This window comes from Opisthocomus hoazin, chromosome 5 (assembly GCF_030867145.1).
Source record: "Opisthocomus hoazin isolate bOpiHoa1 chromosome 5, bOpiHoa1.hap1, whole genome shotgun sequence".
NCBI classification, from domain to species: Eukaryota; Metazoa; Chordata; class Aves; order Opisthocomiformes; family Opisthocomidae; genus Opisthocomus; species Opisthocomus hoazin.
Window position 1 is genome coordinate 6702747 of NC_134418.1, and position 62569 is coordinate 6765315.

The window sequence follows — 62569 nt, forward strand, 5'->3', positions numbered from 1 at the left end:
CCCAAACCATTTAGGAAATGGCTTTCATAACAACTCTTGTTACAAGCATCTTGGCAGGTGTTCAGGAAGTTCATTAGGAAACAAGAGCAAAAAATCCACTTTTATTGAGTCAAAAAGATCAGGTTACTTTGAATTTAGTATGTCAGAGGGAAAGTCAGCAGCAGAGAGGACCATGGTTTTAACCAAGCACAATCCATCCAGGCACAGCTGGTTGCCCAGAAAGGGTTCCAGCCCTTGTACGCCCTTATACGGCTGCCTTAGCATCACTTACATTTTCTGACTTCATTTTCCTTTTGACTACTTGCAAGAATATCATCACCACCAGCAGAAATTGGCAAGGATTTTCTAATTAAACACACTGTTGCAAAATGCCAGTTTGTCCACATTCAAGATGTGTCTGTGTAAGGGGGACAGAGGTAATTTCCAAGATCTTTTTTCTGAAATTTTTAAATTAACATTCAAATTTTCCAATTTGAAATAGTATTTTCTTCAGAAACCTACATTACTTTTGGTTACCAAAGACTAAGCAAATAAGAGAATGATTGAAATTTAAGTTTTTATATTTTTCCCATAGTGACCAAAAAAAAGCCATTTCAACTGACACAAAGATCTCGGCCTCCTTCCCTCTAAAACTGTAACTTGCACTTTTATCCCACAGCTCTCCCGCTGGATATGAAAAGGCAGCTTTTGATGGCAATAACATAACCCAGGGCACCCAAGCAATGTTCACATTACTCAGCACAGACCACAGCCCCTGGTCCTCACTCACTGCTCCCAGTTATTTTATGAGATATTTCTACCCACTGACACAGCTCCACAGGAATACACCCACTTGCAGAGTGCTCCATGATGGAAGCAGCAGAAGGTACTGCTTCAGTCCAAGAGGAGTCCAGAGTCTCCTTCAGCCTCCATGAAAGTCCTGTAAAAGCCACTTCTGGTACAAAAGGCTCAAAGCTTTCCTCTAGATGTTCGCAGTTGAAATCACTGTAGACCAAACACGGAGAAGCACAACTGCCTCTCTGCCCATGTCTTGGCTATGTTTTGGGTGCCTACCAGATGGAGCTTGACCACTTTGTATTTTTCGTTCCGATAAATGGAGTTGCAATTACCTACCGGCACCTTCAGTAGGACACACAGCTGGTGATGGATCAGCGCAAGCTGAAAGCAAATTAAAGTAACCAGCAAGGTCAAGAAAAACTTGTTCACTGACCTCATTCATCCAAAAGGACATGCAAGAAAGACCATCCTGCCTCGGAACATCTCCCATTGTGGTATTTAGTGTAAGGCATCAATCAAAGGGAGAAAGCAGGTGATGAGGGGTCTCTCCAGTATCCGTAAGAAGTCCTCTGTGCTCTTGCCTATATTATTACAGTCCATTCAGTCTTTGTTATACAAGGACTTCCTTGCAAAAATGGCAAAAGTAGAATTCTCACATTTAAGAATATCTGTAAATATTAATGTGCAAATATACATGTATTATCTCAAACAGTACAGCTGTTCTTTAACAACTTCCCTCAGCACCAAATTTCATTCTCTTGATTAACAAGAAAGGCAGAGGAATTTTGTAACCACGGATGAGCTGTTTAGAGCTCTCCTTTCCAGAGCCGTTGAGATGACAAGGTGAGATGTTCTCCACTGGGACTACTACTATTTATCCTGAGCTGTGAAATGTATATGGGTGAAACGGCAAGCACAAAGGAGGCTTATACACGTCTCCAGTTCTTCAACCACTCTTCAAAAAGCAAGAACAGCTTGGGAAGGTACGGGTTTGCTCTGCAGTGCCAGAGCAGTTATCTCAGCATAGGTGTAAGCAGGGAAGAGGAGGGTACATTGATAGTCCTCACAGTATTTAAGCCAGACTACATCCAGCCAGCCGTGTTTTCTGAACCCCCAGCTGACTGACCCGTTCAAAGCAGTGAGCAGCAGCTGCACTTTTGGGTGAGCCCTACAGCCCGGTCGCTGGTGAACCAGGCTGGGCACCTACCGGTTGCAGCACCCTTCCAAGGTAACCAGTGTGGTGTGTGGGAAAGTAGGAAGATGGGGCACATTCAGGTCCCTCCTAGTATAAAGAAGGGGACATGGCAGAGCTGCACAAGAGGCAGGACCCTGGAAAACCTTGATCTGCTAGCATACGCTTTGCCTGGACTCCTGGAAATCAAGCTTCAGGCACATCACACCTCAGTGCAGTGCGGGAGTTTTGAGCGCTTAATCACAGACAAACGTTCTTCTGCACCCGAACAAATATCACTATTAAATCACCTTTAAACAATGCAGCAGCCAATGCTGGCACACAGCAAGCCCTGCCGCTCATGGACTGCAGCAGGGAGGGGCCAAGCCTGCTTTCATTTTAAATGCCTGCTATCAGTCTGGTTTTCCAAAAAACAAAACCACTCTCAAAAACAGCTTCTGCTACCCTGATGGACGCTTTTTCTGTGTAATACACTACCCTCTGCTGCTCACACATGCTAAGTACAATGCAGCATCAATATTCCTGTGCTTCTGAGCTCTGTAGGAGACCTGGTGTTTGGTGTTAATCCTGGCATTAAACTGAAAGGGTGTGATTTATTAATTACTGCAATCTAAAGGAAGTGGTAGCTTGTCTGTTCGTGATAACTGGATTTATTTAAAAGGCATATTTGAATCCTATCTGAACTTCAAGATTTTTTTTTCTACAGCTACACTGAACCAGAATTTGTTCTGCTCAGAAAATAAGGCCAAATACTTTCTGCAGCAGAGTTTTACTGGGAGGCTAATGGAGCCACAAACAGCAATACTTGCAAAATGTGTTTCCAAAGTGGTTGTTCAGCCACACCACTGCTTTTGCTGCAGTATCGGAATTGAAGCTCATCACATCTACTACAAAAAAAAGCAGCTTTATCCAGCAAATAGCAAAGTGATCATAGTTTAAAGACCACTGGCATTTGGCAGTTCGGGATCACACCCTCAAAGATTTACTCAATTTCATTTGTCCAAGAGGCGGCACACAGACTCATTTATGTCAGGTCCATTCCCACTCCCTGTCTGTGCCCTGCACGGTCTGGGCAGGCTGGAAGCACTGCTGCCTGCACCCACGCACCAGGGCAAGGGTGAGAGCAAAGCCAAGAGAAGGATGGGATCGCTGCTCTTTCTCAGGCATGAAGGAGAGCTCTCTCTCACGTCTCCCCTGTGTTAGGACCTGCAGAGCATTCCACATTAGCCTCCTCTCACCTAAAAATGGTCTGGTCAGAGCAGCTGTAAGCAAATGGGTATTTCTACAGGAATTAATTGCTGGAATTGTTTTTCCATCTTCCCTAACACTGCCACTAAACCAAAGGCATCAAATCCTCCTGCCTCTCAGGAATCATCCATAAGCTTTTGACAGGGATGGGAAGGAATAAAAATAAACCCCAAAGCTGAGCCTAGCCCACCAGCCTACCTGCAAGGCTCAGACTGATAATACGGAGGATGAAATCAATCTATCAACATCTTTTGATTGCAAAGTCCCTCCACAGTCTTTGCTCCCAACTACACTGGTACAGATTGTACAAAGAGACTGAGGGAACTTGCCTGGTTCAGCATATTGAACAGTACTTTTCTAGATGTTTCTGGGTTTTCAGACCCATAAATATATAGTGACCTCCTTTCTTACTGCTTTACCTCCCATCACAGACCCAGAATCAATTCTCAACAAAGCATTTTACTGGCATCTCTTTACTGGAAGAAAAAAGATCACCCTTGCTGGATTGGACAGCTATGCCAGAAGGTGACACATACACCTCTGCTCCTCTAACAATCCTCAAAAGGTTCCCCAGAAGCACAGAAGAGCTGACCCAGAAGAAGGAGCTGAAGGAGGGGGGTTTTCAGCTCACATTCAGAGATAGCATCTCTCCAATTTCAATTCCTCTTGGCTATTGCAGCCACCCTTAGTTAGTCCTATTTTTGCAAAGCTTCAGTGACATGTGATTAACTTTATGCTCTGGGCACAGTCCCCTTGAAGGCAAATGTGCTTTAAGTGCACCAACAGCAGAAATTCATTCTGTTTGCAAAGCCAGGTACATGCATAAGTCTCTGTTGATTCAGGATAATGTTCACAAGCATAAAAGCAACCGAACAACTACTCTTTGTGTGACCCTGCTCAGAAGAACTTGTGAGATATTTCCTTCTAAATTTCTTGAATTGGCTGCAATCAACATTCATTTCATCCAACTGTTTTATGTTAATTTCTGCACAACAGCCCAACACCCTGTATATAATGCAAATAGAAACTGCAAAGTCCTTGGTGAACTGAGTGTCTAATATGTATTACTTGTAGGAATTGATTTCTTCTTAGTGCAATATTGATGGGTTTACAAGGATTATCTTGTTACAAGAGGTAGGAAAAATTGTGAGTTTGTGTCTAATTGGTTATAGTGTCATTCTTTTACAAGATAAAATTGCTTAATGCATGTTGCAAAGCAGGCAAAAATATTTATTTGATTTATTCAGTAGGTGTCAAACACCATACACTGATTAGAAATCATGAGCTACAGAAGCAGGAAGAGAGTTTTCAAGTAGATCTTATCTCTCAACCTTCACTGGAGGCACCTGACCTTCTCTGAGGAACAGCAGCATCGTGTAGAGGGAACGGGAACCGAGGAAACCTACAGAAAAGCACTGGAAAGGACTACCCCAGGTTATCTAGTCTATCTTCTAGGGAGGATCTGGATCATCCAAAATCTTCCTAACATGCTACCAAAGATTTTTTGGCCCTAGATGTAGTGGAGGCCAGGGCTTAGGTGCAATGAACATGAAGTGAAGTAGGATGATCCATGACCCCCAGAGGAGGCATGAGATGTTTGCCTTGAGAAGAATCAATAGCATTCAGCCCACAACTGAAATGCCTTGGGGAAAAAACTTAAAATGCAGCAGGTCATGGTGTAAGAACAGGGTGGAGGCTCACTGGTGAGTTGGAGCACTTGGGCAGTATGCTTCTATGTGTATTTGCCCAGGGATAATCAAACAAGTCCTCACATTGCTGTTTTTCTTCCCTTTTGGAGACTACAAATAAGTTCTCATCTCTAACTGGACACTCCTTGTGTCTCTTTGGGTATCATCCCTAGCCAGTTTTTCGTTCAAAGTTTAATGGCAAGACATATGCACACAGATAGCAAGCTTTGTTTCCTTAGGAAATCAGACTAAAAATTCAATTAACAAACCAAACAGTGTCAAACTCTACCTTGAAACTTCAGTTACTTATTAGCTTTGCCTTTGCAGGTGCTGAAGACAATAAAATTCCCAACATTGAAGCCCTAGTGAGATATTGAAAAGCAGCCAAGCTCCTAAGGCTGTGGCGCTGGAAATAATCTGTTTCCCTGCCAAAACCAGAAGAAAAGTTAACAAGCAATTTAAGTTTCAAGGCAAGCCATTTTCACGTGTGTTATTCATTTATTTGTCTTTGCTATATAGGTTTTTGTTTCCCTTCGGTCCTTAACTTTTAACTGTAAAAGGCTGCCAGGGACGAGAATGATGTGTTGTGGGAAGGAATTCAAAGGAGACTCAGACAACATAAAAGTGCTTGTTTTAGAGGCAGAGACAGAGGGGCTGAATCAAGTCAACTCTGCTAGATCACAACAGCCAAATACATGAGTAGGACTAAGGTGATACCATAAAGAAAGTCATCAGCCCACCTAACCCAGGGAGAAGCCACAACATAAATCAGGCTGCTCAGATTCACCAGTGATGTTTTATTGATTGTGCTTTGTGGTTGCACTGCCTGGAGGGGAAATTCAGATTTAGCTGCTCCAGCTCTGCCACCCTCAGCTATCCAAGCCACAGGCTCCTGCATTAGAAAATCCATCTGTAAAGCCAGAAACAAAATGCAAGCTCTCAGCAGAATGCCCTGCAAAGGTCCAGTGAATAAGCTTGCTATAGCAATGGTTGTCCCTCTAATAACCTCCTTTTCAAGGAAAAACTCAAACTATTGCAATGATCTACTCTGGTGAGAGTCCTGGAATGTTCACCACCTTTCCCAGCCTTCTCATGCCCCATGAAACCCTTTAACTCAGTCCCAGAGTGTGATTACTGAACTCCTACTTTAAGTCCCTGTATTTCAGGTGCTGCTGCTTTCCCATACGAGCAAGCTGTGGGTCACCACTGACTGCTTCTGCTGTTCAGCCATCCAAGCAGACTCCAGAGGAGGGGCCGTGGGTGCCTGTTCACTGTTAAATCCACCCCAGCAAAGCCCTTTGGATCAAAGTACACTTTAGAGTGATTAAAAGGTAAATCATAGTCATTTGCACTTCAGCTCCCAGGATTTTTTTTTTTCTGAACTCAGTGACTGAATTGCAATTGGAAGGTTAATTCCAGAGGCATATGTCCATGTATTCCCCTCTTTCCTTCCACCACCATTTTTGAACACTCCTGGATCTGAAAATGTAGATTGTTCTTTGCTTCTCATCGTGGTAGAGCAGTCTCAGGACTGAGGCACTAGAGCTATCCAAAGAGCAAGGGTAGAAGAAACAAGGTTGGAAACACTAAGGAGAGACCCTGGCATCTCCAGGCCACCAAGTCTCAGCACAGAGAGCAAGGATTTACAAGATCTGCAGATCTGCCCCAAGAAACCTTCGACAGGAGTCTGGATCAGAAGGAAAGAGTAGTAGTAGACCACCCATAGTCTATTGGATGCTGATTCATCATCAAAGCACTGTGATTTCCTACAAGATCCCCTTCCTACTCAAACCCACATCCTTGTCTTATCTTCAGCTGTCTCCTCTTGTTCTTTCTTCCTTTGGTTCCCACGCACAACCTTGTAAGCCACAGGCTGACAGATTGCAGCTTGGCCAGGCAGTGAGCAAAACACTGATTCTGGAGCCAGAGCAGCTGCCAGAACAACCCAGGAGCAAAAACCACTTCATCCTTTGGAAAAGGAACAAATGGGAAAGAAGCGTCAAAGGCACCAGCACTGCCAAGGTCATGCAGAGTCAGGGGAAGGGAGACCTAATGTGTCTCAGATGCCTGACGGGCTGGAGGAACAAGCAGCTGCTGAGGCTTTTTGCAGAGCAGGGGATGACTGAACAAAGAGCTCAGATGCACCAGGTAGCCATCTGTGGTGGTTTCAGAAGGTATCGCTCCACAGATCACTGTTCTTCTGCCAAAGGGATGGAGCAGACAGACAGAAGCAGTAACATTTTGGATCAACTGCTATAAGACACAGAGCTCATTCGTTGGACCCTCATGGTTCAGTTTTGCACCTAACCCACCCACTCTGTCATCAAGCCAAGTAACAATTGGAAAGTCTGACCAAGTTTTGCAGATCAGTTGCTATCCAGTGAAATTTGTCACCATGGGCTTTTCTTTTCCCAAAGAAATCATTCTAGCTGTGACAGGATGTCTCAAAGATTCACAGTTCTTTCCAGCTGTGCAGTCTGTGAACATGTCATTGTGCTTCAGTATTAGCATATGTCTATGTAACATTTCTAATTAATATTAAATGTTCGGGTGTTGTTTATTTACAGAGCTCAGGATCATGATGACAGACCCATTGAAGTGCAGAACCGCCAGTCAGCAAGCATATTCTTCATAATTAAAAGCCTTTTCCCAAGTCAAACACCTGTTTCTAATCCTTTAATTTGTATCTGCATGCCAAACACTGTCATTCCGAAAATCAGCAGCACAGCACTAGACAGCCACCTCTTCATTGGTCCTTCTGTAAAAGCAGCTGCCTGTCTCAAAGGCCACCTTGGAGAAATAAGCCCCAACAGGTCATGTGTCATGTAGGGAGAAGCAGCTGGTCTGCAAGACCCAGCAGCAGGGAAAGGCCACCACAATGATAGTTAAGGCAGTCCCTTAAAGTGGTTCTTCACTCTCTGTTAAGATCCCCTTTGAGCATGAAGCCATGTGCACACCCCTGACCAGCAGCATGCAGGTTTCCACGGTTTCATGGACAACCAGCAGTTCACAGCTTTGACTCAGGTTCTGCTGCTTCGTACTTTTACATAGCTGTGTACATGTCTAGCCAAACTAACTCTATTTGGAAGAAAAATAATTTTCCCTTGCTCAGGGACTAACCACAACATCCTTATCCACACTGATTAACCTCTTTCTGTTCTTTCATCCTTTACTACATTGCTCCAGTGACAACTTCAGAAGATGATTTAAAATTCAAGGGATGGCCATAATCTTGCCCGCAGGGAACAGAGTCGAAGACGCCTCAAAATACTTGCTTTAGCAGTAGCTCTGAAGTTCTCACAGCTACAACACACTCTATGGGTATCAGGCTTTAGGCACTGACTTTGTAGACTCATATGCGCATTAGTTCCAGATATTCTATGCATTAAATTAGGCCATGAAAGTGCTTAGACCTCAAAGCAAAAACACCATAGATGCTGAAAATTACCTGAGCATTGATAATCAGCAGAGAATTCGCAAACACACTTGCAGCCAAAGTGTTGGACAAGTCTACAGGATCGGTCTGTAGTCTGGAATATTCCACATAGAAGGATCACAGACTTGAAGCTCTACCTTTTCATACAACAGCTTTTGCCATCACTCTTCACCGTGATCAGCAGCTACCACATGAGCCACTTTGCCCTAGTTCACTCTCCGTAATAAAAGCATGGCTGGGATCAGACTTGCTGACCCCATACATGTTTCTTTCATGCCTTAGGACCCCATGTGAGTAGATAAGGTGCATACACGCATACTTCCCAAAGGTTGTTCAACCCTCAAAAAAGTAAAGAAGGGCTTGGTGTGGGACAGAGATATTGAGAAAGGTCTTCCTGAATCCCATCAAGCTTCAGGAAGTTAACTGCAGCGACTAGGAAGCCTGCTCACCAACGGTAAGTTGGGCATCTCCAGCAGATGATATGACCATCCTGATGGACACGAATTACTCCGGCAGTCTCCAAAGGCTCAGGGGCAAGAGACCATCAGTTATTTACTGATTCATCTGACTAAGCACAGATGTCTACACCAAAGGCACCTCCATCTCAGCCCACCTCCCCAGGCTCTTTGTCAGCAGTGGAGAGAAAGCACACCAGGTGTGGGTCGTCTCATCCCGACATGAATGTCGGAAACAGATCTGGTGAATTACCTGCCATTTTAACACCCCTGTTTCTCTCCACTGTTTAAGCAGTCTTGGGTAGGGGTAGCTCAGCAGACATCCCCACTGCAGACGCTCTGTTCCCCTGAGATGAAGCCTGTCCTAGCCTAGCCTTAGCATGTTCCCTGCCCAAATTCCCAAAAGTGGCAGCTCTGCAAAGGGTGAGGTGTTGTTACCCCAATCTTGAGGCAGGGAAGATGAATATGATGAACCCTCAAGCATTTTTCCAGCCTTGCTTTCTATGACTCCTTGTTTAAATCATCCACGGTGTTATTAACCTGGTTTAAATACCCATGCACTGACACTTAAGGGACACCTGCCCTGCAAGAGAAATGCTCAGGGTTTTGTTGAAATCAGAGTTGTTATAAACACACTGGGCTTTCTCAAGGTATAAAGGCTGTGTTTAATTCCTATTCACAGGGTAACAAGAGGCAAGATTCAGCAAATGGAAAGAGTTATTTAAACCAGAAGCATAAAGGTCAAGCCATATACGTGGCTTCATGTACAGATTTATACTGGAAAGGAAGTGCAGCCAGACCATAGAGCACCTGTGTAGTAGGGCCAGTGGAGGAAAAAACTAAGGTTGAGTTTAGACCTTGGTGGGTTTCTGAGGGCATTAACTGGTTTAGATGGCTAGGAAAGCAGAGAGCTGACTTGACAGCTCGGGCAACCCCTTCCCACACCACGCGCCCAAAGGCAGCTACAACATTCCAACACTTTCCATGAGCAGGTTGCTATGGCGTTTTCTAAAAATCCCTGCTCCTGCCCAGCTCTCCTGCAGAGATTGATCTCCTTGCTGCAAGATAAATGCTCTCTCTGCAGCTATTGCCACTGCATTAAAAGACCGATTAGGTCATTAAGCTTATCTCAGGGCCAGTGCAAGATTTTCCCTAATGTATAGTTTCCAGTGCTTTGTCCAGGCTTCTAATGACTTCTCCACTACTGAGCTAGGCTGTGTGGCATAAAAGCGCCTTGAAATGACGGGGTAACGATGTTTCTGCCAAGGGAAGCTGCTGTTTGCAAATTTTTTTTTCCCTGACTCCTTCAGATTTTACACCATTTTTCAGGGCTGGGAAACAGCCGAAGCGCTGTTGTTAGTAGTGAGCAGCCAAAGCAGAGGAAGGAGGAAAAAAAATGGAGCCATTCTTCTAACCATATGTCTGTTCCCCATGTCTGTCTAGAGAGTGCAATTAGCAATAGATAATCACTCAGTTTAGAAACGCTAGACCCTGTAGGCAGCTTTTGTGACTGAACACAAGGGATATACAGTATTAAGTAGTTACTCTGCCGCAAGAGATAATTCTCAGTAACACTCAGTGGGTCAGAAATCATGACCGCAATCAAATTCAGCTTTTACATCTTGGTCCAATAAAAATATATCAGGTGCATTTAGAAACTGAATAAGAAACTTGCATACAAGCAAACATAAAACAGGAACTTTCCTTTCATGTTCCCCTGCCCATCTTTTTTAGGTTTGCTCTACGTTAGAGAAAGAGTAGGCTGAGAACTTTCGCCTCTTCAACACACTGAATTTGTTGCAAGGTGGCTCTTCCTCGCAGCTCAACCAGCTGGTGAGATCCATGGGTAGAAGAACGGGGGCAGAAGTTCAAGCTCCCGCTTCGAAAGCTTTCCCCACCTACAGAGACGTGCCCTGCATCTTCCAAGGCATCTCGTTCCTTTCCTCCCCTTACTGCTTCTGGGATGGAGTTACTGTAGCTGGCATGGAGCTGCAGAGACACACGTTGCTGGGAAGCCCTGGCAGCAGATGCAGCAGGGAAGAAAGCCTCAAGGCTGGCCCAGCAGTTGAGCCCCAGAAACTCGTGACATAGATGACTTTCCCATTGAGAAATGCAAGCCAAGGAGGTCAGAGAGCTGATTCCTGTTTCCAGCCTGCTGAGACAGACTATGTGACCAAGGGAAACTCTCCTGTTTCTTAGGCCATTGCTCGGCACCTTTGCATCACATCTCTTTGGAGCAGGAGCAGCGCTAGTTGTCTGAGCTTCGGCCGCTGCGAGGGGATCTGGCCATCAACTTATATATTTAAGCACCTCTACAACACAAGCTCACCAATCCTCTCCCGGCTGTAAGAGCAAGCAGGGTGGATTTTTCCGAAGTGCTGAAAGAAACTTCTGCGAACCAACTCAGTTTCTAGAGATGAGAAGATGCATAACTGCGAGGAAGAGCAGCTTCCCTTGGCCCCATCCAGGCAGCTTTAGTTATGTTCTTATTAGCTGCCTCATGAGGCCCTTCACTAATGCACAAAGTACTTCGTGACAGGATAGCAAGGTGCCACGTTACAAAAACCCAGGCATCAGTTTTACCAGGTGAGACTCCTATCGCAGATCCATCATTACTGCTGCTTCTGAGAATGAAAGTGGGTTGGCTACAAGAAGTAAAGAGAGGGCAAGGGCCTACTCCCCTAAAGCCATAAAACAAAACTAAAAAAACCCACCCCCTCCATCTTCCACCAAGACCCCAGTGAAGTTAAAATGAAAAACCTTAGGCTCGGGAAGAAAAGTCAGCGTTGGGTAAAGCCTAGGAATCCCAAGGACCATTCCCAGAATGCTCCCATCTTGATCTTGCAGACAACTAATTTGCTTTGCCCCAGGATAAATCCCACTGAAGGGCTCACACTGGCATCACATTACTGATAGTCTTCTAATTTGAGATAATTTCACAACCCCACAACTGCAATCAACAGTCCTGCAGTGCTCCAGCCAGAGCCAGGGGGTTGCACACACATCTTCCTGCCCTGTGCCCTCCACCTTCCTCCAAAAGCCAAGACAGACGGATCTCTTTCAACTCTGCTGTATTTTAGGTTGGTGTGTTGGCTGCCTGGAAGTGCTTTCGTCTGAGCAGTTTTATTAGAAGTCATATGAGAAGCCAGCTTTGGTGATAAGTATGGATAGCGATGTACGCATGGCTTGCTTTCGACAAATGTTATTGGGGCTTTTCTTAATAAGGCAATAGGGTAAAAAGCCTTGAGATGTATTTGTCAGTTAAGTCTGGAAGAAGTTTTTATCAAGGAAACTATTTGACATCTACAACTCTTACTTGGTTCATAAGACAACCTGTTTCGACGTGATATTTTTTAGATATCAATGTGCAAGGTTAAATATGACATTATAACTCAAGGTTTTTGTGTCATAAATGTGACTGTAGTTGTACTAAATCAACAGAATACGGTAGCCCAAATTTACTGCAGAGTCACAGCACAAATAGTTAATGCATGGATATTGCTTTACCTGGTTTAGAGGTAAAAGGGTTGTTAAGAACACCACTCTGGAGCAGTTCCCCAAGGCTGTACTGCAACGGCTGTCATTCATCTTCCATCCAGCCTGCCAGGCTTTTGAGTATGTTGAAAGAGACTTTGATTTTAGCAATAAAAAAAGGTAGTTTGAATTTTGCTTGTTTTGTTGCAGTGCAAGCACAACTCCCTGAGAATAATCTCATGTGTTTCATTTTAAAGCGACGAGTCTTTCAAAACTATCAGCTTAGCAAACATGGTTTTACCTTCATGACAGAAATGGAACCTACTTGCTTCTCAAAAAGCAGCTCCCTTCAATCTGAATAACTTTTGTATAAACAGTAAAAAAAAAAAGTTAACAAAATAAAGTGATCAGCATTAATACGCACGCAACCAGTTTTGCAAGCAGTGTGCCTTGTATCTGCAGCTACCTTCTCTCTTGTTTTTTGGTAATAACACCTTCCATAGGTCCCTCTATCTTCGAAAACTATCCTCCATATGTGTTACCGTGTTAAGAAAGATGAGCAGAGGTAGGAAGTCAGACACCATATTAGCTCACCAATGCCATGTGCCTTGGAAGTGTTAGAAAGAATGACATAAAGCCTATATTAACGGGAGATCATTGTCATATGTTGTTTTATTTTTTTTTAATCAAAGCCAATTTGAAACAACTCAGATGAGTTACACAGAGGGGGTGGAATCTACCTTTTCACAACTACCACATCTCTGTGCTTTTTGGAAGGGAGATTTTCCATCTCTTGTTTGTGTAGATCAGTGCGATTTGTTTGCACCTGGATGTTAAAAAAAGAAGTGGTTTTGTGCTTGCCTGATAGTTTCCATGAGCATATTGCTTTGGGTTTTTGTGATGGTCTCACTGCGTTAATTCTTCTGGAATGGTTGAGAAAATTCATCTCTGAAATCAACTTTGGGCAAAAGATTATGCAACTTCACCCCAATGTTTGGAGGCTGACTAGATTATGCATCAGTTTGTTTCTGCTGGAAAACAAGTTTTTGTCAAAAGTAATTTATATTCTACAATGAAATCTTTTTTGTAGTACCTTCAAATCCTTTTTCAGCAGGACATTTCCAACTAAAACAAATATTCAAATATACTTTGCTTTTCAAAGGACAGATTGCAGAGTGAAAGTTGAAGTGGAATGGAAACAAAACCTTTTTTATTTAAATTAAAAGAACAAGCAATGTTCTTTTACTTTAATATTTTCCTCGGGGTTAGAAAATAAATAGCTATATAATAAAATGAATTAAAACAACATCGGTAGGATTCCAGACATTATTCTTAAAAAGAAAAATGAAATATAGTTCTGTGTATAGAGCTGCATTTATAGATTTTTTTGTTGTTGTTACGGTCATTTATTTTGAGAGAGAGGAGGGTTATTTGTACCGTTATGGTTTCTTACCAGGATTATAGTTTCTCATAAGATGATATTGCTCCATCATACAAGGCTCTGGGTTACTTCGATAGGTTTTGATATAACTTTGAATTTCATAGCAGGGGCAGGGGAAACTTGAATAGAAAACTTAGCTGACTTTTTTCCTTTCAGTCCTCAGTTCCTGTTCACGTATGTTTATAGCCTCTTCCAAGGATGATAACTTCTTTGAAAGGGTTGCAATTTGAGCATTTTTATACACCCCAGGTGTATTGCACCTATATAACTCTTATTACCATATAACTCTTTCTAACTATAAAACTCCTTTAGGGAACATAATATTGCTTGCATTAACTCAGGAGCGAGGAGCCAGTCGACAGGATCTGGGGCACCTCGCGCAGGGCATTGCACATGTCCACGTCCTTTATTCTGGGATGAAACAGGCCCAAGAGCCCTTTTATTCCTCTTCATGGCCAAATAGATTATAAAAACATTTCTTCACAGGAGTGGCTCCGCAGATAAGAAATGTTTATCAGGATTCAACAGGAGTGAATTTAATTTCAATAAGTGTTATCTCTAACTTGGCTATTGCGCACCTGATGCCTTCTCACGCTATGCTTTGACGGAAATAATGCAACGCCATTACTGGCGATGAAAAACCAATAGCAGGAGATGAGAGACAAAGCTTGTTGCACAGATGAATATTTATAGCTGCATCATGACCATCTATTTTCTTGGATTACACTAGAAGATATGATAACAACACCAAAGGAAATTGCTTTATGAATTTAATACCCATATATTTTCTGTACTGATTTCATTCATTTAGGTTTGGTGGCATTTTATGTGGATGGTAAACTATGTTCTATCATTATTCTTATTACAGCTAACAATAATCATTATTGTTGTTGTAATTAATTGCCAATTTCCTCATAAAAATCTTCTATAAAAGCAACCAGAAGAAAGATACAATAACAATAGAAATAGATATACGGGGCATTTAGAAATTGCATAAGCGGTCACACTGCCTGAGATCTTGTGCTAAAGACTTCCTGCAGCTAAAATATGTCTCTGACATACTTAATGGCATTTTACTTGGCACTGAAGTGATGAGATTACATTCAAATTAGGAACTTGTGTCCTTTTTTAAAAAAGCAAATACAGAGAGAAGTATTTTCAATTGCTTTGAAAACCTCTTAAAACTGCTCCAGTAGGGAAGAGAGGACTTGATTGTAATGAAACAGAAGCTGATTTAATAAGCACCAGACGCAGAGTTTGGTGGGTTGTTGGGGTCGATGTAGTTTGAGAGTTAGCATGACTAGGCCGCTTAAGCAAAACAGTTAGCATAGCTGGACAGGCCACTGGAAAGGACAGCTAAGAATAAACATGATGCGGGTTAGCAAAAAAAAGATGTGTTCAAGGACATGGAGACGGTCTGTTGCTATTGGCGTTAGTGCATAGTTACCAATCATAAGGGAATATGGGGTGCGTGAACAGCGCGTGATTTATGTCTGTAGCCTATAGCGTGATCGCGTGTGCAGATATGAAAAATGTATACAACCACACAAGCAGACCAATAAAGGGGATTGGCTGTGCATTGTATCAATGTGTGAGAGTCATTCCTGTCCCTGCATGGATGCTGAAACTCGGCAGTGGGTCTATCCAGCTCCCAAACTTTTTTAACAGGAAGCAGAATGCAGAACCCCCATCTGAAGTACAGAGGATGAAGAGACATACACAGGCATGATTCAATGCCCAAAATGGGTTCCTTGGGCCATCTGGGATGCACTGGGGTATCCGACAGCCTCCTAGAGTGGGCACAAACCACACAGGCCCTTTGGAAGCCCCATGCGTTTCTCTGTAATGGGATATTTGGGGCATGTCAGATAGCACCTAGTGTCTCCTTAAAGTCCCTGGAAGCTCCAGGGAGTTTTCCTTGATCAATGTCTCCTCCATCCATGCCACAGCCAGGCCCATCTCTCTCCTGTAAAGATGAGTCAAGAAAATAGAAATACCTTCTACAACAGTCAAAGTTTAGTTCTTCCAACCCTTAAAATGCCATTTCAGCCACAGGCCCTAGCCAAGCTCCTGTTGGTTACCTGATGTCTCCTGGAGCTGGACCACGGCACGCTACGCTGACCCATCTCCACCCTGAGAAATCATGGCTCTTGCCCTCACCTGGGCAGGGCTGCTCATGCTCTCTCCTACACCTTCTTCACTACCCACCAACACCTAAAATGGAAGAAATTAGAGGATCCCACAGTTGGTAAATTTGCTAGTTTTCAGCAATGCCTGCTTCAACCTGCCTCACTTTCCACTATAAACTGTGATTCAGCCTTCAGTGTTATTTCACATCGATACTAAAGCCTATTGACTAATTATACAGTTTCTACAGATTTTTCCCTAAATCTCTAGCTGGACTAGGTCTGTATCTTTAATTCTCATGCTCAGCACAAATAAATAACACTGCACAAAGCATTAACAGGGGTCAAGCCATCTCCCATATTTGTCACTGCTGTTTTTATTGCTACACAAACACAAGAAGTGATATGAGCTAGAAACAATCTCTTTGAAAACATGATGCTAAGAGGTGTCTTTGAAGAGGTCCAGAGTCCACAGACAGTCCTAAAACCAACAGGCTTTCCAAATATTCTCCTCTTAACAAAAGGAGCAATTAAGCTCACTTCCCTAAAGCCACCATGGAAATGGGGTTGTGTTTAACCTGATCCATCTCACTGTTGGAGAGGGAACTGCAGCAGCACAGGAGCAAACACTTGGAGTAGCTGGTCTCACTGCCAAGAAAACAATGTTGTGAAAGAAGTAGACACAGGTGACAAGGATGTATTTTTGAGCTTAATACATGAAGAAGCAGAGGGAAGGGGCTCTGGTTATTAGCTGGCTGCTGGCAGGTCAGGCTGGGCAACCAAAATAAGATGTTAAAGAGAAGTCAAGGGCAGGTTCTGGGTCCCCTGAAAGGATGCACCGAGCTCACCATGCAACAGCCACGTTTCTCTATGTTTTCATGCATGATGAAAAGCATGGGTGACAACTTCAGCACATGGGAGAGGTGTCACTGCCTCGGACAGGTCCCTCTGTGCCAGTGTCTCTCCTTTCTCCACTGGTGCTTCAGATAGCAACCGGTCCCACCGCTCTCACCACCTTGCTTGGCGCTCAAGGTCACCATGGAAATCCCCCTTATCTCTCCCAGCCTCTCCTATGACATTCCTTAGCTGGCTTTTCTCTCACCGCAGTTGGTGTATTCTGTAACACATAACTATATTTTAGCCACGTTTGTGGGGAGACTGAATTACCACTACTTGTGCTACAGCAGTGCACACTGCAGTATTTACAGTCCCATTTCTTGAGGCACCATACAGATGGGTTTGAAGAGACTGTCCCTTTCCTGAGCTGGGTATAGATGAAGTAGGCAAAGAAAGACCCGGGAAATTTATTACAGTTATTCAGCAGCAGAGCAAGGTAAAAAAAAAGTCAGTCCTATGCTTGGTGTTCTGCCCAGACAATTCCACCATTCCTGCCTTTTAATACATTTAACTTTCCCTTTAGCTGGCATTTTGTTGAAACAAACTTTACAGTCCATAGCATCAACGGTACTAAAATATGACAATTAATCACAGTCAGCCGCCAAGTTTTCACTGAGTTCAAGCATTTAAGTCACAATTAGCAGACACAATATTTCAGGATATCAGTTTAGTTGAAACATTGAAACACTGAATAAAACTTGATCTATGACATTGGCAGAGATGCAACCAACCCATAATTGTACAGCTGTATTCATCACAATTTATCTAGCCTCCATCAAACATTGCTGCGTTCACCAGGCCGTGAAGGAAAGGACTATAGATGATCACTGAATCTGCAGTGATGATGGTTCAAGCCTAGTTTGCCTCACAAATTTTCACACATGCGCAGCCAGTAAAGTTCCTAAGAACAAGCGCTTTAAGGCCAAAAAGACCAAGCTCTGCAGTAACAGGCTCCAGTAGCACCAGACCAGCTGTACATTCAGCTCCCAAAGATACTGCCAAAGCAATAGCAACCAGCTCCGAGCAAGCCAGGGCTCACCAACAGCTTTCTTACAGGTGAGACACTGCTCTGTTATTTACACCATTCCTCACTAGCAGAACAAACATCCCCTAAACTCCAAAAAAAAAGAAGGGAAAAAAAAATACCTTTTACTGTCAGGGAGCACTCTTTCTCCTTTCACCGCTGTCTCTGCAAGACCAATGCAGCATTTCAGAGAGGGGCTGCTAGAGGAGAGAGAGGATATTTGGAAGAGATTATTAGGTGACAGAGTAGCAGTTGAGAGGTCAGACTCTTAAGCCAGCTCACCAGAAAACTGGAGCTGCTTCAGCATCAGCTTCAGGTGCAGCTGAAAGGCTGGCACAGGTGAAGCAGATGGGGCTAAAACTGCACGTCCTGCTCGGGCTGTGGTTGCGCCTGTCTCCACTAACAGGGGTACAAGGAGGTCCTCACCTCTGAGCTACAGAATCCTCCCGAGTCCTCTTAATTGTACCTCACAGTTGGCTGAGGCATGAAAATCCCCTCCCCATCCGCTCCTCCAGGCTTTATTCAGCATCACCACCAACTTCGTACGCATTTCAGATCAAGTTATCAGAGAGGAATAAAAGCGATCTGGCATGTCTTGCTATAGCACTGGTGTCACTGTGTCTATCTCAGCCCACACTAGCACTGCAGTCTTCCAACCTGAAAGCTACTGCTGGAATCACAGATGTTATACACTTGGCATGACACCCGCAAAAAGAGACATATAAACAGACTATTCTCACAAAAGAGCATCTCATGAAAAATAAGCATTTCCCCCTCTCTCTGAAAAAAAATATTAACTAAATGGTTGAAAGGAGAGAAACAAAAAGGGGAAATCAAAGAAAAAACATCCAAAAAATACTAGGACTGATTCGTTGTCTGGCAGTCACTGACGAATGACAGGGTAGAAGAAGAAGAGGAAAAATTTACCCCAAAGCATTCAGGACAATGTGCCCAGTGAGACTAAAGTGTTGCTTACAAATAAGCTGCATGTAAAGGTACCTTGTTGCACTGCACACAGCAGATACTGTGAAGGAAAATTATTCCCTTCATCTTCTCATACCCCTGGGCTTCCACGTGCCTGCTGTGCCTTCCCATTCCTCTGATGTCTGAGCAAGGTCACGGACAAGAGGCAAAGCCAAGACTGCTGGGTCTCTCTTCCCCTCAGTCCCCTGTGATTCAGCCCGAAGAGGCAGCACATCATTGTCCTCTACTTGGTTACCTCGCTGGGGATGGCTGGCCAACCGCTGCTGTCATTCTCCATCCACCTGCACCCACCTACTGAAATGGAAAAGAGATCTTGAAGCCAAGCCTTTCATCCTGCCATACAGCTCTCTGGACGTTTGCCTCTCGTGTGAGCCTGCACTGACGCTCTACCACGCTGGGCAAGACGGTGTCTGCAGCCTGTACCCAGACTGCCCGGTATCCATCAACAACCTCTGCCTCCGAGCTGGGCCATTCCCTGCTCGGCACAAGCCATCTGGACTGTGACATCTTCATGGTGTTGATATGGATGTCTTCGAGCTCTGAAAGCAATGGAGGCCCTGTCCAAGTCTCCGCATGTGACCAAAATGACCTACTTTCCCCACTTGTCTGGATTTAAGTGTCTTGTAAGCAGGTTGCACAGAGCCTATTTTTGGCTTGGCAAATGCATGCTCTTCTCCACAGTGGACTTCTTTAACTGATGGTGCTTAAGATGATTTATGAGTTTCCAAGAGCCGAAGTCAAATCACATCACTGTGTTATTTTTGCATTATTATTCATGAATCCCATTCAAAGCTCAATTCAAAGGGCATCTGTAAAGCAGTTGGTGAAGAGCTGGAACACCTACTGTAATAAATGAGTCATTTCCCAGTGGAAAACGAAAAACTTACCATGTCAGCAAGATGACTGCACATGGCAGAGCATTGAGAGAAAGATGAAATGGGATTAAGGGAATGGAAATAAAAGGAAATCTTAAGAGATACAGAGAGAGCAGAATATATGAGCAGAAAGAGCCTCAGATGGAGTTGTATGAGGAATTACAGAATCACAGAATCACAGAATAGTAGGGGTTGGAAGGGACCTCTGTGGGTCATCTAGTCCAACCCTCCTGCCGAAGCAGGGTCACCTACAGCAGGCTGCACAGGACATTGTCCAGGCGGGTCTTGAATATCTCCAGAGAAGGAGATTCCACAACCTCCCTGGGCAGCCTGTTCCAGTGCTCCGTCACCCTCAGAGGGAAGAAGTTCTTCCTCATGTTCAGACGGAACTTCCTGTGCCTCAGTTTGTGCCCGTTGCCCCTTGTCCTGTCACTGGGCACCACTGAAAAGAGTTTGGCCCCATCCTCCTGACACCCACCCTGCAGATATTTATAAGCATTTATTAGGTCCCCTCTCAGCCTTCTCTTCTTCAGGCTGAACAAGCCCAGCTCCCTCAGCCTCTCCTCGTAGGGGAGATGTTCCAGTCCCCTCATCATCCTTGTAGCCCTCCCCTGGACTCTCTCCAGTAGCTCTTCATCTTTCTTGAGCTGGGGAGCCCAGAACTGGACACAGGACTCCAGATGAGGCCTCACCAGGGCAGTGTAGAGGGGAAGGAGAACCTCCCTCGACCTGCTGGCCACACTCTTCTTGACGCACCCCAGGATCCCATTGGCTTTCTTGGCAGCCAGGGCACACTGATGGCTCATGGTCAACCTGTCATCCACTAGGACACCCAGGTCCCTCTCCACAGAGCTGCTCTCCAGCAGGTCCACCCCAAGCCTGTACTGATGCATGGGGTTGTTCCTCCCCAGGTGCAGGACCCTGCATTTGCCTTTGTTGAACCTCATCAGGTTCCTCTCTGCCCAACTTTTCACCCTATCCAGGTCACACTGAATGGCAGCACAGCCTTCCGGTGTGTCTACCACACCTCGCAGTTCGGTGTCATCAGCAAACTTGCTGAGGGTAATTGTTCTTATGAAGTTCTTCGAAAGCTCGAGAGCTTCAGAATGACAGAAGATAATCCAGTTTATAAAACTACTTTGCACCTCCTTCCCCACTGTGCTCGCTTCAGCAGAAGAGGTTGTGCAGGGAGCCTCAAAGGCAAACAGGGCTTGTGGACATATAGATCCATGTACAGGGTAAACTTTCCAAGTCAGGACATTATTTTCTGGAAAGTACTTGGCTCAGAGCAGACTGGATGGCAGATGGGGCAGGTTTCCACACAAAGTTCAGCCCACCAGCCTAGTACCATCGTTCTCCAAGACAAGAGCAAGGATCCCAGTAGAAGCATTCAAAGTACATTCAGAGCAGTCAGGAATATTTTTATTTTCTTGCTGCACTGTCCATAACAGGTTTTTGATCCTTAAGAAAAAAAAATTGCTCTTGCACTGGGCAATGCCAGCCTTTCCTAAGCCACCTAGCACACCTGCCTGATGTTTGGTTAGCAGAGTACAAAGCGGCCTCAGCTTTGTGTGAGTGGCATCTGAGCTAGGCTATATCAGTGTCCATGCAGTCAGGGGAGTAGCTGCTCTACAGGGGTTGCCAAATCTGAACCAGGCAATCATCTGTCTAATGCACATCCCTAACAGCATCAAAGATGAAGGTAGAAAACCCTCACAGCCAGCAGTCCCACACTGCTGCTCACCAAAAGCAAGGTTTCTTTCCAGGACAGACCAAAGCTTGCTGACTTAGAAGCCGGGGCACAAAAGTTCCTCTGGCTTTCAGGCAGGGCTCAGCTGGAGGTACTTCAGTCCAATTTAAAATAACAAGGTGTTAAAACCACCACTGGCTCCTAGCCTATTAAAAATTTTCTTGGGCTCACTGAAACCTTCCCTACCTCAAAGAGGAGGTCTCCACTGTGCCCACCTCTGCAACTGGTTCTTCCCCTCCAGCTGTTCCCAGCCCAGGCACTTCTACCAGCCTTCCTGCTTTCCCCTTCGCATGTGATGACCACGCATTTGGAAATATGCTCCCTACTTACATTTTCAGGCAAGAGAAATCACTGATACTTCATTGTTCTTAAAAGTATCAGTTCCTTTAATTCACTGTGCTTTTCTCAAGAAAATCTCTGGGCTGAAGTTTTTCCAGGTACTTCTGTATTTGTTCAGAGGTGTTTGCTTTCATCACTTTAAATTGTGTTTCATTAGGAGGGTCCTTGTTCTAGGTCAGCTAGGCAAGCCTGAGTGATAGACTCACCTTTTACAGCATCATCTTGTACTTATTTCTTTCGACAGAGGCTTTCTCATAGGGCTGATTATTTTCACTTCCCCTCTGTGAGCATTTCTTATTGCTACCCGGTGCCTTCTCCAACAAGGTGATCAGAGTTACACTGGCCTCATGGTGCAGGTCTCAAACTGATACAATGCTAATTGTGATATTTGTAAGTCTTTCTTAGTATAATCTACCTTCTTGTCTGCTTTGGGGGCCTTTATTGCCCACTAAGCAGAGGTTTTTCACAGAGCTGCCAAAAATGACGAAAGAGTCTTTTCCCCTCCATGGTGGCTGCTGCTGTAAAGCCCATCGGTCCACGTGGGTAGCTCGAATGGCTCTCTCCAGATCAGGAGCTCAGCAAATCAGTATCCAGCTCCATGAACACAGAGTTTTTAAATTTAACACCTCAGCTCTTTTGCAACGATCATGGATGTAATCCTTCACAATTACCTCAAAGTGGCACTTCTCCCATTCAGATGATTAATCTTGTGCAGGGACTGCCAGGAACACATCAAATGAAGGGAAAAAAGGAGGGATGAAAGAAGAAAAAGATAACAAAACCAAAGAAAATACAAAGGAACTTCTGCACTATCTCCTTTGTCTCCCTCTGTCTCCTTTATTTTTCCTCTCAGAATTTTCAATATGGATGAAAACACGCAGTCCGTTTACAGAAAATGCTGAAATACTTTGCAACAGCAAAGGTGATGAATGGGTCCCAGGAAGGTAGAGCATAGGAGTGAAGGACCTTCAGGGCCACCGAGCTCCATTTCATGCTACTTTCCAGATCGCGCTGTTTTAGCTTCTTGTCCCTCCTTTCTCATTTCCCACTGCAGACTCAGCCAGACCAAGAATGATTTCTTCATATTTCTAGCTTCAGTATACTCATGTCTATTGTCTACACACCCGCCCTTGCATCACTATTGTCACTTCAGCAGCCTTCACACTCCTGTACCTTCATGTCACTGCATTTGGGTTTTGAGAAGGTTGGTCCTTGTCCATGGAGAGAACTGCTGAATAAATCTTTAACCCACCTATGCTCTTTTGTCCCTTTATTGAATACCATAGACTTGTATCCACCATGTAGCTGTGATTTAAACGATCAGTATCAGAGTCCATTTGCTGTACAAGTTCCTTATACACTGTCCTATGGGCAATCTTCTATGCTCCTCAGTGAGGTGCCAGGGTAAACTTTTCAAGGATGAAGAGATGTAGCAATAAATAAATCAGGTGCAGAAGTACCAGGGTGAGGGGAGGACATGAAAAGCTTCGTGGCTCCTTGCCAGCATGACCTGTTGTGACTCATGTACGACATGACGGCACACCTGGACAGTCCCTGAAAATTGATGGTACAGAAAGATCCTGCCTAAACCTGACTGTCTTCATGCAGCTGTCCTGGCGGGAACAAGCCCCTTCACAGAAGGAGAGATGGCGGCATGGGAATGGTGGGGAACAGAAATTTTAAGGTCAAACTGGTCTGAAGCCAGCATGAGTTAGAGAGGAATGCAAAGTCCTTATCCAAGCCAGGAGGGACACCACTGATGCAGACTCTCGCAGAGAAGAGAAAGGTGAACTCTTCCAAAAACATGTGAAAATTCACCACAGCCAGTGGTCACCCAGTTATCCTACAGCGCCTGCTGCTACGTCCTGTTTGCTGCAAGGTCCCTTCTTGCTGTGCCAGACTTGCAGGTGTGCACAATGACAGCCGTGTCCTCGCTGCCTTGGTTTGTGAAAGATTGCCAAGTGCCCTGCACTGGTTCAGGGTCCGACCAGTCCCTCACACTTGGGAAACGAGCTGAAATACAGGAGCTCCGGGAACTCTTCTTTTCTGGGGAGCTCACAGAATCACAGAACGGTCGGGGTTGGAAGGGACCTCTGTGGGTCACCCAGTCCAACCCCCCTGCCGAAGCAGGGTCACCTACACCAGGCTGCACAGGACTTTGTCCACACGGGTCTTGAATATCTCCAGAGACGGAGACTCCACCACCTCCCTGGGCAGCCTGTTCCAGTGCTCCACCACCCTCAGAGTGAAGAAGTTCTTCCTCATGTTCAGCACAGACAGGTTTGCAGTGCTCCTAACAACGATCTCTGAAAGGATGGATCACCTCAGGTAACCTGCTAAGATGTGACCACAATCTTTACTAGCTAGCCATGGGAAATAGCTTTTCTGGTCACCGATGGGATTTCACTATGAGCCCAGAACATGTTCAGAAACGAACAGCCCACAAGGCCCTCACTTTATCTGAGCCCCAGGAAAGTGTGATTGTCTGATGGGTTTGCTGAACTGGCTGCCCTCATCGATGACAGAGAAACAAAGAAATATGTTTATCTAGTTCTGGTCCCATCTAGTGGTGGGCCTCATTCCCCAAACTACTGAAGTCAATGGGAATTTTTCCCGTAACATCAATTCTTTGGTCCCTTTTGGTCCCTGTATGGACAGCTTCTTTCCTCAAGCACTGCAATGTACAAAACTCACAGAGAAAGGGAAAAGCCTTTTAATATCTTATTCATATCTTCCCAAGGCGTGGAATTAACCCATTGAAAGAAAAGCCAAGAAATTCACTGGACATATTTTTGCAAGTGCCACCTACAGAGAGGATGGGTCTAGGTAGTAAAACTGATCCTGAAGCAGAAGTGCGACTTTCACATCACCTGTCATGGGCAAGAGCAGTAGGAATTTTTTGCTTTTAACACACCTTGAAGATGAGTCAGCTCCAATTCTACACCAGGCAATCAGTACTGAAGAACCACCAAGCTATACAAAAAGAGACAATTCAAGTGTCCATGTAGACAAAGAGCATAAAATACCTAAACTCTACTGGGGATGCTCCCCAATTACGCTGCAAACACAAAAGTGAAGTGCAGGATTACAGTGGGGTCAGAGAAGAGCAAAGAGCAGCTACACTTTCAGATAGCAACTTTCTGAAACAAATGCTGCTGCCAGCCTGGGTTTGCTGCAGTGTCCTTGTAGCTGACCCTGCCTTGAGCAGGAGACTGAGCTAGAGACCTCCTGAGGTCCCTTCCCAACTTGCTTTATCCTGTGATGCCCCAGCCACTCACCTCCTGCCAGCTGGGTTGCATGCTTAGCTTGAGTTTCTCTGGGATAAAGTGTTAGCAGACTTGGGTTAAAGCGCTCCAAGAACAGTAATACGTGTTACAAATCCAGACCACTCTTTCACAAGCTTTCCAGGCTCAAACAAAACAAATCACACATTAGGAGCAAGTCCTGGGATGATATATGGAAGTCTGCAGAACAGTAGTGATTTAACAGGTGTGTGGGTGTTGAAAGCCAGAAAAAGCCGTCATGGCCACTAAGTGTGACCTCCTGAACACCTGGGCCAAAGCATTTTAGTCAATGATCTGCAGCAAACACTTCTTTGAAATGATCACTTTGCTCATAAATGCAGAAGCACTGCCAACACCTTCAGAACTTGAGATACCTCAAGATCTTAACCCCTTAAGAGTATGCCAGTGCAGGAAAGAGGCAGCGTAATCCTTTTGCAGACCCAGGTGCTTGCTTATTACCCACAAAAGGAGAAAAGGAGGCCCCATCTACGATTTAGGACCTCAGAGAAAAGCCTTTTCTTCTCCAGCCATCCCTGTTCTCTCCACAGGGCTCACAACCTGTGATTAAGTCTGGGTCCGGAGTTCACATCAAATTGAAAAGGGCTGCAAGACTGACCCAGACTCATATAACTTCTTAAATCTCTCAGTGATGAAAAGTGACACAACATACGCTTTACGTCACAGGCTCGGGAGGAATTTGAAAACACTTCTAATGTTTTGGCAACTGAATAAACATATTAATAGCTGAATGCTTGGATTCGTATCACAAAAGGACTTCTCACTGGTCTGGCAGCACAGACCTCCTCGATAGCAGTAAAGCACAGAAACAAAGATGCTAGTCACGTTGGTCAGTGAGGCAGCTTGACAGACAGACAGGCTCGCTCACAAAGGAGGAAGCTAGTTAATGAACATAGCCTTCTCTATGCCAAAATTCACACACACCCCTCTTACTTTTAATTCAGTAACGTTAAAAATGGGACTCAGCTCCAGGGACACCTACATTTTGGCATTCAAATACAGGAGTTAGCTGGGCGTCTAAGCTAAGTCTCAATGGAGATCTAAGAGCCAAGTTAGCAACGAGCTGATGCCAGTTTGGATGTCCCAGGCTGCCCTCCCTGGCCACCATCCACTCTCCTTTCACCCACGAGTATTCCATAGATGCTGTATCATATTCATGAGCCCCATGTGGAAGTTTCAGCTACTTGGCTTCTCCATGCGGGAAGCTGAATCCCACTCCTGCGTTTGGCAAAAGCTGGATTTAGGTGCCTGAATCTGGAGCAGAGCCCCTTCCGTGCCAACTGTTCACGCTGTCAGATGTCTCTTCCCCTTCTGCTCCATCTTACTGTCTCCTAAAATCCCATCAAAGGAATCATTTGCTAGTTTGTAATGCTTCTAAAGAGCTTTCAGGCTCTTTAGGGGGAGGGGGAATCAATTACCAGGTAAGTCATTACCAATCAGGACACCAAAATCCTTATTCCTGACGAGCAGGATTTAAGCTGTCCCATCTGTGGAAGCAGTGGTTCAAATCTAGGTCTGTTTCTTTAATCTTTTGCATGGGAGTGCTTCGCCAGGTCATAAGAAAGAGAGCAGGAATAGTTTGATGCAAACAGTAGGTAAACCAGAGGTCGCCGAAGGCTAAAATGAGTCACCAGACTTTGTAGCCTTCTGCCCTTGAGAGACCTTCGGCTGCCTGGGATAATTGGCATTTATTGGTTGTTCTTTAGAGCTGCATCTGTGGAGAACGTCCTTTCCAAATCCTCAGGCTGGAAGTCACTTCTCTAATTGGAAAGAGAGACACATAAAACAAATAAGTGAACAGGAAAAAAACATTCACAAATCAAACGCCAAAAGCTGCTAATCTCACCCTCTCTTTAATCACCTGGTTCATTTAGCTAAGTCAAACAACGCTCTCCCTGGAAAGGCTCCAGGCTGCAGAGTCTTTGCAAAATCTCCACAAACCCCAGCTCTCAGGGTACACCGCGCTGCGTATTTCTGCCGCCACACAGGAACAGGGTGTTTTATGGGCCTGAAAGGAGCCAGCAACTTGGGTGTACTTTTCACAGGGGCTCATGGCCAAGAAGAGCCTGCTCTCCATCACCTTTCCCTCCCCAGGCTTTCCAGCTAAGCACCCTCTTCGTCTGTGAAAAATTGATGGGGGGGGGAACACTGGGCTAGGAGAAAAAGCTTTTAAACTCGCAATGGTTTCTTTGCACAGAAGGATGCGTGCGGGCTGTTGCTTTCCCCTGTTACAGAGCAGGCACAGAGGCAGGTTAGAAAGCACCGAAGCGCAGCTCTCCGCTGTTCTCCTACGGACCACGCAGAAATCATCTCCTGCCACCTTGTAACCCCCAGACCTGAGGCTGCTGACTCACATCGACCAAAGGGCTTTGGTCAGGAAAGTAACTTTTCTGTTTCTTCCATGTTGAGATCCTCCCCGGGAACTTCAGCCAGGTTGCTGAACGGCTTCAAAGATGGGAAACTGCTGCAGGGGGTAGAAGGGTCCTCAAACCTCCAGCTCTTTAACCCTATGAAAAATTGTTTCCTTGCTTATGCCCTTGCCAAAAGGAACCCTTCAAAAAGATTTTATGGCTACGCTCATCTCCAGAACATGCAGTGTAATTCCCCTCATTTCAGTTTCCGAGCTCTTAGGTTGCAGGCAAGTCAGGCTCTCAAGCTTTTCTCCACAGCCCTGCGGCAAGACCTACCAGGTGTAGTCATCACAATAGGCTGGCCACCTCGCAGGGACGCTTGCCTCCCAGAGCTGGGCATTTAAGGAGTAGAATTAAATGACAAGGCACACAACAAGAACTTGAGAGATGGCAGCGCAGCTTTTGGTCTAAACTTTCGGCTGACTTCCTCTAATCCAAACCATCTTCAAGCTTCTGCATGACTGACATTCAGGTGATCCTTATAGTCAAGAGAAATGAAACAAACCCAAGTTCGTTACAACTATCCTCTGAAAAAAATAGTTTCAAGCTGTAAATCCCAGCACACCATCTCTAACAACATAAAAACAATCTATCCAGGAGAAGACATTCTCCCCATCCTGCTAGCATTATTCACACATTAAATCAGAACTGACAACACAATCTTTTCAGCTGAGCTGTTCTCATTCTTCTTTTTTTTTTATCATGATAAAATAATTCCCCTTTTTAACAACTTCCAAATGTTCATACTGATGCATTATTGAAGTGACAATGCAGATTTTCCAAGAGGATGATGTGTTTGGTTTTTTTCAAAGCGGTAAATAGACAGGATGTTAATGAATTGGAAAAGTATTAAAAATTTGTTTTGCAAAAGGAAATGTTTTTAATTACATAAAACATTTCAACCACTATTGATTGCACTTCCACCACAACAAGGCAGGCGGAGGCTGATTTATGACAGCAACCCACCCTAACTATCTAACCAGATTTAATATAGTTGCCATCCCGTGACACATTGATGTATATTTCTGTGGCAATCTAGAAAATAATTTGCAAGGAGTAACAGTTCGTTCCTCAGCCATCAGCCATAAAGCTGTCAGGGGAGGGTCTCCAGCGCGGTCTGTGGGACAGTGATGTAGCGAAGAGGGCTGCAAAACCTCACGGGCCGGGGGGAGAACAGGGGGATCTCAGATTTATGGATATGAGCATTTTCAAGAGACTGTGTTGTTACTGGTTTTATTTTAACCATAAACCAAAGGTAACAAAGTCTCCGTAAGAATACGCCGTGTTTACCAAACCTCATTTTTCACTGACAAAATATTCAAACAGGGCCTTACTGTGTAAGTTGACAAAGTGGTATTTAGTTGTCTGGAGACAGCTGGAAACAGCTTGCCCTCGGGAAACCCTGAGGTCAAGGTTAAGGAGAGAAGGGTGAAGTTCCTTAAGCTCCTTAAGGAAGAGCACTCAGGTTCACAGGCTGCTGAGACACCAAAACTGGTGCAGGAGATGCCCTGAGATACCCACACAGCTTCGCAGACCCAGTCACCACCTTCACGCGTGGGCTGGGAGGGTTGTAAGGAAGCTCCCGCTGGGTAAGTAGCCTGTTCTCTACCCAGTCCCCATTAAGTGCCTCACAAAAGAGAATTTCTACCTATTTATCATAAGCAGAGCTAATAAATACCTTGAGAAGTATTTTTTTTTCCTGTGCTTCAACCTAGACTGTGTTAAATAGGTGAGCAGTGAATACAGACAACCCCCCTTCCCCTCCGCCATTCCATCTTCTGCCTCTGAGGCCCTCCAACACCCCCATTTCATGAGAGTTTGGGGGGTTTTCTCCATTTTTGCACATGGCTGTATCACCCCCATTTACACTGGCTTCTCCACCAAATCTCAAAGTAAGTCTGATCCACAGGAGCACTAATACAGCCAGAGATGCTCCAAGCAAACCAAGGTAGAAAGCAAAGAGGGAAGGAGGACTGCAGGTGCCTGCTTCAGGCTGAGTGGCTGGCACTGCAGCAGTTTGCCCTAGGGAAAAGTCCATGTTTGCAGCCCCTAAGGATGCCTTATTTCCCAGGATCAGAATTAAAAAAAAACAAACAACAACAAACCCTGAAGTTAACCACAGAACACAGCCCCTGCTGGAAACAAGCTGAGCATATTTTCTTTAGTTGAGTAATTCTTGTTTATTTTTTGCAGGCTGCTGCTATAAAATTCACAATCCAATTACAATTTCCAGGCTGAAAGAATGGCTTCCAATTATATTGTTTTCCATCATGGCTAGAATCATTGGAAGAAAGAGTGGATTAATGCTGTATGTTTCCATTCCCTGTGCAAGAATCAGATCTCAGCATTCTCAAATGATTTATAAAAGACACATTAAATAAACTATTAGCAGTGTTTTCGCAATAGAAACGGGCTGTACCATAAACAGGACAAATTGAAAAATACGGATTTGCTGCTGTGTTCCAGTGCCTCAGAAATGAGGATAACACAGCGCACACTGAGTACAAAGGGTATGAACTTGAAATTGGAAGGAAAACATGGGTGACACTTGAAATGTGGGACTGGGCTTCAGGAGAGCGGGCTCGGTGTCTGGCCCAGCAGAAACCTTCAGCGCGACTTTGGGTAAGTCACGTGGCCGAGGGGAGGAGGAGGAGGAGCACATCTCCAGAGAGAGCCAACCTAGCTGTCCTCCCACTGTAGCTGTCTCTGTGTAGGTGTGAACGTGTGTGCCTTGGGTGTCTATGTTTCTGTTATCATCAGTAGAGACTGATGATCAAATGTGGATCGGCGATCAAATGTGTCTACGTGACCGTTTCGGAGGTTCTGCTGTCCTTGCCTTGTTTCTCCTGTGCGTCCCCCACGCACCCAATTTTTGCCAGGTGTCTAAACTTCAGGAGATGGATCTTGCCCCATATTCCATGTTTCAGGACAGGGCTGAACCAGAGTCTAGGCTGGCATCTATGAAGCTTCGGCTGGATTTACTCCCAGTTCATCTCTGCTCTGGGAAAGAAAAAAAATTTAGCGCCTGTCTTGAACAAACATAACAGTTGCCTACAGAAAGATAAATAAAATATATCCAGTTAAATGACTGAAATGATTGGAGACTAAATCTCCCGCCTACTGCTTCCCGTCCTCGCAGCTAGAGCTAGTTAATAGGAAGGCTTGCAGTCGGAAAGCAGAACAAGAAAGGCGAGGATGACCTTGAGAAGACACAGTCCTCCAGGCTGAAAATCCTTCAGCAACATGTTCACCCGCAGCTGCGTGCACACATCCGTCTCCACAGACACAGCAGCTGTCTTCAAACACGGCTCCCAGCCCCCACGACCCCCCGCAGCCCCTCGCACGCAAGGGCTGACACCGAAGACCCCGAACCGCGTCGGTCTCGCCCTACAGCCGGCGGTTCGAGAAGCGGGACTGGCCCACTCCTCGACGGCACCCGGGCAGCTTCAACGCACCAAGCCTGGCAGGCACCTGGAAGATGCTTTTGTCCCAAGGAGCTCCATCTGCCCCCCGCTTCTCTCCAGGGAGTCCGCAGTTGCTGACTATTTCACAGTTTCTTTTCTTAGGCACTGGTTGGGTTTGGCTTTTTGGGGTGGGTTTTTTTTTGCTGTTGTGAATCAAACAATTCCTTTTAGGTCTGACAATTCACTTCTGTCCTCCCTAACAGCCCTACCTCTTCTCCCCCTCTTCTGCCCTCCAGCCTTGGGCAACTGAATAAAAGCAACAAAAAGTCCAAATTGCTAAGCCTTTGAAGAAACACTCTAAGCCATTTCTTGCCCATTTCAGAATGAAGATAGGTATTGCTCTAAAACAGGTCTCATCTGACTGCCAAAGCCACACAGTTCACACAACATTATTCAGATCAGCTTGAAAAACAAGAAGAAATTCCAACATCCCAGGCGCACTGAGAACACAGGGCGGAAAACCAGCTAGGTTCTTCACCACCTCTCCCCAACTCACATAAAAGCATATGATCGTAAATCAATATAACATCCAGAAAGAAAAAAGTAGTAGTGTTTTGTTTTCATCTTCTATTTCTCCAGCACATTTTGAGCCCCTGAGCTCAGAGCGGGAACCAAAACCAGGTTTTAGCGTCAAAACCTGCCACCTAGAGAGCAAAACCGCAGCTGAGCAGAAATAGGTTTGTAAGCTGTTGGGATTTTTAAAAGCAACTGTCTTGTAACGTTACAGACGTGCTGAAAACTATAAATTCGCTGTGCTGTCTTTTACAGCCACGGAACAGATTTTAAGAGACCCTTAATTATGTATCTGCACAGCACAGACATCGTTAGGGGCTACTGCGCCTACTCCCAGCACAAACACGGCTGCGTGTGGCTTAGTGATTATAGGACAGAAAAACACTCTTTCTCCCAGTTCTATAAATTTATGTGGTTTGTGTAAACAGAGGCCGATCTCTTTTCTTTTAAGATCATGTTGCAGCGAGCAAGTCAGTTTTTAATGAGAGGGTCTGAGTCCCGCTAGTGAGCTACGGAGGCTGCGGAGGCCTGACAAAGAGCAGGCTGATGGCACCGCGTGCCAGAAAGACGAGATGGGAACCACAGGAAAAAAAAAAAATGAGGAAAAAAAAACTCCACCAACCACACCACACCACACCACACAACCCCTGGTGCACTTCCAAGAAAGTTTCCTAATGTTTTTCACTGGAGCAAACCTCTCAGATTTCTACTTCTATAGTAATACGCTGTTTGCATCTCCGATTCAAATGCCACAAGTTGCCAGTTTTCCTTCTGAAAACTGAAAGTGTTTCAGCATGTCCGAGTTCAGAATTTATCCAAAATTGTAAACTTTGATTCCAGGACAGTTCAACACTAAGCCATATTCTTACAGATCTGAGGAAAGGGGATATATTGACGTAACTTCTCACTAAAAGCCGTACCTATCAGGTTTTAATTCCTGTACGAACCATCCCCATAACAGACTCCATCACAGGGCTCCCATCCTCTGTTATACAGACCGGGCAGGGAAGGAGGAAGAGAGGCAGACGAGCCGTGGCTATAAACTCGGAATAACGCATTACTTACTCTTAATTGCGAATCGCCTTACTCAGCTTCCGCTAGCACCCATCCCAACCAGCCCCCTGCGAAGGGGCCTCGGCGCTGCGGGCTGCAGAGAGCAAAGGTTAGACGCAAGTTACACAGCAGTTCCCATGCGTGCTGCTGCCGCCCATAGCAACTCACACGCCGTAACTACAGGAGGGCAACGTCCCACCCAGCGCTGGGACCTACGTCGGATAGAGAAACACAGCTTAACCCCTTCTTAAATAATTCATGGCCAAAGACATGCAGCATAAACCTCATTTCATTGCTAATGGGGTACTGGAAGTTGATGTCCAAGGGACTTTTTTTTTGTTATGGTGTTACGATTTCTGTGGAAAACATTAAACGTGGACTCTCCCCTCTCCACCAGCTATTTCATAGAATCATAGAAAGTTTTGGGTCGGAAAGGACCCCTAGAGGTCATCTAGTCCAACCCCCCCTCAGCGAGCAGGGACACCGCTAACTAGATCAGGTTGCTCAGAGCCCTGTCCAACCTGGTCTTGAATGTTTCCAGGGATGGGGCCTCCACTACCTCTCTGGGCAACCCGTTCCAGTGTTTCACCACCCTCATTGTAAAGAATTTCTTCCTTATATCCAGCCTAAACCTACCCTGTTTTAATTTAAAACCATTACCCCTCGTCCTGTCACTGTTGTCTCTACTAAAAAGATTGTCCCCATTTCTAGTCACCACGAAGCCAGGGGCTGCCTCAGCACTCGCAGCCCTGTACTGACGCTGCGTAAAACACCCTGGACCTGCTGCCTGCCAGGCGTCTGCAGCGGCACAACTCCTCCTCTCGCCACCTTGAGAAACCACCAGCAGGCTCCTGCCCGTGTCATCCGACCTGCACGCAGCCCCGCTCCCGAAAAGCTTTAATCTAATCCTGACCAGTGACAGGAAGCGGGAAAGGGAGGGCAAGGGGGGTGGTAAACAGAGAAAATTATTATGTTAGTGCAATACTTCATTCTATAGTTTCAACACAATGAAGAGCTTATTCTCCAGGCAACAGAAGTCAGCTGCCACTTTGAAGCCACCAGCACAGAAGGCAGCCACTGAGGTTCTTCTTGAAATCACGATTACACCTCTCAGGGCTCAGATTCTGGCATTTTCTGGCCCAATTTGCTCTGCCCCAAGCACTCACGTGGCTGCTACCAGGGGATCCAACCACCAGACCGGCCAGGGACCGGTGCTCGAATCCGAGCAGAGGTCAGGCACTGCCCCAGGCTGAAGGACAACCTGGCTTTGTAGGTAGTCTCAGGCTACCTCATTAGCAGCCTTCTGCCAGAGTGCAACCTCTAATCCACCTCTCACCGATGAGGCCCATTAGTGAGCGCTCCTCTCCTCACCTTAAAGCTTGAAATCTATCGTTTGATCTGCAGAGAATTAAGTTGCATCTGCGATTCAACTAAAACCACCCGGATCATCTCCATACAGCTGCCGACGGATTCGAATTAGCACGGTGCTCCAGCCCTGTGGAACTTCAGTCCACCACTAAAGGAAGCAGGTAAGCAAGGGGATAAAAAGTAGCACATCCAAAAAACGGGACAACTTGAAGAACTGTGGTGAACGTCAGAAACTATGACAACAGCTATCGAGAAACCCACCACCCATCACCTCAGTTATCCCATGCAGGGTTAAGAACATCCTGACGCGTGAGTACAGAGCTGACCATCTTTCAGCAGCCTCTCCTTCCCTCTCCACCTCCAGCGCACAAAGGAGACCTTGACTGACCAAATGAATTGGCACCAACGCTTTGTTTTCATCGGTGAGCTTCAATAAAGCAAATCTCAAGAAATCCCCTTGCTAGAATCTCATGTCAGAGCATCATTTTCAGTCAAAGGTACAGAGAGTAACTTACCACTGTCTTCCCCCAAAATATTATATAACAAAACATTCATCCTGGGAAACAGCATAAACACAGAAGAAAAATAATCAAGCACTAATACATTCTAAAATACACAAAAGGCACAGTATTCATTAGGCGTGACAGACCTCTAACCAACCTCTGAAAAAATTACCACCATCAAACTCAAGGAGCACCTACTAGTGAGAGTATCAGCTACCATTCAAGCACAAATATTGCCCAGTAAAAGAAAAAAAGGCATGAAGTGGATCTATGCCTTCTTCTCTTTGTTCAAGAAGATCAGCGTGGCAATGAATTGCCCTGACCGAAATGAACATCTAGAATTTACCCCTCAAAAGTGCAAGTGATTTATGGACAGACACCATTGCCAAGTCTAGAGCAAGAAAACAAAACACAACTATTTCATAAAACTCCATTAGAACTCAAACAGTAATTTTAGCAATGTTTCTCTTGCACCTAAAGACTACCAAGTTACAAAGCAGCAACAGGTTTAAGGCTCAACACTAACTTAAACTTTCTCTTCAAAAAAATAAATATATGAACAATATTCTAGATCAGATTACTCAAAGTATTTATTCACAAGTACATACGGTACTAAACAGATGTGAATATATTTTCCAAAGAGACACTGCCATTAGCAATGTCAGACGCTCTTATGACACTTGTCAAGTGCATGTTTTTAGGCAGCAAGAGAAAACTGCAAAAAATAAGCCTTTTTATGAGACAAGGTCAAGTTTCACAGAATCACAGAATGGTAGGGGTTGGAAGGGACCTCTGTGTGTCATCTAGTCCAACCCTCCTGCCGAAGCAGGGTCACCTACAGTAGGCTGCACGGCACCGCGTCCATGTGGGTCTTGAATATCTCCAGAGAAGGAGACTCCACAACCTCCCTGGGCAGCCTGGCCCAGGGCTCCGTCACCCTCAGAGGGAAGAAGTTCTTCCTCATGTTCAGACGGAACTTCCTGTGCCTCAGTTTGTGCCCCTTGTCCTGTCGCTGGGCACCACTGAAGAGTCTGGCCCCGTCCTCTTGTCCCCCACCCTTAATATATTTATAGGCATTTATAAGGTCCCCTCTCAGCCTTCTCTTCCTCAGGCTGAACAAGCCCAGCTCCTTCAGCTTTTCCTCATAGGAGAGATGCTCCAGTCCTCTCATCATCCTTGTAGCCCTCCGCTGGACTCTCTCCAGTAGTTCCTCATCTTTCTTGAACTGGGGAGCCCAGAACTGGACACAGGACTCCAGATGGGGCCTCACTAGGGCAGAGTAGAGGGGAAGGAGAACCTCCCTCGACCTGCTGGCCACACTCCTCCTAATGCACCCCAGGATCCCACTGGCCTTCTTGGCAACCAGGGCACACTGCTGGCTCATGGTCAATCTGTCATCCACCAGCACTCCCAGGTCCCTCTCCGCAGAGCTGCTTCCCAGCAGGTCCGCCCCAGACTGTACTGATGCATGGGGTTGTTCCTCCCCAGGTGCAGGACCCTGCACTTGTCCTTGCTGAAACTCATCAGGTTCCTCTGCGCCCAACTTTCCAGCCTGTCAAGGTCACACTGAATGGCAGCACAGCCTGCTGGTGTATCTGCCGCTCCTCCCAGTTTTGAGTCATCAGCAACCTCTTCCCCATCCCTAGGCAATGCTCAGTTCCAGGCTGGTACAGACTGCTGCCCCAGGCCTGAACAGAAGCAGGCAGCTGATGAGGCGCAGCACCAGATGTCTGCTGCAAACATTAGAACCAAGGTCGCATTTGTAAACCCGTCCTCTCATTTCAAGACACAAGGAAACACTTCTCAGGGGACAACGGTCATTGGAGCTAATGGCTGTCTTAAGAAATAGCTGGTGCCTTTAAAAGAGCTTCCGTGGAGCAAACCCTAGCATGAAGCTTACGACACCTCCACTGTCCCAGAAGGTCGTCTGTTACAACACCGGTGGCAATGATGGAATTCAGGCAGTTTATTAAGCATTACCCATCCCAAAATTCACGTTGTGGAGAAGCCCACCACTATCATGAGTTACTTTGATTAGCAGGCCTGTAAGACAACAGGCTGCAATATCGTGACACTCACTGGTGAAAAAGTGCACTCTTACAGAGACTGAGACATGTTAGCACTGGTATTTCTCCAGTGGAAGGGCACCGTTCGGTCTTTTTACTCCAAATTAAACCACGCACCACCAGGAAACTGAGCAGATCTAGTAAGAAAATTCCCATCTGTGGTCATAGGCTTTATCAAATGATTTACCGCTCAATACTGCTTTCAGTGTCTAGTGACAAGGTGTCAGGTTCATTTTAGTAAATCATACCAAGGTGAATAATACAGCATCTGCTCTCCATGTCCGAAGGCCTTTATCATCCGACTGATGCCTGACCGTATACGAAACACATTAACACACATTCAGCGCAGCAGAGACACGGCCTGTCCTTTCACGTCTTTCGTCAGGGCTTAGCTCCAGGAACTGTAAGCGTCAGCATCAAGATACTTGCCTACTGCTTGCATTAGGAAGGGAAATTCCACAGCCATTTGAGTGAGAAAACCAAGGACAGTTTTAAACAAATAATGACACAAGCTTTCATAACAGCACCTTTATGGAACACAAGGTTAGCTCTAGACAAGTGCCAGGTTACAGGAATTTTCAGTCTTATATATAAAGAAAGCAATCTTGGGTTTAGTCCATCCTGATATAACTTGTACTACTCATTTATAGGCACAGTGCTTGGGCTATTTCCAATGTAAAAAAAGGGTTTTCCATTACAGTGCTGGGAGTGGTTAACAAGACAGATACCTTATTACATTCTTTTCCAGAGAACAATAATTCTCCTCAACTATGTCCCAACATTACAAAGATTTCAGAACACACAAGCAATGCAATCATAGTTAAGATAAAGAGGAAATGAAGGTAATGTAAGCTAAAGACCAAATCACTTCCATAGTTACAGGCAATTTTGAATATATACTTGCATGGGAAATTAGATTCATTTTTGTGAATAAAAACTCCATCTCTCCACATGACAGAATTCCTTGCCAGTAGAGGACTACACTGTGCATGGCTCACCAGTCTTGACAAGAAAGTCTGGACTTCAGGCATATCCAGCTACGTGGATCAACAAGTAACCCCTTCAGATCCAGCAGCTTTGGTTTAACGGACGGAAACTTTGGCCTATTGTTCAAAGAAACATATTTGTCAGCAACAAACAAGTAAAGACTGGATTTTTTTAAAAATAAAGCAAAGTGTGATATGTGCATAAAGCCAGTGTCTTGATCCTTAAAAGCATCTCTATAAGCAACTTTACCTTAAAATGGGCAGTGCTTAAGTTACAAAAGATTCAGACCTTCAAGGCTGATTACTTTGTTTATGATGGTTGAAGAAACGGCTCTGCTTCAGGAATTCAAAAGATGAATCAGATTTAGTAGTAGATTTATTCATTTGTTGTGATTTACAATGAGGTGATTATGTCTGAACCAAGGAGACATCAAAATAGATTGAGCCAGGAGGTTTATGGCTTCCAAGTCAAATTCAAAGGCTAGTGTCAGTCATTTGGGCAACTGAAGATTAGCAGACAAAAGATAAGCAGATGCCAGGTGCCGCACTGACGTTTAGGAGACAGTATTCCAAAGTGTCTTCTCTTACAGCAATTTCCTTTTCTCAAACTCCTGCAAACAGCACACAAACATTACAGGTGAGAAGACAAGAAAAAGCTTCTATTACTATTTTATTTTAAATTACTTTGTTCGAAAATCTGATTTTCAGAATTAAAAATTAAAATATAAAACACATAATGTGTGCAAGCTAGAGGAAAGAAGGATAAGTATTCTCCCACCTCACGTTAACAAACCGGCTATGAAAAACCAGTAGTGGTAGACTGCAGTCAGTGCACCGCACTCAGACTGCAACGCCGCCGAGAAACCATTTGCTCCCAGGCACAGCGTAACAGGCTTGAAAAACACTAATTATGCATAAGAACTACCGTAGAACCCTTACAGTAAAGGATTCCAGCCAGAGAAGCAACAAAGTAAATATTTTCATTTTAGTCAAGGTAAAAACACAGCAGAAGAAGAGAAGAATCCCACAGCAGCCTGCGAAGATGCGGTCACCACAGGGAAAAAAAAAAATAGCACAGCTGAATTATGCATTTCCTCTAGCTGTGAAGCAATGCCTTTTCTTTGGATATGAATTAAGAAAAATGCAAATAATCCTATTCCATACATAAGTTTTTCAGCTGTATGCATTGAACCATAATTCTGAATTAGTACTTAAAACACTTTTTAAGTATTAAGCATTCCTTATTCAAATACTAGACTTTCAGTGAATGTTCTCATATTTTAAATTAATGCAGGTTCTTTGCATCCAGAAAACACAGTTCAACAAGCAGCTACACTGGAAAGCAAAATTTAATCTCTTCTCTATGTTGCTATGTTTACTTTTCTGTAAAGGCAACATTACACAGAACTATGTGAGTGTATTATCTAAACAATAACGGCAGCTTGTTCAGTCAATAGAGTTCTTACGTTTAACCAAGTTCAGAGCAATGGAATATTTGCGTAAAAGATGTACTCCCAACTCGTATTTCCTCAAAAGTAGCTTCTTGCTCTGGATGAGTATGCATACTAAGCTCAGCGCAACGAACCTTGTAGATGGTGCTACCCAGCTGCGCAGGGGACATGCTGACAACCACGCCAGCGCTCTGGAGAGCAGCTATCTTCTCTTTAGCTCCACCCTTTCCACCAGCAATGATTGCCCCAGCATGACCCATCCGCCTGCCCGGAGGAGCGGTCAGACCAGCTATGAATGACACTACCGGCTTGGCATTTGGACCCTGCGAGGAAAGAAAAAGAAACTGTTTTACATGGGGGAGAGCGAGATGAAAAGCAATCCCAGATGGCAGTTGTTTTTGTTTTTTAAATATTAACTAGCCAGGCAAAGATATTAAACAGCTAGAAACCTCAGACAACATGGAAACTAGAGTCTGCAGTGTGTGGAAGGCTTTCTTTCCTGACAAGCATCATAAACCAGGAGAAATCAGAAACTGTAAAACATCTCTACAGAGGCACACACATTACAAAAACAGAATGTTCACTACAAATCTCATTACAGGACTAAAAACCTAAAGTTGACACTACTCTCCAGTTAGATTTAAACTGGATAAAGCTCCTAATTTCAACTCTTTCTATTTAATAAAAGTACGACTGTTTTTTTGGAAACAGAGATTAGAAACAGAACTGAGCTTTCCTTGAACCGGCAAAAGAAGATGGCTAATTACCAAGGCGCCTGGAAGCAAGCCGTTTAAGACTTACAGCATTATTTTCTTTCAAGAATGCTGCTGCATCTTCTTCAGCATTTCCTCCAATTTCCCCAATCAATATGATCCCCTCAGTATGAGGATCCTTCAGGAAGACATCAAGGCAGTCAATAAAATTAGTTCCATTGAAGGGATCGCCTCCAATCCCTGAAAAAGAATTAAAACCACAGAAAACAGGCTACCTCAAGTTAACGATATTGCATTTATGACAAAAGTTTCAAGGTAAATCTCAGCATGAAGAGTATCCCCAAAGGCTCACAAGAGGGGCAGCTCTGAAGGCTCTTCCCAAGTCGGAGTGTGCCAAATGCCTGCTCCATGTACCTATCTCCCCCACAACTTACAGAAAGCGTTGATATCTAAATAATCACCTTTCAAACTCTAAGCAAACTATTATGCCTTATACAGAGGCTCTGTATAAGACACGGCAGGACTGAGACCCCAGCTCTAGAATTTTGCTGTAAGAAAACTGAATTTACTAAACATGCCCAACTAAATGCCTATGAATGCCCTATCCCTTCATAATATTAATCTTCTTGGGAAAATTTGTTTCCAAATTGACATCATATTTGCTGGCAGCTCTCCATTCCAAGCTGGTTTTCAGGCTTACATTAATCTGATATGGAAACGATAATAGAGAAGGGTTACACTCTCCACAGCACATAGGCATCTCGTTTCTCAATGTAATTGACATTCAGCAATTTCTCGCAAAAAGAAATTACTTTGGGTTTCTTCACGTAAAGAAAAAGCAGATTAGTCTAGGTGCAACACGCTGTTTCTGAGGAAACCTACCAACGCAGAAAGACTGCCCCAATCCAACTTGCGTTGTCTGATGAACAGCTTCATACGTCAGGGTTCCAGATCTTGACACAATACCTTTATGAAAGAAAAAGAAACAAACTTAACACTAACCTATTCAAGTGCATGACTAGAGGCAGCTGTTCTTATATTCATGAAAATCACCTTAATAAATTGAACATGAGATGCCAGGTTTTCCAGCTACCTTTGCCAAAACGTGAAAACTCTGCATAAGATTCTATCTGTACTATTTTTTGGTTGGCATTTTTTGACACTTAATTGTCAACAGAATAAACCTGCCCAGAAAGTCAGTAATATTGGCGGAGACGGCACTCCTCACACTACAGCTTTACCAGGAAAGAAAACTAAAAACAAAATAGAAGAATATACTTCTTGTCTTGTATGTGAGTAGCTGACTTGAAACAGAGTTGCAGCTCAACAGTTAACAAAAGACTTCCATGTTAACTGCACCTCCAGTATGGCCAGGTACACGAGGGATCCTCCAGAACAGAAATATGCTGCACAAATGCAAGTTCTCACTGTTAAGGTATTTGTTGCTGCAGCTCACTGCTCTACAACACACATCCAGCATTTACATTACAATATTACAAGAGTGCATAACCCTAGTTTTAAATTCAGGATAGAAGGTAATACAGAGCCTAGATCTGGGGCAAAATATTTGCATAGGTTTTTGTTCATTTTTCCCAGTCAAGATTCCTGTTAATACTACAAGAGGGCAGGTTTCCAAGAAAAGCAGACATCATCTTCCAGCCACTTCAAGCCATCTAACAAGGAAGATAATAAGTATATTGCACGAACAGCGTAAAAAATACACCACTAGACTAACAACTTCAGTTTTATCTACTGTTCATACTGTTGGACAGTGCAGATGTCTACTAGCAAAGGGTTTTTTCTTGCTATGTTTGCAAAGGGCTTCCTGTTTACTGTTCAAATCAGACTGCCTCGCAGAAGCTACACATAAGGTCCAAAGACTGGCTATTTTTGCTGCGTGCATCCCAAGATTATCAAATGATTCTTGGACGCCTCACAGTAATAGAAAGCTGCGGAGCTCATCACCATAGGTCACAGTGTTAGACAAAGCTGGGAGGATGGCAAAGTTACGGTTTTATTCCCCGATCCTTGGATCACCATTGAAAACATTTCCAGCAATGGTGGGGCAACTGGATTCAGGATTTAAAATAATCTTTTGCATTTGATGAGCCTTGCATTCAGATTCTAGTATCTTGTGACTACGAGACATTTCTTGTACATATTTACAAAATCTTAATAGAACTTTGATTCAGAAGGGAGCTCAGGGCAACATCGGTTGATGCTACCTTTTACAGTCATAGAGCAACATGTTGATGGTACCTACAAAGGGCATAACTGCAGTCATCTGATATTTCAATTTCAGGTTTACAGGTACTTCCGAAAGCTGGAGGTGTGACAGGAGTGTTAACGCATCCTCCAGCACTCACTAGGTACACCTTATTCTCAAGTCAGAAGCGGTTAAGTAGCAGAGATAGTTTTTCACGTTACAAAAAACTGCACCGAGTCCATGTAGCTCAAGAGCACTGAACAGATTTTCCCACAGTAAACACACTTTTCATCAAAAAAAAAAAAAAGGTAATGTTGCAAAGGGTATGTGCTCAAGTTAAACTGGTTACCTTGCTGACAGATAACAGCAGCACATGCTGACTACAACATTTCTGAAGTTCTACTTAAGTACAAATGCATATTTTTGGAAGAACTTTATAGCTCCTGAACGGCATTATTTTAAAACTAAACAAGTCGTTATGACTATAGTTTAGAACGAGGAACCAACAGAATTCCAGAAAAGAGACTTGCATGCAAAACGGTGTGTAACGAACATACGATTATGAACAAGTCACCGCCTTTCTGACCTTAATCCCACTGTCTGAGAAGCGGGTATATTTGTTACTTCCACTCCCCATGGTATAGTTGTCTAAATTATCACGTTAGAAACTTGCCTGTAATCTCTTCTCTTTGCTATAATACTGAGCTCACTATAGGCGTAGGATCCTAGTCCTCAGGACCAAGCTGCTGGAAAGCTTGGTGCTCTCAAAGCCCAAGATAACTGGAGGTATCCCCAAAGGCGAGTGTTAAGGAAACTAAGTCAATCACTTTACCTAAAGAAACTTCCAATTGCTGTGCCTCTACCATTACTACTCAGTGCCTGCTGTGGTAGACTAACTTGATTTTGTCCTTCAGGATTGATAATGGCAAAGTTGTTTACAAACTGAAGGACAGACAAGCTGTTATACAGCGTGTCAACTGCTTTCAGGGCAGGATGTGACTAGCCTCACAAATAAGAACAGTGGAGTACCAAACTTTAGCTTTTGGGGGTTGGACTAGATGACCTCTAGGGGTCCCTTCCAACCCAAAACTTTCTATGATTCTATGACGGATAAATATTCAAAAACTCACCAATTCTTCCCTTCTTGTGAATGTGACCAGGCATGATACCAATTTTACATTCTCCAGGCTAAGGAAAGAGCGGGAGAAGTCAGATGGAACATTGAAACCATCGCTAAGAATGGTTCAGCCTTGGAGCAAATCCAGAAGTCACTTACATTGATGACTCCAGGGCAGTTCGGGCCCACTAGTCGAGTCTTGTCCTGCCGAAGCAGTCTGTGTTTAACCCGAACCATATCCTGCTGGGGAATACCTTCAGTAATGCATACAACTAAGGGCATTTCTGCATCGATTGCTTCATTGATGGCAGCAGCAGCAAATGGAGGAGGTACATATATAACGGTGGCAGAAGCACCAGTTTGTTCTTTGGCCTACAGTGGACATAACAAAAAAGATATCCAGCATTTAGTGGTGCCAAAGAGAACATTTGACAACTAGTCATTTAAAATATGTCCATTCACAAGCATAAATTAAGTAAATGGATATGTACTAATTTACTCTAATCAAAGGAAGTGTTAAATTCACTGAAGATGGAACATCTACAGCAAAACTAGGGAACCAAGAACTAACCACTGTCTGGAAAGGATCTGCCCCATGAACACCATCATAAATAACCTCAGATTACAGTCTGCTAAAAATTCATTATACACACCAGAGTGAACGAGAAACTAGTCGCACACATAAAGTAAGTGTATCCAGAGTCTGTGAAGCTCACAGCAGAAGCAAAATTCATGCCTGACCCCACTGAACGCTCCCTTTTTTACAAGGCTTCTATTTCACCCCTCGCACAGTGACGTCCGTGGCTCAGATGTTTGTCTCTTCAGTGTGAACAATGAAATATGGAGCCCTTCGGCAGCATTAAATTGACTGCCCTCCAGTCACTGCTGCAAATTACCTCCTTCACAGAATTAAACACAGGCAGACCCAGGTGAGTTTTTCCCCCTTTCCCCGGAGAAATTCCTCCAACTAAATTGGTGCCATAGTCCAATGCCTGCTGGCTGTGAAAAGTGCCCTATGAGAGAAAAAAAATAAGTAAAGTTAAAAGGTAGGTAACAGCAAATAAAATGAACAAAGAAAGTTGTTATATATAATTCTGAAGGCAATTCATGACACATAATTGTACAATGAGGAGGGAATTTTTCACTACATATATACAACCAGCTATTTTGAAGAGTGCATCAACATGTTTTAAATGGATTCAGAATATGCTATGCTTTTTCTTTTAAATCAGAGCACTATGGTTGCACACTAAATGACATTTTCTTGTGTTGCTAATACACCTGCAGACATAGAAGCCACATTTTATTTTCCACATCCAGTCTGGCAGATGACAAACACTATAACGACATAGAAGAAATTAGCATTCTCATCTATGACTAGCGGCTAGTTTTAGCAAAAGCAGTCTTCTCCCCTTGCAAATGTGTGAAAGGGTGCGAGAAAATTATTAAATATCCCGAAATAAAACCAGAAATTTAATTCATAGGCATCAACATTCACAGATATTCCTGAAAGAGGCACTTCTAAAACAGTAAGGTTTTTGTAGTTTTTTGCACATCTCCCTTTACAAAGAAACCTTTTCAGTTGTACACAGCAAAATGGCTTAAGACAAAAACAAACAACAAAAATCAAGAGTAATATAACAGAGATGACTCAAAACCAAGTTTTAAGCCTGTGTACAAGTGGAAAAAGTAGTCTATTGAATTTAAGGAAAAAAAATAAACACAAAAAAACTCCACAACCAACTATTTGGACCAAAGAAAGGAAACTACAATGCTGGAGGGACCTTCCTGATCACAAAGCCCAGCTTCCTATCAACACAGGCAAAGCCAGTATATAATCTCTTTATAGGTTATTATGGTTTTTGGCCAACTAACATTCTGAACTGAAAGGGTGATAGAAGAAATAGTTCATATACGCACCTGTTTGCCTGTAAAACCCTGACAGATAACCTTTGTGCTTTTGTTAATATACAGGTTTTTCCTTGACGCCGAGTAGGAGCAGTGTCGCACTCCATTCTGTTGCACTAGGGAGGGAAAAAGAAAAAAAAGAGAAGACAAACCATTAATCCACTGCTTTGTTAGACTCTAAGTCAAAAAAGGTCGTATCAAGTAAGTGCATATGTATTAACGCTTATATCAAAAGATGAATTCATCCAGTAGTTCATATTTTCAAAAGGCAGGTCAGAAGGTTGTAAGTATTTTGGACTTGTTATTCTTAGATATTAAACGCCTGTAGTTCACTCTGTATATCATTGCGATTACTCAGATTGCTAGGAATCAAGCTAGGTATTTCTTGTATTGGGTGTTTAATATCAGAACTCCAGTCACGACTAACAACAGACAGAAACAACAAATTAAACACTATTTTCATTTGCAAATGAACATGTCCCTGTCCTCTAAGTAACTCTGCGAAGTGACAAAGCAGCTCTAAAATCCCGAAACCCCAACAAGACAGGTACTATGTTACACCTGTGAAGACAGCACAGCCCACACTAGACAACGAGGGATACTGAAGAGGTCCGGGGCCCCTTCACCCAGGTGAAGCCTAATGCCAAGCAAGACGTACAGCAAGAGCCCATTTCCCAGCAGATGCCCAGCTACGCCAGCGTAGGCATCACTGCTTGGAATGCGCTTGGGCTCGTGAGGAAACACAGTTCTCCACTAGAATGATTTTCAATTTAGTTCTCACAACTCCAGCCCTGAAAAAAACAAAACAACACAACTACAGAAAAACAGCACAGTGCATGGTGGCATCAAAAAGACACGGAGAGTGACTGCATCTCTGCTGAAGGGAAAGATATGTTGACATCAAATGATGAAAAAAGAAATGCACAGAATGTTACCATGCAAGAAAGCTTGAAATGAGGAGGTCTTCTGATATAAAAAGGATGCATGTACTGCCTGTATTCGTTGCCATACGCTTTTTAAAATACCAGAGTTCTGAGAGGATCAGAAACCCTGCAAGCGTTTTAGATAAAAGCCATATTTTGTGTTTAGAGTGAACATGGGAGGGTACAATTCCAGTACAGAAACTGACATCAGTATGCTACTATACACTTCTTCAGCTCTATTAAAACTTTTCCACTTAGGATTTGAGAAATTAAAAAGTGAAGTCAAAATAAAAACAAGAGATTCTGAATCAGGGTCCTTGGAATGTTGCAGATACTTTCTCAGGCATGCCTGAACAAGAAAGGGATTTTTTTTTTCCTTCTTCTTTTTTTTTTTTTTTTTTTTTTTAGAAAAGGAGCAGAAGCTATTGGGGGGAAAAGAAAAAAGTATTCTTCAATATAAACCATTAATGTACAGAATTTGAGATGCATTATTAACACTTTGTAATAACATAATTTCTATGGGGTAGTAAAAAAAGTGCAGAAAATTTAAGATCCACGTATTTACATATTTCTGTCACAGTCCTACATAGTAGGACCCTTCCACAAGTACTTTTGCCAACTAAATTTTAGTGATACACTGCTTTTATGCTTCACTTCTGCTCAAAAAAAGGGAGAAGAAAAACAAAACCATGCCAGAAGAAGCCTACAGACATCAGTGCTATCGTGACATCTCAGGTCCTTTCTCTGTTCTTAAAAAGTGCTGACAAAAAACACAAGACTTCATCCACCTCCTGCCATTCTCTGAGGCACTGCGGCAGCACCTCACCTTCAAACCAACATCAAGTAAAATTCAACTAGATTTTAAAGAGAAATGTGCAGGCTAGCACGCAGTAAACTTCTAACCAAAGTGTCAAAGGCCATAGCAGCTTACTGGCCTGCATGGTTTTAACCTGAATTACATCTTTATCCACAAATACTGCTTCAAAACTTGTTACACCAAGGAGAAATGCAAAGCAGTAAGTGACAAAACATGGCTGCCGCTAAGTTTTAACGAACAGGGTTATGAGGCTGCTTGTGGAAGGGTAGAGAAAAGTCTTGCTGTTCAGTGCCACAGCTGCAGCAGACAGCACAGCGTGGTCTTCGTGCTCGGCCAGCGGCTTAGCTTTCCCAGACCAGGCTGCACCTGCACTGCAACACCGAGATGCTCAAACGCACAGCTGGCAAACAGCAGCCTGGAGAGCCAAAGCAAGCACAGAAACAGCTGGCCCGCTGGTTAGGGGAGCAGGACATCCGTCTGCTTGATCTCAGCCGGGCACCGGACACGACTGGGTGAAACCCAACCTTGAGAACAGCAGAGGATGATCGCCCTGTGAAGAAGCTGTTACAGTCATGCCCTACCACCAGCAACGCCTTGGGGAGAACGGTCTGGGCTTCCACAGCTACGGGAGCGCGTGGTTTGAAAGCTCTCCAATGGGCCTGCAAGGGTAAAGAATAAACAGGCAGCACTAAACTAACTCACATCTAAGTTTTACACATACTGTCTGTGCTGCAACACTGACAAACCCACCTGCAAAATACGAGAGGGCTGCTTGCACACAGCGTGCGCTCAGTATTTTCAGAAAAAAAAAAAAAACACCCAAACCCCAAACCTTTGACAAATAGTCACTTCCTTCTCCATATCGTAAAAGCAATTCTACAGTTCCAGTTCAGCCATCCATTCCATATCCATTTTCAGATATTTATAACCTTGCACAAAAATGTTTTTGAAAGCTTAGGTTTGTCAATTCTCAGTTTTGAAAAGTCTACATAACTATATTTTTCAAGGATAAGAAGCTTTTGAGCATTTTCCACAATATCAAAGTAAAAACAAAAAAAAAAATTACTTTTATGCACTGATAACTACAAACTGGCTTAAATTCCAAGCTTTTTATGGATTTACTCTCGAAAACTGTGCTGCTTACATGACTGAAGAGCCCTGGTTCAGAGAAAGTAACAGCTGGTTCAAAAAAGCCCGGCCACAGGCTTGAGCCATTTGCTGTCTTCAGAGAGCAGCAGCTCAGCATGGGCACATGTCTGGGGAGCAGGGCATTTTGGGGAAAAAATAAATAAATAAAATAAAAAAAATCACCTTGCACTTTCTGAGCTGCATGAGTGTGAGTTTTGGTGGGTTTTTAAACTGACATGATGCTGCTCCAGATTTCTCCCCATGGCCTTGTCTGAAGCAGCAAAGTCTGCACCCAGTTTTCAAGGCAGCAGGAGCATCGGTCAAGATGAGGCTGTGCTACACCTGGTGGCACAAACAGCAAGTCCTGGGTGCAAACAGCTGGCAATTGAAATTGCTCAGACAGATATAAGATGAGAATGAAACAGGTGGAAAATCAAAATGGCACGCCTAAGTTCACAGCAGATAAGAGTCAGAAATAGAATCCAAGTCTCAATTTCCACCCAAGACCTTCATTCACTAGTTCATGCTGCTTCACAACTTCCAACGCTGGTTCAGGCAATGGGTTTTACCAGAAAAAATGAGGGTAAGAGTACAAATGCATGTTCCTTCAACAAGGCAGGACAAAAAAAAAAACCAAAAGCTATATGCTGTTCCAGTTACCAGGATTCAGCTGTGAATCAGTAAAAGCCAGACTCATTGGTGATGCTATTTTACTGCACACATCTAAACTGCAGGCCAGTTCACACAAGTGCAGGCTCCAAATGAAGTCCTAGAGCATAAGGACAAGTCTTACCAAATCCAAATATTATCAAAAGCACACTGACCTGCTGTGTTTTGTACAGCCAGAGGTCTAACATTAACAATACCGTGTCCAACAAAGGCCTGTAACAGACCTTTTGAAGACAGTATTAAAACTAAAATAAGAAACTGGACAATCTTTCCCAGGCAATCCTTTCACTTCTGCCCCATCCCTGTTATGCTTTGCATAGTTCATGGTTTCAAAAACAAAGCACAGTTATGTAAATAACAAGTCGCATTCATTTTGGCTTTCCAGTACTTTAGCTTCTACAGAGCTGAAGAGATGTACTGTGGCAAGAACCGATGTTGGTCCATCGTACAGGGTGCCCAACTAGCCATGAAAAGTACTCAACTCACAGAATCACAGAATGGTAGGGGTTGGAAGGGACCTCTGTGGGTCACCCAGTCCAACCCCCCTGCCCAAGCAGGGTCACCTACAGCAGGCTGCACAGGACCTTGTCCAGGCAGGTCTTGAATATCTCCAGAGAAGGAGACTCCACAACCTCCCTGGGCAGCCTGTTCCAGGGCTCTGTCACCCTCAGAGGGAAGAAGTTCTTCCTCATGTTCAGATGGAACTTCCTCTGCTTCAGTTTGTGCCCGTTGCCCCTTGTCCTGTCGCTGGCCTTGTCCTCCTGACACCCACCCTTAAGATATTTATAAGCATTTATAAGGTCCCCTCTCAGCCTTCTCTTCTTCAGGCTGAACAAGCCCAGCTCCCTCAGCCTTTCTGTGTGGGAGAGGTGCTCCAGTCCTCTCATCATCCTCGTAGACCTCCACTGGACCCCCTCCAGTACCAAAACCCTGCTGTTGCAGGACAGATTTGCAAAGCAAGATATGAATTTAGCAGAGGGGTATAAGCCTGTGTAGAAAACATCCTTTGTCTTACAGTAACAGAGCTCCTTCCAGCGCACACGCTGCCGGTAGTCACTCCCGCATTCCAGGGAATGAGGCCCCAGCCGAGCCCAGAGCTCGCTGCAGCCCAAGTAACAGGAAAACCCAGCTACCTTCATTTCTTAAAAGAAAACTCACAATTTGTAGCCTTGAGCAGGACTTTAAGCTCATTTGCGTATTACAATTAACAAGCCTTTCTAGGCAAACAGTTTCTCATGAAGTCCAAACACGAATTTCCATGTTCAAAACAAAACTGACCGTTTGCAAGGTATTTTAAAGCACACATCGAATGCAAATGCTGTTTACCTAAGCTGTCAGGCACTCCTTGAGCAACGCCTCCCAAGCACAAATCTCATTTAAAATGATACGACCCAAGCTACATTTGCCCGACTTATGGGGGTTGTGCAAGCCAGCTGGCGGTACAGCTCCTAAGGGCTAAACCTCTTCCTTATTCAAACTTTACAAAGCTGAAAACTCGCTATTTTCAGGACTTCTTGCAAGATTTCCTAGAGCTACAGGCAGGAATCCAGTCAAAGTGCCTCCCTCCTACCCACATTTATCCCGCTCAAAATAAATGAAAGTTTCGAAGCAGAGGTAGCATCTGAGGGTGCTCATAAAACGAACACAATATAAAAGCAAGGTGAAACAGCAGAGGTTCCTTCCTAGCAAGACCTGAGCAGATACCCACATTGCCAGAAGACTGACACGGAATAACTGAAATTCTTCCTCTGTTCCTCCTTGAAATAGCCAGAGAACTTGGAGATGAAGGAAGATATTCCTTTTCCTTTTTATTACCTATGTAAAGAAAGAGGAAAGCCTTAGAAGTCATATGGGCTCCAACAGAAATGGGGAAAATGGAGGCCAGCGCAGGGGAAACTCAGGGAAGGTCTGAGGTGCAAAGAGCGCTAGCTAAAACGCTCAGAAGTCTTTTTTAAACACACGCACCCCTTGCCTCTACCTTCCATCAGTTGCGGACCTTCAGCTGGTTTGTGAGAAATCCTTTCGAATCCTGTCTCCTTCCTCTGCCTACAAGGGCATGGCCTGAAGAGGGCAGAACAGAAACTGTTCTGGACAGCTTCTTACATTACAGAAGGGTACAGACGTTAAAAAAAAAATTTGCCAAAGACTAAACTGCTGCAGCAAATTTCAGAGTTTACTGACCAGAAGTTTAATATTAACAAGACTATTCCACATGCAGTTTCCCATCCTAGTTCTTTATTAGGTGTTCGTCTTCATTATCAGGCCGTATGTATATATTCACACACACAACGACATTTTGATAATTCTCTCCACTCCCCAAACCCATCTACAGAATTCACCCTGAAAGATATCAGTTGCATTAGTAGAAGATGATCCTTACAGACAAAGAAGTTTTTATGCTACTGATGGATTGCTCAAAATATCTTATTCCTCATTTCAAACAGGATTATGCGCTCAGAGAAGGATTTCTAGGTATCACTCCCCAACATCTCTTCTCTCACCTTTCCCTTGCCAAATTTAGGGGACCTAATATATGCTTACATATATCTCAAGGGCAGGTGTCAGCAGGATGGGGCCAAACTCTTTTCAGTAGTGCCCAGCGATAGGACAAGGGGCAATGGGCACAAACTGAAGCAGAGGAAGTTCCATCTTAACATGAGGAAGAACTTCTTCACTCTGAGGGTGATGGAGCACTGGAACAGGCTGCCCAGGGAGGTTGTGGAGTCTCCTTCTCTGGAGATATTCAAGCCCCACCTGGACAAGGTCCTGTGCAGCCTGCTATAAGCAACCCTGCTTCGGCAGGGGCGTTGGACTAGATGACCCACAGAGGTCCCTTCCAACCCCGAACATTCTGTGATTCTGTGATTCCTGTTAATTATGGAAACTCCAATCTATGAACATGGCACAGGAGTTGAGGAATTAAGTAAATTAATCAGGCTGTAAAGGACAAACACAATGACTATGCTACACCTACCACATTAAACAAAACTAGGGCTAACGGGCAAATGGCAGTCAGAAGAATTTCAGCCCTTTCGACACACCTCTCTCTGCTAATCAAAAAATCCCCACTCATTGCAAGGGACATTTGTGGCTACACAGGGTATGGGAGACATGGTGGCATTTGAAAGAAAAGCTTTCTCCTGAATTTATGAAGCTGAAATAAAGCAAAGCATCTCAGTGCAATTGCAGGCCCTTGAGAAAACAAGCACGTTATTTCTCGTAAGCCAACGAACTATTTTTCCCCCATGCGTACTCCAGTAGGAACATGTGCAGCTAAAGGTTTGCGAGCTCTCCTCCCTCCGCACTGTTGACATAAAAACAGTAACTGATTCTTTTGTTTGGATCATTATTTCTGCAACAATTCTTTGCCAGGGTTACTCACATCATTTACCACAATCTTTTAAACTAAGAGCGCTACAAAGCCTTCTAACATGCCCGAACGTAAGATCTCTAATCCTGACGCTCCGATCACAGTTAAGGTGCCACAGAGACTTTCTTCAAAGTGTGGCACAGCGTGGCACAGGTCTTTCTTGACTCTATCCATACGCAAACAGCGCTTTGAGCTGACCTTTGAGCAAGCACTTACCATTCGTCGACACATTCACATTATGTTTTCACAACTTCCTGAACTGAACCTTATGGACACACACCCATGTGCATCGCTTTTGCAACAGAACGCACTGGAAACTCAGGATTTTAAATCAGCACTGAGAGAAGCAGATGTTAATTATTTGTTACAGAAAATGCATGTCCAAATTTAAGGTTTCATCTGTCTTAATTTGTAAAGAGTATCAAACGAAACAAAGAAAGGTTTCCAAGGAAGGACTATTTCATCTTGCAGGAGTTTCTCTAAAAGGCTTCATGAACTGTTGCAAACAGAACACTTTTTTCCCTCTAACCCTCAAAATCATCTCCATCGCTTTTCCCCGAATCTCTTACTGCTATTTGTAAAGGGAACAATGTGGGGTTTTGATATGTAAAACTGCACTCCAGAGTAGCTTTGCTGGGAGTATAAATTAAGCTAAACTGGAGGTGCTACATTCCCATCTGCTCCCCTCCATCAGAACCAATTCTCACTGGAATCACAGGAGCCAACTCGAAGTGCTGAACTGGCAAAAATTAACAGTACAGTAAGAAAACACAATTTTCTGCTCAGCTTATGGAGAACGAGCAGTAGGAAGGGATACCTGAGGGGGTGGCAGGTGTGCCACAGCAACAGCTCAGACCATCTTAAAAATGTTGCGGGACCATGTCACTAGACCCTGACCTGCAAGTTACCACCACACAGAGACAAAAAAAGCTGTGTGCAGCAAAATGAGGCAGGTTTAAGTTCATCCATTCATTCTCAGCAGCAAGAACCAAGATTAATGCACCAACTCCTCAGTTTAGGTTCCATAAAACTGCTCTTGCGCCCAGGCATACCCAAACTGATCTCAGTAGAGGACACAGCACTAACTGCATAAAAAAGGCACACTGACAAGAAAAAACAAAAAGGCGCTTTATTTTTTAATGTGATCTTCAGAACAACATATATAAAAACTTTCAAGCTGTCAACTGCTTGCGTTCTCCATAAGTGAAAGCTAATATTCTTATTCTTGACAATAAAGAACAACTTCACAGAATCACAGAACGGTCGGGGTTGGAAGGGACCTCTGTGGGTCACCCAGTCCAACCCCCCTGCCAAAGCAGGGTCACCTACAGAAGGCTGCACAGGACCTTGTCCAGGCAGGTCTTGAAGATCTCCACAGAAGGAGATTCCACAACCCCTCTGGGCAACCTGGGCCAGTGCTCCGTCACCCTCAGAGGGAAGAAGTTCTTCCTCATGTTCAGACAGAACTTCCTCTGCTTCAGTTTGTGCCCGTTGCCCCTTGTCCTGTCGCTGGACACCACTGAAAAGAGTTTGGCCCCATCCTCCTGACACCCACCCTGCAGATATTTAGAGGCATTTCTAAGGTCCCCTCTCAGCCTTCTCTTCTCCAGGCTAAACAAGGCCGGCTCCCTCAGCCTTTCCTCGTAGGAGAGATGCTCCAGTCCCCTCACCACCCTTGTAGCCCTGCGCTGGACTCTCTCCAGTAGCTCCTCATCTTTCTTGAACTGGGGAGCCCAGAACTGGACACAGGACTCCAGATGGGGCCTCACTAGGGCAGAGCAGAGGGGGAGGAGAACCTCCCTCGACCTGCTGGCCACACTCCTCTTAATGCACACCAGGATGCCATTGGCCTTCTTGGCAGCCAGGGCACACTGCTGGCTCATGGTCAACCTGTCATCCACCAGCACTCCCAGGTCCCTCTCCACAGAGCTGCTCTCCAGCAGGTCCGCTCCGAGCCCATGCTGGTGCATGGGGTTGTTCCTCCCCAGGTGCAGGACCCTGCACTTGCCCTTGTTGAACTTCACCAGGTTCCTCTGCGCCCAACTCTCCAGCCTTGTGTCGAAATCACAGGGACCTCAGGAGGTCTCCAGCCCAAACCACTGCTGGAAGCGACCAGACCCGACCCTCTGGGCCTCGCCGAGTTTTCAGTATTTCCGGGGATATAAAGCACAGAACAGCTTCCCTGGGTCCCCACCCCTGCGGCTCCTCCATGCGAAAACTCTTCTGAACTTCTCCATATCGTTTCCTCTCCCTCTCCGCGCCCCGCGCTGCCGTGCCCCCCCGGGACGCGCCCGCCCTCGCCTCCCCTCGCCTGAGGCCCCGGCGGAGCGGCTGCCGGCCCCGGCGAACCGCGCTCAGGGCCTTCCGCGCCCAGGCCGACCAGACCCAGCCCCGCCGGCGGGCCCAGCCCCGGGGAGAGGCCCCGAGGCCCGGCGAGGGCCAGCCGGGTGCCCCTCGCCCCCAGCCCCGGGGAGAGGCCCCGAGACCCGGCGAGGGCCAGCCGGGTGCCCCTCGCCCCGGGTGACCTTGCCCCGCCGCAAGCCCGGCCCCTTCCCTTCCCTTCCCCTCCCGCGCCGGGCGGAGGCGGCCGGGCCCCCTCGGGCCCCGCGGCGAGGGAGGGGGGGGGGGGCAGGCCGCGGCGGAGAGCGGTTGCCAGGCAGGGGGGAGGGCCCCGCGGCGCGGACGGGATGCTGGCAGCTCGGTACTCACGGCGGAGGAAGCGGCCCAGGAGGCGGGCGGCGGCGCGGCTGCAGCCGGACATCGTCCCCGGCGGCAATGACAGCGGCCCGGCGGCGGATGGCGGCGGCCGGGAGGCCCTGCGCGGCGCCTGAGCACTGCCCAACCCGGCGCGGCGCCGGGCAGCCCCACGCGCCGATTGGTCCAGTGTGAAGGGCCCTCCTCCCTCTCCCAGCGGCGGCAGCCAATCGAAGGCGAGTCCGGAGGGGCGGGGACGGAAAGAGGCCCGCGGGGCATTGTGGGTGTGGTAGTCCGCGGAGGGGGCCGCGGGGCGGCGGGCCTGGTGCCGCTGGCGAGGTGAGAGGCGGCCCGAATGGCGCCTGGCGTGGCACATTCAGGCCAGACCCTGTTCTTGGTGGGTTCCTGCCCGTTAAAACCCACTCTGGTAAGTCAGTAGGTGTCCAGGGAAGGTGGGGAGAAGCCAAAGGGGTTTGCAGGTGGGGCGGCTTCACGGCCTGCTGTGGCCGTGGGGTATGCGAATACCAGGAAAGCCACATCTTTAAGGGAAAGGCGGTATCTTCTAGCCGATGTATTAACCCACGCTCAAGTTAGTCGGTCAACGAAATGAAATACGTAACCCCTCCCTACAAACAGGTCGAGGGAGGTCCTCCTCCCCCTCTGCTCCGCCCTAGTGAGGCCCCATCTGGAGTCCTGGGTCCAGTGCTGGGCTCCCCAGTTCAAGAAAGACAAGGAACTACTGGAGAGAGTCCAGCGCAGGGCTACGAGGATGATGAGGGGACTGGAGCATCTCTCCTATGAGGAAAGGCTGAGGGAGCCAGGCTTGTTGAGCCTGGAGAAGAGAAGGCTGAGAGGGGACCTTAGAAATGCCTCTAAATATCTGCAGGGTGGGTGTCAGGAGGATGGGGCCAGACTTTTCAGTGGTGCCCAGCGACAGGACAAGGGGCAACGGGCACAAACTGAAGCAGAGGAAGCTCCAGCTGAACATGAGGAAGAACTTCTTCCCTCTGAGGGTGACGGAGCACTGGAACAGGCTGCCCAGGGAGGTGGTGGAGTCTCTTTCTCTGGAGATATTCAAAACCTGCCTGGACAAGGTCCTCTACAGCCTGCTGTAGGTGACCCTGCTTTGGCAGGGGGGTTGGACGAGAGGTCGCTTCCAAGCCCTACCATTCTATGATTCTGTAAACCTGACCTCGTTTGTTATTACTTTGTGTAAAGTGTTGTAGAAAGAGGGCAAAAACCGCATCCCGACGCCGGCAAGCAAGCGCTAAGTAAACACTGAGGAACAGGAGGATGACACAAGGAGGACAGAGGCGATGGCCCCTGGAAGAACGACCCAGCTGTAATGGCCAGCTTGATATGTGGCTGTCCTGAGCGCCCGACACTTTATTGGGACTAAACGAGTTGCGATGAAACAGCTTAAAAAAATGGAGAGGAACTGAGAACCCACTTTCTTGTTCACCACGAACTGTTTACTCACCTGGCTGATCCTGGGGCAGGAAAAGGAGTGTATTTGAATGAATCAAACAATACAGTTCTGAAACAGTAATTAGTGTTTTCTTTCATTCCTACAGAGATTATTAACGGCAGCATTTTCTTCCTGCTAAACTTCAGGGAGCATTTGTTCTGGTTAATGAGCCACAAGAAAGGCTCGGCTCCTTTTTTTTAACAGGGGAGTTTACACAAATATTCACAAGAAGAGCATGTCTCAGGGACAGTGATTGTGGGAGAGGCATCTCCAGAGCAAACAGAGGATATGTCTGTACCTGTAGGAAGGGTACAGAAACTTGTAGGAAAGTTAGAAAAATCAGGGAAAGCGGTGAAGTCAAATCATTTATTAAAAAATGTGCTATTCTTGCAGCCATGAGTAAACCAACCTTAGGTGTCACAAGAAGCCACTGAACTCTACAATGAGGCTTCCCACAACGGTTTTTAAAATGCTTTAACTTCTACACACGAGCTTCAGACACAGGTCAGTTCATCCGCTGTGCCATCAGCTGCCTCCAGAAACAACACCTGCACGTATCTGTGTGTCTGTGCACAGAGGCATGTGGGAGGGGGGCAAGAAGAGGCAAAGTTTTCCTTTTGGACAAAAGTAAACATGCAAAGTCATACTCCCTTCATTTCATCCCGATTATTTCATTCACTTCATGTTCCTAAAACAGCGGCCAGAATGAGGCTGTAATAAATAAATGAAGCAACCAAATATTCAGCTTCTTATAAGGTATATACGGTCCCCTTAGGGGGACATACACGCTGATTTTAGAAGGAACCCGCTCACTACTAAAAGATTTATACCTGGATCCATTTCCAAATCAATTTTTCTTTGACTTAAGGCTTTCACTAAGGCTCTTGTGGGGATTATAGAATTTGAGTTAGATGCCACTGTATTACCATTCTGTATACAGGAAGATTTTGCTTTCAGCAGTTTCTCAACAAAATTCTATTTTCAGGAGGGGAAGAGAGTGAAGCTGATCTCGAAAACACCACACAAAAGAAATGAATGAGGCTGGATAGCAGAAAACCAAAGGGAACAAGGAGAACCCCAACTGTCTGTAGGTGATGCCCCTCACCTTGGTTCATAGGTGGCAGTGACAGGCAGGACTGTCCCGCTGCCAGGGCTCAGAGAAGTGTCCCAGTCCTGTCAGCGGGGAGATCGGGAGCTTTTGACCCCAGCTGAGTTGTACGGTGGTTTATTCTTTCTCTCCTTCTTATGTTGAGCTATGTAGTGTCAGAAGTCCATCTGCTGGGTACCAAATGCACTTGAAATAACTCAGGCATGAAGTCAAACAATATGAAAAAATAAGGACAACTGCAATTTTTGAGTGGTTTTAGTAGGATTGTGTAAGATGGAGGTTTGGGTTGTTGGAGTACGGGTTGTTTTTTTTTCAAATCTCAATAGCAGAAACATCTCTTCAGTCATTTGCATTCAAAAGCTCAGTGCACGTAGAGTCTTTTGAATCTTAATGTTGATGAAAGTCATTGTCACCCTAACAGTAATCAAGGTATGGAAACCAGCTCTACAATATATATTGAGAAACTGAGAAATAAATAAACCTATTTTCATTTGTTCTAACACAGTGGTTTGGTTCCTGTCGGAGAACACTCTGTCCCGCCAACATTCATTTCGCTAATTTAACCAACTGCCTAGAAAGAAACAGTTCAGCCCAGGGAGAAACAGCACAGCAGTTAGCAACACTCACTTAGCGATGACGGATTGCCTTCCAAAGTTCAGGACACACCCAGTTCTAGTGGGATAGCCAAAGGATTAAGAAAGATTTTGGGATTTAATCTAAGAACAATAATTTTCAACCACTGTAGAAAGCCCAAAGGCCAAGTAAGGGGTGGGGTCACTCCCTAACGCATTTTTAAATAAGCGACTTCATTTTAAGAGCAACACAGTTCCTGGAGCTGAACCTCATGAAAATCACACACCCAGGGACAAACTGAATTCTAGTGAAAACGTTTTTCTTGCTTACTCATAGTTGGGCTTTAATCCTGTTTGAAAGCAGATCTTCCATTAAACACATGACTCTGCCTCGTATCCCTCTGCAGAGGACCTGCCATTCTGCTAGTAAAAAGCCCAAAGGAATACGTGTTAGTGTTTACCTACCTGGGAGCTGCAGCCACAGCAGAAGACAAAAACACTCTGTCTGCTAACATTGTCCCTTTTGTAGATTTTTAGATGAAAGGGAGGATCACTGCATGCACAAAATGCAACTTCTTTTGGTACGGCCTTAAAACTAAAACGTTTCTGTTTTCTTCTTTTAGATACTGCCCAGGCAGCTGAGGGACAGGGGTGTGCTGCTTGGCCGGCTGCACGCTGCCTCTGGGTCATCACTGACACCACTCCAGCTGTCCCAGCCTTGGTTTCTTCTCCATAAGAGCAGTCATTGCTAATGCTTTGTTTACTTGCATCATCAGCCAAAAATGCACAATGCAAATAAGTCACCAGCCGCTTAAATGTCTGGATTTGCTAGCACTAAGAGCAGTAAAAACACTTTGGACATCCAGGTTTTTCAGGGCGTCCTGTTTACACCCCAGAGTCCAGGTTTGATATTACACTGCAGAATAAAAACTGACCGCACTGCAGGCACTGGCACTTGGAAACCCCAAGCTGTAGTTGTCACCTGCATGAGCCCCTGTGTCTCTCTTCTCCACGGGGCCTTGATGGATGCAGCAAGTGCCTGCCAGTCTGAGCCTTCCTCCTCCAAACGAGGAACTCATCCATTAACTCGCACAGCATCCTCTTTTCCATATGCACATTTCCACGTGTGAATCCATGTATCTCTGCTTCTGGGTTTCCTACTGACCTTGGTCTTGCTGCAGACACCCTAGGACACATGTTTGAACTGCAGGTCCATTCACTCGCTTGCGGACTGGCATCTAGCGCAGCCTGCGCTGCCCTGCAGCACCCTGTCCTGCTTCCTTCTGCCTCTCCAGGAATGCCTGGGTTTCCCCTAAGCCCTGTATCTCATTAGCCGGTCCTCTGCAGAGGTCTCAGACATCCTAGGGCACCCCACATAGCACTGGACACCTATATTTACACACCTAATACGAGTCTTCGCTGTCGGAACATGATGCAGCTAAGGCTGAAATTCAGAATCACAGAATCACAGAATCACAGAATGGTAGGGGTTGGAAGGGACCTCTGTGGGTCACCCAGTCCAACCCCCCTGCCGAAGCAGGGTCACCTACAGCAGGCTCCACAGGACCTTGTCCAGGGGGGTCTTGAATACCTCCAGAGAAGGAGAATCCACAACCCCTCTGGGCAGCCTGTTCCAGTGCTCCATCACCCTCAGAGTCCCTTCAGGTCCAGATCTCCGTCATCTCAGAGACCCTTCAGATCCAGATTCACCCCCCCAAAGGTGTCTGCATGGCAGGTATGTCCGTGTGTGCCGTCCCAGCTCTCCCACTGCCGATGGTGGAAACCTGCTTGGCGCAGCTGATATCGGGCAGAAAGATTTAGGGCACAGTAATGCTTAGGTCCTAGTGACATTGTTTAACTTCAGGCCTGACTACTTTGTATAAACAATGCCTGCCTTGCCAACAATTATGCCCTTGTAGAGGAGCTAACGGACTGATAAAAGGGGAACAACCAGCCCAGAAGGCACCGAAAGCTGGATGACTGCGGAAGAAGCATGAAGTTAACAAAGACCAAGGGTACCTAGCAAAAAGGTAAAGGCGGTAGGGGGAGGTTGCGACCACCGACTCAATGCAGAACCAAAAAGACTGCACCCCCCCCAGCCTGCGAGCATGCGTAGTTAAGTAAGGACGGAGCATACCTCTAAGATAAGCGTGCAATGAACCAATCAGCATGTGACAGGTAATTTCTTTGTGTTTGTAAGAGTCTATATTCCTTGTGACCCTGCTAAGCGGGGTGCTAGCTTGTGGAATGATCACCTAGCACCCGCATCTGCGCAAATACACAATAAAGACAACACCTCTGCTCTGTGCATATATTGGCGTAGTGCACACCGGGTAAACGGTCCCACTTTTGGGAAAACACAGCCAGCAGAGACAAGAGAGCAGTTCACGGGCTGTCTATAGGTGTCCGCTGCAAGGAGAGGGTTGAACTGCTTGCTTGGAGCCCTTCCAGTGCTGGACAATCTCCACCGGCTGCAACAAGAGATTAAAAACCCACCCACATGGAGGCAGCGCACGGTGGGTACGCCTGCGGGAGGTGGCTGAAGCTGGACCTGACTCCCGCCCCAAAGGATTTTGAGGGCAGAGAACTGCGTTGCTAAGTAAGAGAGGCAGGGACAGGCAGGCTACCGCAGCAGTTGGGGAAAGGTTCAGTTCCAAGCTTGTGAAATAATGGGGCCTGCAGACCACGCGGAGCAGTCGGTTGTAGCATGCAACTGAGAGTATGGTTGCTTTGCTTGAAAAAAAACCTTTAACACTTTTTTACACCCCACGGTCATGACAAATGATTTGGAGCTCTGCTGCTGCTTTGCCAGAGAGTGACAATGTGAAATGATCACCCGGAGAATCCCGCTGCCAGCGTGTATCGCAGGGTGTTTGCTGTTCATGTTTACCTTTGCTCAGCCGGAGGGTAAATGCTGCCACCGGTTTCTTAGGGATTTGAGCCTTGCATTTGACTGACAGCTTCAGCAGACACTGTTTCCATAGCTGGCCCATCAATATATTCATGTCTCTGTTAAATGGTATCGTAAGAGAGCAGTAGAAAGCAGGACGCCGCTGCCGTTGCTCCGGTCCAGTAGTCCCTCCTGCCATCTTTTCCTGTAACATTGATTTGTGTGTGGATGCCTGCAGGATTCCATCAATCTCTTGCCACTTCCCAAAAAGGAAGCTCAGAACTGAAACAAGCTGCTTGCACCCCAGGGTCTTCAGCGTTTGCTACAGCACAACTTCCCGGGAATATGAAGTGCCTGGACTGTCAGCACTGATGTCTGAGCTGAAGAAAATGCTGGCCAGCAACGTCATGCTCCTGTAGACCTCTCCATAACGGGACGTGCACCCTCATCATGGCATAAAGACAGCAAACCTCCAAGTTTTCAAAATAGCAATTGCATATTAAATGGGAAGTAAGAAGTGGCAGTTCCTTTCTGTGCAGCCAGGCTAAAAGGTCTCCTTGGGGCTCTGTCCAAGACTGGGCTGAAGTTTTGGTGCCAGCAAGTGACCTGCTCCATCATTTCCCTCCTGGCTTCTCACTGCCCTGGGACCGCAGCCCCCTGTGCCACAAACTTTGTGGTGAGCTTCATACCAGGGAGAAATCCTTTGGGAAGACGGAAGGAGTCACACACTTGGTCGGTATGCTAAACCCAGGCATATTAAAGAACGTATGGTTGTATTCTGCTGAGCAGCTGTACAAACAACACGGCTGGTAGAGCCACAAAATGGACTTTGTGGGCAGATATTTAACGGCATCAAATATACCCCAGGCTTCCTACTCAGAATCAGTAACAGGTTTGTCTCTTGGTGCTGGCCAGAGGTAAAAGACATCCCTCTGACAAATGCAGGTTGCAGGGGGGAGGGTTTATCAGGAAGGCCATGCTTCGAGGGAAAGCCTGTGTTTAGGGGACTGCTAACGCAGGGGCAAGCTCTGCAGCTGGTTTAGCCCTTACTCACGTCAGCAATGACTCTGGACCTGCGCTGCTGGCTCCAGCTGGTGTTTGATCGCTGTCTCCCCTTCTTACCCTCACTGAAACAACCCTGCAACTTGAAATCCTCATGCATCTTGTCAGCTTTAGTGGCAGCATCACCTCCTGTCACTGGAAGTCAAGAATGTGCAAAGGAATAAGTCTTTTTCCCCGATCTCTCTGGATCAACGCAGGGACTCTAGCGTGAAGCTAAACCCTGACCTCACCTGTATCCAGCTTCCAGCAGCGAAGGGTGCTGACACTTCTAAAAACAGACTAGTTTGGGGGTTTCTAAACTTTAATTTACAGGTTGTAAGCAAAAATAATCCCAGCATCTCAGCCCTGGGAGAGTCACCAGGAGCAGCTGGACCACTGCTCTCCTTTCCTTTCAAAAGAGCACAGAGAAGATCAGAGGCGAGGATTCTCTCTGGAGGGATTAGCCCCACTTGTGCTTTAACCTGCTTTATTTTTTCTCTACAGACTGTGATTTTGCAGTAAGAGAGTTTCAGCTGAGAGCATCAGCTAAGGAATTACTTAGAAATGGGCTTACTGGGATGGTGTAACTCCAGATAACAGAGATAAGGACCAGTTGAGAGTTTAATTCACAGCGGGGAGGGAAAGGGGGGTGTTGGTGGTGTCATCTGGCTTGCTCCTTTTCTGCGCAATTCCCATACTGCTTTCAGCAAACAAATTTTATATTCTGTTCTCTGCTTCTGAAACATCATGCCAACTTTTGTGGTATTGCTATTAGTAGAGTTATTTTAGGGTTTTTTTCAGTATTAGTAGTGCCAAACGAAAATAAATAAGCAGACAAACACTACCCCTTTCTTTCCTAAGCAGTGCCATGGCTTGGTGTTTCTCAAGAGCTTGACATTTCCATGGTGCTTCACAAACGGGAGGGGCATATTTCAGCTTGGCACCAATCGGAGTCACAACATCAACATCAGAAGCGCTTTAGGGAGAAGTCCTCAAGCATGGACACTGAGCCTGTACCCGCAGCCCACCAGCCCCAGACTGACCCAGTCAGGTCCATCACCGTGGATGTTGTCTACCTAGACTTCAGCAAGGCTTTCAACACAGTCTCCCATAACATCCTCC

General features: G+C 45.4%; 1 protein-coding gene and 1 long non-coding RNA gene across 3 annotated transcripts; one reads left to right on the forward strand and one right to left on the reverse strand.

Moving 5' to 3' along the window:
• Positions 1–36899: 36899 nt before the first annotated feature.
• Positions 36900–54520, reverse strand: SUCLG1 (succinate-CoA ligase GDP/ADP-forming subunit alpha). 2 transcript variants are annotated; one of them, XM_075420292.1, is made up of 9 exons: positions 54384–54520; positions 44780–44883; positions 43756–43872; positions 43019–43231; positions 42873–42930; positions 40419–40502; positions 39625–39776; positions 38958–39146; positions 36900–37983 (listed from the first exon to the last, which is right to left on the reverse strand). In XM_075420292.1, the coding sequence occupies exons 1-9, from the start codon at positions 54433–54435 to the stop codon at positions 37957–37959; spliced, it is 996 nt and encodes a 331-aa protein (XP_075276407.1). In that variant the 5' UTR covers positions 54436–54520; the 3' UTR covers positions 36900–37956. The 2 variants fall into 2 exon arrangements, with proteins under 2 accessions (XP_075276407.1, XP_075276408.1); XM_075420293.1 differs by lacking the exon at positions 54384–54520 and adding an exon at positions 53869–53926.
• A 140-nt stretch (positions 54521–54660) lies between these two features.
• Positions 54661–55917, forward strand: LOC142361387 (uncharacterized). Its single transcript, XR_012763959.1, has 2 exons — positions 54661–54795; positions 55587–55917. It is a non-coding gene; the product is annotated as an uncharacterized LOC142361387 (long non-coding RNA).
• The last annotated feature ends 6652 nt before the right edge of the window (positions 55918–62569 follow it).

Excerpts from the sequence above, each read along its gene's own strand:
- SUCLG1 (XM_075420292.1), bottom strand. The coding sequence starts at position 54,435 with ATGTCCGGCTGCAGCCGCGCCGCCGCCCGCCTCCTGGGCCGCTTCCTC. Across the intron at positions 42,931-43,018 it reads ACTGCCCTGGAGTCATCAAT|CCTGGAGAATGTAAAATTGG; the intron begins GTAAGTGACTTC and ends CTCTTTCCTTAG. Across the intron at positions 39,777-40,418 it reads GGGGCAGTCTTTCTGCGTTG|GGATTGGAGGCGATCCCTTC; the intron begins GTAGGTTTCCTC and ends ATTCTTTTTCAG.